This window comes from Erinaceus europaeus, chromosome 14 (genome assembly GCF_950295315.1).
Source record: "Erinaceus europaeus chromosome 14, mEriEur2.1, whole genome shotgun sequence".
Classification (NCBI taxonomy): domain Eukaryota; kingdom Metazoa; phylum Chordata; class Mammalia; order Eulipotyphla; family Erinaceidae; genus Erinaceus; species Erinaceus europaeus.
The window spans coordinates 61,377,269-61,449,357 of NC_080175.1; the positions used below are offsets into that span (position 1 = coordinate 61,377,269).

General features: G+C 36.4%; 1 pseudogene; it reads left to right on the plus strand.

Moving 5' to 3' along the window:
* The first annotated feature begins 17,096 nt into the window (after positions 1-17,096).
* On the plus strand, positions 17,097-38,007 carry LOC103111941 (gametocyte-specific factor 1-like; annotated as a pseudogene).
* The last annotated feature ends 34,082 nt before the right edge of the window (positions 38,008-72,089 follow it).

Consider the following 72,089-nt stretch of genomic DNA (forward strand, 5'->3'; position numbering starts at 1 on the left):
ATTCTCTATCCCTCTGGGAGCATGGACCCCGGGTCATTGTGGGTTGCAGAAGGTAGAAGGTCTGGCTTCTGTAATTGCTTCCCTGCTGAACATGGGCGTTGACTGGTCGGTCCATACTCCCAGTCTGCCTCTCTCTTTCCCTAGTAGGGTGTGTCTCTGGGGAAGCTGAGCTCCAGGACACATTGGTGGGGTTTTAGCAATTTTTTTAAAAATTTGTTTTATTATTATCTTTATTTATCTGATAGAGACAGCCAGAAATCAAGAGGAAGGGGGACAATAGAGACAGAGAGACATCTGTAACCCTACTTCACCACTCATAAAGCTTTCCCCTTCTAAGTGGGGACCAGGGCCTTGAACCTGGTTCCTTGCACATTGTAATACATACGCTCAACCAGGTGCGCCACCACCCGCCCCCCCTAGAAATATATTCTTAAGACTGTGTATCACTTAATGCATCCTTGTAAGCTCAGACTCCAAAGATAGACAAATTTGAAATTAGGGTTCTAACACAGACCTTTGTGGGTAGGAGACACAGTTCATTCCATAACAACTGTGTATAGAAAAGAATAAATTTATACAATGGGTCTTGGTAACATTATTCCTGGTTGTTTTCTTTGATATGGGAATGTTTCCCTAAGGAAATAACTATTATTACAGCTTCAGAAAGGTTAACCAGTACAGTACAGTAGAGTACACACACACACACACACACACACAATTTGAGTAATTTAAGCAAAGTAAAATAACAAAGAAAATCAAACTTAAAAAAATGTTTCTTTAAAAAACAGCATTCTAGAGGTCCAGCAGTGGTGACCTGGGTTAAGTGTGTACTTGACCATGCTAAAGGACTTGAGTGTATTTCTGCTGGAGCGAAGCTTCTGAAGTGGTGAAGCAGTGTCGCAGGTGTCTCCATTTATCCCTTTTTATCAACAAATTATCTCTTTCTTATTCCATCAAATAAAAAGAAATAAGGAAGGAAGGAAGGAGGGAGGGAGAGAGAGAGGGAAGGAAGGAAAGAAAGAAGGAGGGAGGGAGGGAAGGAAGGAAAGAAGGAAGGAAGAAAGGAGGGAGAGAGGGAAGGAAGGAAGGAAGGAAGGAAGGAGGGAGGGAAGGAAAGAAAGAAGGAAGGAGGGAGGGAGGGAAGGAAGGAAAGAAGGAAGGAGGAAAGGAGGGAGAGAGGGAAGGAAGGAGGGAGGGAGGGAGAGAGGGGAGGAAGGAAACAAAGAAGGAAGGAGGGAGGGAGGGAAGGAAGGAAGGAAAGAAGGAAGGAAGGAGGAAAGGAGGGAGAGAGGGAAGGAAGGAAGGAAAGAAGGAAGGAAGAAAGGAGGGAGAGAGGGAAGCAAGGAAGGAGGGAGGGAAAGAAAGAAAGAAGGAAGGAGGGAGGGAAGGAAGGAAAGAAGGAAAGAGGAAAGGAGGGAGAGAGGGAAGGAAGGAAGGAGGGAGGGAAGGAAAGAAAGAAGGAAGAAAGGAGGGAGAGAGGGAGGGAAGGAAGGGAGGAAGGAAGCAAGGAAGGAAGGAAGGAGGGAGGGAGGGAGGGAAGGAAGGAAGGAAGGAAAAAAAGAGAAAAAGGAAGGAATAAAGGAAAGAAAGAAAAAGAAAAAGAAAGGAAGGAAAGAAAGAAAAAGAAAAAAAAAAAGAAAAAACCAGGAGAGGTAGGTTCATCGTATAGGAACTGAACTCAATGACAACTGAGCTCTTGTTAAAGGTTCTCTTGATTATTTGCTAGATTTATGCTCAGTAACTAAAACTATTTCATAATTAATCTTTTCACCCCAGGTTAAGTGATGATTTTATCTACCATATTTCACAGTTTGAATGTCAATCACATTTTTAAAGAAAGTTTCTGATACATGGAAATTCATGAAACAAGAGAAAATGTTTCATTTTATATTTTTGTTTGTTTTTGTAGAGGCAATTTTTCTTTTAAATCTTTGCCTCAAGGGTTATTGCTGGGGCTCAGTGCCTATATCACAAATCCACTGCTCCTGGAAGCTATTTTTTGCCTTTTTGTTGCCCTGGTTGTTTCATTGTTGTTGTAATTATTACTGTTGTTGTTGTTGTTATTGATGTTATCATTGTTGGATAGGACAGAGAGAAATGGAGAGAGGAGGGGAAGGCAGAGAGGGGGACAGAAAGATAGACACCTGCAGACCTGCTTCACCACCTGTAAAATGACTCCCCTGCAGGTGGAGAGCAGGGGGCTCGAACCGGGATCCTTAACACTAGTCCTTGCATTTTGCACCATGTGCGCTTAATCTTCTACACTATCACCCAACCCCCTTTAAAAAAATTTTTTTATTCATAAGGGTAGTGGTTTGAGTACAGTTTTTGGTACATGGGTACAATTTTCCATATTGCCATGATAGGTGTCTGCACAATACTCTCACCCTCCAGCTTATGTCTTTTTTTTTTTCCAGCTTATGTCTTTCTCCATCATCATGTACCAGAACCTGAAAACTCCACGTCCCACCACACCTCTCTTCATCCTCCTTTCCCAGAGTCCTTTGCTAGTCCAAGTTTTACTTTTTGTTTCCCATTTCTGTTCTTGTTTTGAGATTAATACCCAAGAGTGGGATCATCCCATAGTGAGCTTTCTTTTTCTGCCTTATCTATTTTAACATGAATTCTACAAACTCCGTCCAAGATGAGGTGAAAAAGATTACTTGATCATTTTTAATAGCTGAATATATATATATATATTCATCTGCTGTTGAACACCTAGGTTATTTCCAAGTTTAGCCTTTATAAATTCTGCTGCTATGAACATAAGTATACACATCAAAGAAAAACAATCAAGAGAGCCAATAGATATGAAAAATGTTCCAAGTCATTATCAGAGAAATGCAAATAAAGACAACATATCCCTACCTTCTGCTCCTCCAAAAAACAGCCTTGATCTGTAACCCCCAACAGGGGAGAAGTAATCAGATGAAAATAGAAGGGCTCTGAATTCCAGCTCCATCAGCACCCAGAGAGAGAGAAAGAAAAGGAGAGGGAACTATGGAGGTAGTTATGATGCCGTGTGTTATGAGGGGAAGAGAGGATTGAGTCAGGAAAAAAAAAAAGGAGGAGACAACTATGTATAAATGTGGACAGATAGTTGTAGAGAAGATGATTGACCTATGTCTACAACTGTGGTGGATTGCAGTGGGGAGAATGAAGCTTCAGAATTCTGTTATGGGAATGGTGTGGATTCAAACCTCTGTGGACATGTAATTCTGTAATATAAAAATATGTAAGTGGGGAAAAAAAGACACCATAGATACTTTACTCCTTTGAGGAAGTCATATATACACCAACAAGGGCAATAACAACAAATGTTGGAGAGGTTGTGTAATACTACTCAGCTATTAAAAATGGTGAATTCACCTTCTTTGTCTTATCTTGGATAGAGCTTGAATGAATCATGTTAAGTAAGATCGGCCAGAGAAAGAAGGAAGAATATGGGATGATCTCATTCACAGACAGAAGTTGAAAAACAAGAGGAAGAATTCTCACAAGGCTAGAAGTGAACCTACCCTATTACTCAGCAATTCCTCTCCTGTTGAGATAGCCAAAGGATACAAACATATCTATGCAAAGAGATCTGTGTATACCAATGTCCAAGACAGCGCAATTTGTAATAGACAATTTACTTCTTAAAGTAAGTTGAGAAGATATATTTTACTAAGTATAAAAGCCAAAAGAAATCACTATTAAGTTTGCACTTTAGGATAACACTCTTCATCTCTATATCCTAAATCACTGAAATAAAGAAGACTAGTGGTTGGGATGTGGCCCAGAGGGTAAAACATTTGCTTTGTAAGCATGTAACCACAAATTCAATTTCTAGCACTGCATATGGCCAAGCAGTGGTGCACTGGTCCCTATCACTCATTCCCCTCTTACTTGAAATAAGTAAAATTTTAAAAAGAATCAATGAGTGACCACAAGGAATTCAATGTCTTGGGGGCCAAATTACTTGGGCTCACCCAGTTGCACATATTATCATATATAAGGACCCAGGCTTGAGATCCACTCCCCACCTGCAGAGTGGATGATTCATTAAGTGGTAAAACAGTTCTGCAGGTATTTATCTTTCTCCCTTTCTATCTCTCCCTCTGCTGGTGCTCACATGAGGTGGCTCCAACTAGCAGGATAAGCCTCCGACCCTTCCTCACCAGTTCTAGTGACTGTGTGAAATAGAAAGAGGCATCAGGAGATATTCTGTTTATTTGGAGATGGGCACAGGATTTTATATTAGGTTAAACTAAGAACCTTTTTCACATGTGTCAGAAATTACAGGTTTCTTAAAGGTCAGCTTGCCCCCATGGTAGGGGGATGGTATGACAAGAATAGATGAGATACATAAAAGTCAAGACAATTAGTTTCCATGATGCAGGCAAGTTAATTACTCAAAGGTATTTGAGAAAAGCATAGGGGTTAAACCAATAAGGTGAGATAGAGAAGGAGAAAAACAAAACTTGATGTAAATCACAGATATCAAAGAGCACAAGGAAATAGAATATGGGGTCTCACTACTTGGGTACTGGCAGGGGTGTATATAGAGTATGTTCTCCTATATGATCAAAAGGTGAAGATATAGTGAATTGTGCCAACTTTGAAGCAAGCAGCCACTTAGTCTGCTAGCAGGAGAATGAACTAAGTATGAGAGGCAGCAGGCATTCTGTGAGCTTGAGAGACTAACAAGGAGAAACTGAGTCTGGGAGACTTTTCCCTCTTGGCTCATCTCTATAAGGAGAGAGGCTAACAAATCGGGTGTCTTTCCAGACCTCCATCCAAGGATGGGAGAGCTCCCCTAAGCTCTACCAAGCTTTCACATAGTACTATATCCCTCCTCTCTCAATGACTCTTGGTCCTAGCCAATAAAATATATATATTATATATATATATTTATATATATATAAATATTATATATATATTCCCCATATTTGGAAGCTACTCTCTTCTCTAATACAGCTCTCTAGTTCTTCTTTCCAACTATGACATCATCTCCCCAGACAATACCTTGGATCCATTGGGTCCAGCTACATATTTAATGTCAAACTTAGGCAAAATCTAATGAAGTCATGGGTCCCTTGGAAAATACCTAAAGTGGTCCTACTAGCTTTTCCCAAAACATAAACCCCAAATTTTCACCTGCAATATTCTTGCCTTTAGATTTATGATTAGTCAACAATTTGTTCTACTTTATATCTTAATTTTTCCTCAGCCACCAGGTTCCAAATGATACTATGATGCCAACTTTATTTCCCTGGGCAGACAACCCCATCAATGTATCCTGAAGCCCTGCTTCCCTAGAGCTCTGCTCCACTAGGGAAAGAGAGAGACAGAATGGGAGTTTCAGTCAACCTACCAAAGCCCATGTTCAGTGGGGAAGCAATTATAGAAGCAAGATCTTACACCTTCTGCACCCCATAATGATTCTGGGTTCATACATCTGGAGGGATAAAAACAGAAAGCTTTCAAGGGAGGGGAGGGGATAGGGGGTTCTGGTGGTGTAAACTGTGTGGAATTCTACCCCTCTTATCCTATAGCCTTGTCAATATTTCCATTTTAAAAACACAATTTTTTAAAAAGCCACCAGGAGCAGTGGATTCATTGTACAGGCACTGAACACCAATGATAACCTCCTGGTGGCATTTAGAAAGAAAAAAGAAGAGAGAGAGAGAGAGAGGAGGAGGAGGGAGGGAAAGAGAGAAGGGAAAGGGAGGGAAGGAAGGGAAGGAAGGAAGGAAGGAAGGGAGGAAAAGAAGGAAGGAAGGAAGGAAGGAAGGAAGGAAGGAAGGAAGGAAGGAAGGAAGGAAGGAAAGAAGGAAGGAAGGAAGGAAGGAAGGAAGGAAGGAAGGAAGGAAGGAAGGTCAATGTCTTGGTTGTTTCCACCTTCAACCCTATCCCCCAAATGAACTTGACATTTTGTGGCTCTTTATGGTCCCACAATCAGTGGATTTTTGCCATCCATTCCTACAAATAAATTTAGAACAAGCCAAATTATGTCTTTGTATAGAAATATCCATTTGATAGTGTCACCTATCTGAAGGAGATTGTGATATTGAGAAAATGCTTTTCTTATCATTGAGAAGTCAGTCTATGGTGGATGCAGAACTTGGTATGATACAACTAGCCTGCCACATGATAGAAACATGATGACCATAAAAGACCATGGAAAAAAATAATTTGGAGGGTAATGAATCATTCTAATCTTTATATGAGAAGGAAAAAGACATATCTTTGTAACTCCTTTGAAAATTATGGCTACAGTTTAAAACACAACTGAACCTTCTTGACATAGAAATATTCTAAGTTATATTCCATTTTTATTTTTTATTATCTTTATATTGAACAAAAATAATCATAAATCAAGAGGCAAGGGGAGGAGGGAGAGAAAAAGAGAGAGAGAGAGAGAGAGAGAGAGCCCTGCTTTACCACTCAGAAATCTACCCCCTGCAGATGGGGACTGGGGGCTTGAACCTGGGTCTGTGTGCATTGTATCCTGCTCAACCAGGTGAGCCACTGCCCGGACATTTCTAAGTTCTTTTTTACTACTCAATGTATTGATAGTTATAATAGGATGAATAATCTATGAACTACATGTTTTACCTGATCTCATTATAGTTAATTGAGGAGCACATCAAAGCATAATACATCATAAGAAGAGCTACATAAACTTTGTATCTATGAAAGTTATCTGTGAAACTAAACCTGAAGATATACAGTAAGTTCTTTCACACTTTGTACCATTTTGGCACATACTTTATTTGAAGTTTCTTATTTTGCAGGCATTTACACCATCCACTGTCCTACAGAGACTATCTGTAACACTTGAGCGAGTTTACAAAGACTACATCTGTCTAGAAACCCACATTTTCACTTACATAATTGTTCTTTGATAACACTTGAATGTTTTTGTTACTTGATAATATGTAAAAAATAGAAAAGAAGTCAGTAGGGGGGGAAGCCATATGTTCCTTTAATTGAAGAAACATATTGTAAGAAGTAAAAATATATATATACATGTACATTTATTTTTAATTGATTTCTAATTATGATAGTCTTTGCAGATACTATTAAGTTTTTCAAAAAACAAATCTTGTATAAGTGTATATTTACCTGTTAATCTCACATTTGAAAATATATGGTAATTTTCTGGTGGCAGATAAGATTTCTAAATGGACTTTAACTTGATAGGGTAATAAAAAATACTACTGCTATGTTTGATGGAAACCATGAGATTATATTAATAAATCATAGATTTTTGCTATCAATGTAAACATACATATAAAAATTATTTAAACAGTGCATCATAATTTATAAAAATATATACCTTAAAACATCTAATGTCAGAGGAGGCAGATAAACTGATAGCATATACTTAGCCATTTATATTGTCCATATTTAAGCCTATGTGCCTCTTGAGATTGTCATGTGACCAGGGAATATAAATAAATAAATAAATTTTGAACAAACCAAATTATGTCTTTGTATAGAAATATCTATACCATGAGCACTTAACCAGGTGTACCACCACCTGGCCTCAGAGGAAGATTTTATTAAGGTAAGGAAAGGAGCAAGGAAAATTGTCAATGACTGTAGTGCACTTGCTTGTCTTTTTTTTTTTTTTTTATAAAAAGGAAACATTGACAAAAGTATAGGATAAGAGGGGTACAACTCCACACAATTCCCACCACCAGAAAGCCTTACTTCACCCTCTACCCCGATAGTTTTCCTATTCTTTATCTCTCTGGGAGTATGGACCAAAGGTCATTGTGGGATACGGAAGGTGGAAGGTCTGGCTTCCATAATTGCTTCCCTGCTGAACATGGGTGTTGACAGGTCAATCCATACTCCCAGCCTGCCTCTCTCATTCCCTAGTAGGGTGGGGCTCTGGGAAAGCAGAGCTCCAGGACACATTGGTGGGGTTGTCTATCCAGGGAAGTCTGGTTGGCATCATGCTAGCATCTGGAACCTGGTGGCTGAGAACAGAGTTAATATACAAAGCCAAACAAATTGTTGACCAATCATGGACCTAAAGGCTGGAATAGTACAGATGAAGAGTTGGGGGGGGGGGTCCTCCATTTTGTAGATAGCTAGTAGGCATATTTTAGTTATATTCCAAAGAGCCTGTAACTACTGTTTTTGTTTGTTTGTTTGTTTGTTTGGCTTTTGCCTGAGCCTGACATCTGATATGCAGGTGGATCCAAGTTATTGTCTGGGGAGATGATGTCATGGCTGAAAAAGGACCAGAAAGCTGGATTAGGGAAGAGAGTAGCTCCCTAATGACTATACTGTATTTGTTTGTCTTTTAGAAAGTCTAGTTGGCTAATTGTGGTAGGTTTGTTGTTGGTTTGTATTCTTTAACCATGTCACATTTCAAGATCAGGTTTTTCTTTGATCTTCCTTTGTTTAAATATATTCTTGTTTGGGTGGGGGTATAGCATAATGGTTATGCAAAGAGACTTTCATGCCTGAGGCTCTCAAGTACCAGGTTCAATTCCTCACACTGCCATAAACCAGAGCTGAGCAGTGCTTTGGTAAAATAAATAAATAAATAAATAAATAAAAATAAAATATCCTGTTTAATTAATTTTATGTTCTGAATCAGAGCAGCACTAATTTACTTATAGTTGAGTCATAATTTCATGGAGTCTTATTTATATGAACCTGTCAAGTTTATTTTATAGCCTTCTAACTGTTTTCCTATAAACTGTATTGCTATCTAACAGCATGGTCTTGGGTGCTATTAAACAGTTGTTTTGTTATTGTTTTCTTTCTGGCCAGTCATATGGAATTGCACCTGTTGTATGAAATGTAAAAAGTTAAACCTTACTTCTAACAGACATCTCAAATATACTACTAAAATTTTTCTTTCTTTTTCTTTTTCTTTCTCCTTTATTTCATTTGTTTTTAAAATTTTTATAGAAACAGAGGAGAGAGAGAAAAAGATTGAGAAAAAGATAGTTGTATCACTGCTTCCTTCTATATGGTAGGGGCTAGAATTTATGCTGTATCTTGCATATAGCAAGTACACTATTGAATTGAACTATGTGGTTGGCCCCACAACTGAAAACTCAAAGCACCAAAAATGAACTCAAATCAAGTGAATGCTTTAATCTCAAAATTTTCTATGTACCCCAAACATCTATAATGAAAACAATAATGGTGTATATGTCAAAATAATGCAAATACAAATAATCTAATATAAATAGCACAAAAATTATTTTAGTGTCCTTTATTTACCTTTGAAGTGGCTTAAGTTTAAGGATTTATCCAACGCTAACAAAGATACCTATCAGAAGAGGCCTATATACAAGTATGTTTAAAACAGTGTAGTTTGTGATAGCTCAAACTTGGAAGCAAGTCAGATGCCCAATGTCAAATGAGTGGCTAAGAATCTTGAAGGAAATTGTTGGAATTATAGTAAGTGAGATAAGCCAAAAAGAGGACAAATACTGGATAATTTTACTCAGAGGAGGAACTTATAAACAAAGACAGAGAGGCAGGACACAAAGTGGAACTTAGATTGGTGTGGTGTATTATTAAACCAGAGCAAAGTCCTCAGTAAGGGGAGAGAAAGGAAAAGGAAAAGAGGGAAGGTCAGGAGATGGGAAAGGCAAGGAGGGAAGCAGAGGGGGGGAACTAGAGGGAAGAGCTGAAGGGGCACTAGGGTCCTGCTACAAGATGGTGGATTAGTACCTAAACTGTGGGTTAGAATGTTCTGCAGACATCTGTCAAGGGAAGATGAGAAGTTTGTAGCTATGGGTCAGAACTGTACCCTAATAGAATCATTAAACTGTTCAATAAAATTAAAGAAACAGGAAACAGAGCTGTATAGCATCTAATTTTTTTCTTAGTTGTAACAGTATAATGTAATTCAGAATAGAAAGAAGAAGCTAATAAGTGATAAAGCAGACTAGACCTAGACGAGAAGTCATTATCACAGAGTCAACTTGAGAATCAGAAATATTTACTAAGCAACTTAGTGCCTGGCTCCTGCTACACTGAGAGACCTTTGGTTGCTGTGGTCTCTTTGACACAAACTTACTATTTTTTTGTTTGTGTGTTTGTTTGTTTTTGTGGTCAGTTTTTCTCTCTCTGATTCTTTGCCTTTTCTGTCTCTAAAAATAAATAAATAAATAAATAAATAAATGTTTAAACTTGAGGCCTTGGAAAATATCTCACCTGTACAGTGTACTGCTTTGTCATGTGTGCCATGGCAGTATATGTCTGGTTCCCAAACTACTGAAGGAAGCTGGTTTCTTTCTTGCTCTCTCTCTCTCTCTCTCTCTCTCTCTCTTTCTCTCCCTATAAAGAAGAAGAAAGAAGAAAGAGAGGAGAGGGTTTGGAGAAGAGGGTAAGAAAGAAAGATTTTGAATGAAAATAGAAAAAATAGGATGGTGAGATTGATAGAACATAGTTTCAGTTTCTACTGGTACTATAGACTAAGCTTCAAGTTATTTTATTAGAACCACCTTGATTATATTCATTAGAAATATCTCCTTCAATTTGTTCCAATTTCAAATTGTGTATGCTGATCAAAAAACTTTTGAACTATAAGTGCTGGTTGCTATCAAGAAAATCACATTCATTCAGTTTTATGAAATAGTAAAAAAAAAACTGGGGACAGCAAAATAATTTCATTAGCAGATTATTGCCTTTATTTCTTGATAACCCAAAATTAAATATGAATAATAATGTTGTAAAGAAATTTTATTAATTTATTCATTTCACAAATTACTATTTATCTTGTTTTAAATTTTAGCACATATAAGAAGTTTAAGCATAATAGAGTATGAAGTAGGCTATAAGTATAAGTCCAAATTAAATATTATTTACTAGTGTATTCAAATTTCAGATTTTAAATTAAACAATAAGAACAATATACATTGAATTGCAATTGGCAAAGTCAGAAAGTATATTAGTTATATTTACGTGTTAACTGTATTCTAATTATATATGAGAAAACTTTGTTTATTGAAGCTTAAAATTCAGTAATAATAAATTCATATAAAATATTTAACTTAATTTTAGAAAATATATGACTTTATATTTATCAGCATTAATAAAATAAATATAATAACAAGCTTTAACATGCTAAACTAAAAACATATATAACAAATTCCCCGATTTTAGTTGCATTAAATTCTGTATTAATTTTAAAAGCTATTGATGCAGATATCCTTATATCTGTGGCAAAGAATAAGTTCAATTATGCAACGAAGTTTGCATTGGTAGCACTTTGATTTTGTATTTGAAATACTGCTGATATCTTTCTTCATAATGTTCCCCCTTCTGGAAGCTGTGTAGCCATTCAGTGATTTATCCAGTAGTTGAAAAGAATATTATTTTATTCATTTTTATTTTATTTGTTATTAATAATATATTACACTATTGTAAGATTACAATGTATAATTCCATATCAAACCCATAACCAAGTCTCTGTATTCCCACCCTTACACCTCCCCAAAATAACCAATATAGTTCACAGAAGTCTTAGAAACTATTTTCTTGCATGTATATGTATTTGTTTGCAATATTTTAATTCCTTTGCTTTGACTCCTTTTAGCTTAAGCTCTCCCATGATGGTTATGAATGAGTTTAAATTGCTGTAGGTATGCTTGACTATACACATTTATAGCATATATAGCATATACTACATATAAATATATATGTGCACGCATATACAGATAAACACAAATTTTCTAGGACAGGAAAACAGACTGTGATGAGATAATCAAATAAAAAGGACAAACATAAAAGTCACTGTTCTTGGAGCTGGGCGATAGCTCAGCTGGTAGAGCATTTGCCTTGCTCTGTATGAAGAGCTGGCTTCAAACTTCAAGGCCAAATGATAACACCAGGAATAGCACCAGGGGAACTTCAGGCATGCCGGAACAGTCATACAATGTCTCCCTTGCATTTCTGTCCATCCCTTTCTCTCTTTTGTACTCCTTCTATTTTAAATACTCATTCTATTTCAAAAACAATAAAGAATTATATATAAAAAAGGGGGAGGGGTTGAATGATGTGCTCAGTTGTGTGGTGATTGTATAAGGCTTTGGGTTTATTCCTAGGAGCATCATTAAATAAGAATTACTGATCTTTCCAATGAAGCTATATGAGTTTTGCTTTTTTATAGAGGAACCGACCAAAGTTCTTGTTCTTATATAGGTTTAGCTGATTTTTGAATAATTCCCAATAGTACAATACTTATTGTTTTCCACACACTGTGCTACCACACAACTCAGTTACTTAACTCTTATTTTTTCTCTTATATTTCTTATCATTCAATGCCTTGTACAATTTTCTATCATCTTGTAGATCAGTCTAATAGAAGTTAGTCTCAAGAAAAAACAAACATCTAAAGCTAATGCTGAATCAGTTAGCCTTCATTATGTTTTCACAACTCTTTCTAACCCAGTATTACAGTGTTCTACATGTCATTGTAATGGCATGTTTATATTCCTACATAGAATGGAATTTAATAACCTTGAGTTTTGGTTTTTTTTAATGTTCTTTAATTGGATCATATCCATAGAACACATTAAAAATGCCTTCCGAAAATATCTTTTCTTTGAATGAGTGAAATCTTGAATAAGTGTCCTTAGTCATGATCTTACAAACCAGAGAAACTAATGAGAAAATATTCCATGTTATTTTTTTTGTTATCTTTATTGTATAGAGACAATCAGAAATCTAGAGGGGAAGAGGAGATAGAGAGAAAAAGAGATAGAAAGACCCCTGAAGCACTGCTTCACCATTCACAAAGCTTTTCACTTACAGATGTGGATGGGGCTGGAACATGGGTCCTTCTGCACTGTAACTTGTGCACTCAACCAGGTGCACCACTACCTGGCCCCTACTTCAAATTCTTATTGAAAGAAATAGACTATTATCAAGAATTCAATTCCAAAAGTATTTATTATTATTATTATTTTTTATTTGCCTCCAGGACTATCACTGGGTTCAGTGCCACCATTACAAATCCACTGCTCCTGGAGCCCATTTTATCCATTTATTATAGGATAGAATAGAAAGAAATTAAGAGGGGAAGTGAACATACAGAGGGAGAGAGAAAGTACACACCTGCTGACCTGCTTCACAGCTTGTGAAGAGATCCCCTGCAGGTAGTGAGATAGGCTCAAACCAGGATCTTTGCACAGGTCCTTGAGCTTAACCTGGTGAGCTACTGCCCAGCCCCCAAAAGTTTTCTTTTCTATGAATCCTTATCTTTGAAAGATCAATAATATATGGCCAAAAAGTGAATAATTTCTTGGGCTTGCTAGGCTGATTTTCTGAGCTCAGTCATCCGCATTACATATACCATCTTGATACTCTGGTGTTCTTACCCTTTCTCTTTATCTCTTGCTGATAATCAGATGAATAATAGAAAAATAAAATACAATATCATGGGGAAAGAAAACTAGGCTGCAAAAAGGCTTCCTCTGACCCTTGACGTAGTCTGAGAATCCAATGAGGACAGTGGTGGACAACCCACCCACTACTCTAATAACAACAGAAAACATGGAAAAAAAAAAGTGAATGAATGAAAAAAAAAAGTTAAAGAAAAAATAACAGAAGAAAAAGGCAGTCAGGATTATGTGTTTGCTATTAAATTATGTAAATTTACAGATAGTCAATGGGCACTTGAAAACTATTTAGTCTTTAATTATCAAAAAATTCAAATCAAGGGAGTTGGCGGTAGTGCAGTGGGTTAAGCGCAGGTGGTGCAAAGCAAGGACCTGCATCAGGATCCTTGTTCGAGCCCCCTGGCTCCCCACCTGCAGAGGAGACACTTCAGAAGCGGTGAAGCAGGTCTGCAGATGTCTGTCTTTCTCTCCCTGTTCTGTCTTCCCCGCCTCTCTCCATTTCTCTCTGTCCTATCCAACAATAAATACATCAATAATAACTACAACAATAAAACAATAAGGGCAACGAAAGGGAATAAATAAATATTTTTTAAGAAGAGAGAAATTCAAATCAAGACCAGCAAGAGATAACACCTCATACTTGTAACAGTGAGACTTAGGGAGTGGAAATGGCAGAGTGATTATGCAAAAAGACTACCATGCCTAGGCTCTCAGATCCCAGGTTCAATCCCCAGCACCAATAAAAGCCAGAACTGAGCAGTGCTCTGGTAAAATTTTAATAATAGTAATAAGTTTAAAATAAATGATAAAAAGAACAGAAACAAGTGATTGAGAGGACTTAGTGAAAAGGAAGATTTCTAAACTGCTAGTGGGAATATAAATTATTTCTGCTTCTGTGCAAAACCATCTGGAAATTCCTCAAAATAATTAAAAATGAACATAACATACAAACTGGCAAGTCTTCCCCTAGGGATATACCCAGAGAAGCAAACAATAAAATCATTTTTGAAGAGTTCTATGCTCACCTATATTCACTGCAATACTATTTAAAAGACAATAGATGGATGAGTGTCTAGGAAACATGTGGTATATACAAATATATACCTCAAATATATACTGAGTTGTAAGAAATGATACAAAAGAAAATTATTTTGTTGTCATATGCATAGAACTAGAAGAAACCATACAAAGGTGAAATAAGTGAGAAGGGACCCATGTAAGGATCCTGGTTCAAGCCCACAGCTCCCCACCTGTGGGGCAATCGCTTCACAGGCAGTGAAGCACGTCTGCAGGTGTCTCTCTTTCTCTCATCCTCTGTCTTCCCTTCCTTTCTCCATTTCTCTCTCTCCTATCCAACAACAATGACAACAATAAAACAACAAGGGCAACAAAAGGGAATAAATAAATGAATATAAAAAAATCTTTAAAAAAAAGGAGGAGGAAAAACAATGTATAACTCAACTCATTACTTGAATGGCAGCTTCAGATTTTAATTTGCCATCAAGAAATACTATCACACTTGAATTCACCTATTTCCTCCCCAATTGTATCTGGTCACTCAGCAATCCTGACAAAGGTTACTTCTCAAAAATTTTTCTTCTTGCCATTCCGATTGCAACTAATTTACTATTATCTTCGCCCATAGTCTAGCCTAAGGTTTTATTTAGTCCCCACATTGGAATCAAAGTAATATTGCCTGATATGCTCTCTATCTTATCTGTTAATGATGGATGGCATTTCACCTTTATACCTATGGGACTCATCAACATCTGATTTTTCTGTTTCTCTATTATCTTTCTATATCTAACATCATTAATTCTGGATTATATTTCTTTCTCCAAAATTCCATGTTCCCATTTACCTCTGAGTCTTTGTATATTCATTTCCTTTTATTTAAGTACACCTTACTACTTCTAGCTTATCCAGTGACTCTATATAACCTATTTTAAATGCCTTAATTTTTCCAAATTCCCATGTGCATACTTATCTCCTTAAAATTAAATCTATTTTAGGTTGATTTATTTATGCTTAATAGAGAATAAAGGAGACATAGAACTAAGCACAAGGACCAGCAAAGGATCCCTATCTGGGTGGGGGGGGTTACTTCATAAATGGTAAAGCAGGTCTGCAGATGTCTTTTTCTCTCCCCTCCTTTCAATTCTTTTCTGTCTTATCAAAAAAAAAAGTCGACCAGGAGCAGTGGATTAATAATGCAGGCACAGAGCTTCAGAAATGACTATGAAGGCAAGAGGGGGAATATAAAGGAGGCAGATCAGAGAACTGCTCAAGTTTGGTTTAAAGGGTTGCTGGAGATTGAACTTGCAGCATCTGAGCTTTCAGTCATAAGGGTCCACTGTTCTAATATTGAACTGTTTCCTGACCCTTAAATATGTTTTCTGGTCATTTCTTATAACCAATGATAATATGTGTATAGGTATCTACTTGTCTACATTTCAAGTTGAGTGTGAAATAATATGCATTTGTTTACACTACACACACACATATCACATACTGGTGTAAGATTAATCATGCCCTTTATAATTTATATTTTAAGAGAAAACATTATACTTTTAACCAATGCAGTCAATTAATTGAATTGATGTTGAGTATCTCTTAAAATTATTGTTAAGTAACATAAGAAATGGAGCAGAGGAGATATTTGTCTGTCATGTCATACTATTCTTGAGAAGTGGGAACAAGTATCAAATAAAATTATATATAATAGAAACATTATAATTAACCACTGCAATTACATTCAGCATAACCTTTGTGCACTCAGCATAACCTTTGTGCATGAGAAAATAACAGATTGCAAGATTTAGTCAATTAGTGTTGGTTTGAACAACTTCATTGCAAAGCTATGGTCTTTCTGATTTTGTACAATAGACGGCACTAGGTTAGTGGAATTAAAGAGGAAAGCACTATCACTGGGGTGAATATCTGCTATGAGAGAAGTAAGTAAAATATTCTAGTTTTAATTTACATATAATCATATTTTCTAACTTTTAAAAAATAATGTTCCTATATTGTACTTTCCATTTGATGTTTAATTATTTTGTCAGAAAATTTACTCTTCAGACATTTATGTAATTACCACAATGAAAGACAAGCAATATACAATTTTCTAGTTCTTTTTACTAATTTTCTAGTTCTCTGATTTTAATTTGAAATAGCTATACAAGTAAATAATGGCATATGAATCTGGTGTGGTATATGAATAATAAGCTATACTTACAAAAACAGGAGGCATCAAATTCAGAATATAAAGGCAAACTTTGTGAACAGTGGCTATTTCCTGTTACACAAACACAACAATTTACAATCCTGCAATAACTACAATATGTGTATATGTATACACGCATATAGATACATGATTAGATAGATGATAGATACATATCACATAAATGATTTCACAGATATAGTTAAAATACGAATAGGAAAAGAACCATTAGATTTCCTTGTTGAGAGGCATATTTTCATTTAGATATCAATATTTCCAGTTAAAGGAGACATTTGAGTATACTTTTTCTCCACAAATATCTGTATAAATATAGTTTCACATTTAAATACTTTCTAATTTTCTTTGTGATTTATCATTGATCCATGGGATGTTTAGTACTCTGTGACTACCAATGATTTTAGATAGTCTTTCATAGATTATTTTACTTTCTAAAATGAATTTCCATGTAATCATACATCATCACTGGGTTTCCCCTAGTACTGTCCAGAATGCTCGTATGGAACACTGGAAATCAAAACCAGGGTAAGAATGGAAATTATAGTAAGAATGCATTTTACTTGTTCAACAGTGTCCTAACCTCTTCCTGCCTTTAATACCGATGTATAGTAAATTATCCCTTAAAGTGTGAACTTTTGGGTGTCGGGCAGTAGCACAATGGGTTAAGCACACATGGCTCAAAGCATAAGGACCAGCGTAAGGATCCCAGTTCGAGCCCGACTCCCGACCTGCAGGAGGTGGGGTGGGGGTCCCTTCACAGGTGGTTAAGCAAGTATACAGGTGTCTATCTTCCTCTCCCTCCTCTATTTCTCTCTCTATCCTATCCAGCAACAACAATAGCAATGACAATAATAATAATAATGACAACAAGCACAACAAATTGGGAAAAATGGCCTCCAGGAGCAGTGGATTCATAGTGCAGGCACCAAGTCTCAGCGATAACCCTGGAGGCAAAAACAAAAACAAAAAACCAAAAAACACTGTGAACTATTATTGTCCCCCATTATATTCAGCAGTTTCATTCTTTTGATTCTCTCTGCTTCTAGTTTATTTAGAATACGCCTCACATTCATCTGAATCATTAAATATTTACTTAGCTATTTATATCTCTAGACTTCTTCTACTTGCTTTGTGTTAGTTGTTTCGTAAGAAAATGTAACACGTAACTTTTCACTGTCTAAGAATTTATATTACGCGACTACATATAAGATACAGAAAATGCACCATTTACAACTTCTGGCATTCTTAATGCCATTATCTGCATAAGCATTAAATTTCTGTTTATCTTAAATTCATAAAACAGTGTTGTAATTTTCAATTAAACAAACTAAATTACCTCAAATGTTTAGGAAAAAGATATCTTTTTAAAAACTTACTTAGATATTGTATAGTCCCTGTGTTCTTTTTTTCCCTAAAAAAATCTCTTTGCATGTGCATGTTTATTTTTTATTGCCACCAGGGTTATTGCTTGAGAAATATCCTTTTAAAAATCTTAATAATCTTTCCTGAAACCAATCTAGAGTTATACACACACATTTATATTTAATAGTTTATAAACTATACACCATACAATATAAAGTGGGTAAGATATGTCCATTTTATTTAATTTCCTCTTTGCTTGAGGTATACTTTCATAAACAGAACTTGAGAAAGAAGAAAAAAAAAGGGAAACTCAAAGCAGGATCTGACTGAATTTGGAGTAGGGCACCAAAGTAAAAAAATCTCTGGGTTGAAGGTGAGAGTGGATGCTCAGTGTCACTGGGTAGGGGTGGGGTGGGGATGGGTGGGATGGGACACAGTCTTTTGGTGGTGGGAATGGTGTTTATATACACTCCTACTAATTTGTAGTCATATAAATCACTAATTAATATGAGAGGGGAAAAATTGATTGAATGTCTCAAACTTTTTAAATCACCGACTGAGTCTTTTTAATACATAGGCTGGGTCTTTAATATGTTGACTCTCATAAAAGCTTAGACCAGGAAGAACAGAAGCAACCGGTGGCACAACTATATACAGATAATGTCAAAGGACATCAGTTATGGTGATGTTGGGTATGATACAGCAAATCCTAACAAAGGGATATTTCAGAATTAACACAATTGCCAAATAATGTGATTATAGCAATAACTATAACTATAAGACAGCAGGAACTTCCTACTTCCTCTATAGAGCCTTTATTTCCCCCAGTCCTGGAACCTCAAGAGTGGGTCTCACTTTCCTGCATGCTTCTCTCAGTTCATACCAAATGAGACTGCATCCGCCAACCCCAACTTAATCAACGCAACGAGTACCACCTCAGCATGCTTCACTTCAGACTGTGTCCAGAGACATCAGGCATGGAATGTCAACCCTTCACCCTCATTATTTGGGTGAGACCTTTCCTTTCACAGGATTCTCTAATTCCATTCCAGGTAGTTGACTTCCTAATAAAGTCCCAAAACCTATTTTTTCTTCCAGAGTATTTTTCAGCTCTGGCTTATGGCAGTGCTGGTGAATGAACCTGAGAGTTCAAAGTCTCAAGGCATGAAAGTAATTTACATAAACATCATCCTGTCTTCTTACCCCCATCCTCCTATTTTCTGTCCTAACTCACCTGGGAGTGACCTACTTGGAAAAGCTGACCTGGAATGTTCAAGCTGTGGTGAAAACAACCAAGAGACACTGTCTGGTCTATCAGTTCCAGCATTTAATCACCTCTGGATTGGTCTCCATTAATTGACTTTTGTTTTGCTTTCTTTCTTTCTTTTTCTTTTTTTGCCTCCAGGATTATCGCTGGAGCTCAGTGCCTACACTACAAATCAACAGCTCCTGTGGCCCCCTCGTCAATTTTTTTGAGAGAAATTGAGAGGGGATAGGAGATAGGAAATCGAGATAGGCAGAGAGAAAGATAAACACCTCCAGACTTCCTTCAGTCCTTGTTAGGTGATGCCCCTGCAGGTGACGACGGGGTGGGCAGGGGGAAACCTCAAGCAGATTTTTCTGCTTGGTACTGTGTGCTTAACCAGGTATGCCACAGCCCAGCCCCCCATTCTAGTTGTTTTCTTTACATAACAAGTAACTTGCATTTCTTTGTCCTACCCATTATGAATTACACTGCTTGTAGTATTTGGAAACTTAAATGTTTGCAAAAGATAATAGACTGAACTAAGCCTCTAAAATCTAAGCTGTAGCTTATTTATATTAGTATGACATGGCTGCTTAGACTTTCTCTGTGAATACTTGCTTCTGAGATCAGCCATATATTCAGGTAGAGCCAATGCAAAAACAAGGTCCTATTTCTAGTTTTCTCCTTTCAAAGGTTGACATCTGCAGATTCCAATTTATGCAAAGGCTTAGTTCTTCAAAGTTGGTTACAAAGTATATTTTGGAATAGTGCACAGAGCACAGTTGAAGTTGGACCTCAGGCAAAAACCTCATACTAATCAGTCAACTCACTGGTAGTTTTCATTTTGAAAAAGAGACTCCTGTAGGATCTGCTTGTTTTTGCTCGCTGCCAATGCTGTCAGTTTTTGTGTGTGCTGCCATGACTTGTAATTATGTGCAAGATGGACTGGTTGATCTAATAACAACTGGCCAACTGTTAGCCTGAAATGGCATTATTAGTTCCATGGCAAAAGTGATTCCCCCCCCCCCAAATTTTCTTAATGTAGTGGATGTCATATTTTAAATGTATTAGTCTAGACTCTCATTTGGAAAGCTATCTTATTGCCCCCAATTTCCTATTTGGGGACTTGACAGTATTTGTTGAGTACCTTAGTAATAATTGCCCAAAATATCTTGAACTGGCAGTGTTTTTAATCTCATTTTATTTGAACCCTGTGGGCATAACACAATACAGATATGATTGCACTTTTTTTTTCATTTCTCCATTAACTTATGGTGTAAAATTCAACTGCTTCAAGGTGAAGCTGTTGCTATAATATTTATGAAAGTCATATTATTGCAGAGTCCATTACAAGCGAGGATGCAGTTAGATCACAGTTTTTGAAATACAACTTTTACTGCCTGAGGCTGTTATTTAAACTCTTGGACTTACTTAGGAGATGTGATGTCCAGTTTTGAAACATAAATACAATTTATATTAATATTTTCTATGAAGCCAAACCAATACATGTGAAGACATCAGCATTCACATATGAACCCATGTGAAATCCTAGCATTTTTTGGTATTATTTTATTTCATAAAGTAGCTGAGGAAGCTTTAAAAAAAGTGTTCATTTTGTGATTTGGTAAGAAACCCTCAAAATTCTGGTATGCAAGTGTTTTCCTAGCTAGAAATAGAAAGCAACTAAAAATCTCCTCTCAGAGAATATTATCAAAATATTTTAGTCCTCAGGTGTAGCATCAGATGCGATGGGTTACTGACTAGAAAAGAAAATGTCTTAAAGAAAAAGTAAGAGTTGAAGATTTTTTGTTAGTTTAATTTTGGAATAGAATGTGTATGTAGATACTAAAGAAATGTCTGTAATTTCAAAATATTTACTAAATATGAGGAGATTGCAAAAGTAAATAAAAAAGTAAATAAAGGCAAACAATTTTAACCTGAGTGTGGATGAGAGTGACATTGAAGTGTTTCCAGACAGGATTCCTGAGGAACTGATTAATGGCATATGATAGGGACCAGGACAGGACTCATACAACAGATAAGATAAGGGGATACTACAGAAGATTTAAAAAGACAAAGGAACCTCATTCTCTAAAGGATTTAGTGAATCTTTTTGTTTTTTTCAGACTTCAACAAACTCCTTAAAATAATCAGAAAATACAAACCCCAATACTGAAAATTCTTTGAAAAGTCTTTATTATAAAAAAGGATGTCCATGGAACATTGTTGACACGCAATCATTTTTTTTTTTGTCAAACAAAAGGATAAATAGATGATTGACAGATAGACAGACTACATAAATATCATGGACATATTTTTTTATGTCTCATTGAGAGTGATATATTTTCAAAATGCACTTCAAGCAGGCCTTCTTGGGTGTATTCCAGAAGAATTAATTCTTATCATAGAAGATGATAGCTCAAGATATTGGTCTTGAAGACCTCCCAATGAGACAATAAATACAAAGGAAATAAGTTATATTGATAACTGCAAACTTGCATGAACTTTTATTAGTAGGTGTGTTGTACCTTAGCTTTTAACAGTAGCAACAATAAGAAATATTTGAGTAAAAATCCATAGGAAAAAGTTTATGGTATAAATATTGAAAGAAAGACAACATGTTTCACAGTGTAATTGAGATAAAATGTTAAGTTTCACTTTTTATTTTTCATTTCTTTCCTTGTTTGATATATTGTGCCAAAGTTAAGGATTCTAGGGCACAAAGGGGTAGTAGTAGAAAGAATATTGGGGACTTGGTACACAGTGAAAGAGAAGGGCCTAAGTTGGGGGTGGGAATGGTTGTAGACATCCATTATGGGGGATACAATCCAGTTTGGATTTACAGTCCAGTTGTTGATATTTAGAGACAACTATTGATTGATCTCCCACAATGATTTGAAAGAAAAAATAATAATAATACAATTTTACCTAAAACAATCTTTTTTTTTTTTTTAATTCCCAATACTGGGAATTGAAACTGGGATGGATCTCATGATTTCAGGTCCAACTCTCTATCCATTATGCAACCTCCTGGGTCACTGCTCTGTACTTTTCTATGTTTAAGTATGGTTAGATATACACCCACCATCATGTTAACTGCATGAAGTACTACATACTATGGTTTTACCTCCTTCAATGTTCAGCAATACAAAACTATTGCCCAAGAGAAACAGGCTAGTCTGTGTCTGCATTTTGTTAGGGAATCTAGGTTAGTATAAACACACAACAACAAAATGAACTTATAATTCATTTCTCAGAACACACCTTCATCATTATATCATACAACTTGATTCCCTGAAAGAATAAATATTGAAAAGCATTTAATGAGACTGACAAACAAGAACATCAGAATACGTAAGTTCCTAATATTAAGAATGAAAGAGAAAACATTGCTAGTGTCCTCAAATAAACAAAAACATCCTAAGTGAATATGATGAATATAACTAGTCTACAATAATGCAAATGAAATGTAAAAACTCTTATAAAGGTAAAAATCACCTAAACTGAGGGCCTGGCGGGAGTGCACCGGGTTGAGCTTACATAGTGTGAAGCTCAAGAACCCAAGACTCAAGGATCCCGGTTCCAGACCCGGGCTCCCCACCTGCTGGGGCATGGGTGTTTGCAAGCAGTGAAATAGGTCTGCAGGTGTCTTTCTCTCCCCTTGTCTTCTCCTCCTCTCTTAATTTCTCTGGTCTCCAGGAGCGGTGGATTTGTAGTCAGGCACCAAGTCCCAGCAGTAACCCTGGAGGAATCACCTAAACCGATTCAAGAACAAACAAAATAAATGAATTAATAATAAAATACTACTAATAATACAATTAATAATAAAATGCTAGGAGTCAGACAATGGCACACCCAGTAGACTGTGCACATTACAATGCAGAGGACCTGGGTTTAAGCTCCAACTCCCCTTCTTCAGGGAGGAAGCTTAATGACTGATAGTTTTATAGGTGTCTCTCTCTCTCTCTCTCTTTTACTTATTTACTTATTTTTTCTTTTGTTGCCCTTGTTTTTTATTGTTGTTGTAGTTATTATTGTTGTTATTGATGTCATTCTTAGATAGGATAGAGAGAAATGGAGAGAGGATGGGGAGACAGAGAGAGGGAGAGAAAGATAGATACCTGAGACCTGCTTCACCTCCTGTGAAGCGACACCCCTCAGGTGGGGAGCCAGGGGCTCGAACCTGGATCCTTATGCGGGCTCTTGCGCTTCAGGCCACATGCCCTTAACCCGCTGCGCTACCACCCTACTCCCCTCTCTCCTTTATTATTTATCCCTCCCCTCCCAGTTTCTTTCTGTTTCTTTTTTTTTTAATTTTTTTTAAAAATTATTTATTTATTTTATTTATTCCCTTTTGTTGCCCATGTTGTCTTTTTATTGTTGTAGTTATTATTGTTGTTGTCATTGTTGGATAGGACAGAGAGAAATGGAGAGAGGAGGGGAAGACAGAGAGGAGGAGAGAAAGATAGACACCTACAGACCTGCTTCACCGCCTGTGAAGCGACTCCCCTGCAGGTGGGGAGCCAGGGTTCGAACCAGGATCCTTATGCCGGTCCTTGTGCTTTGCGCCACCTGCGCTTAACCCGCTGCACTACAGCCCGACTCCCTCTTTCTGTTTCTATCCTAAAAATATTAATATTAATTTGGGAGTCGGGGTGGCACAGCAGGTTAAGCACAAGTGGCAAAGTGCAAAGATCCATGTAAAGATCCAGGTTCGAGCTCCCGGCTCCCCACCTACAGGGGAGTCGCTTTACAAGCGGTGAAACAGGTCTGCAGGTGCCTTTCTCTCCCCCTCTCTGTCTTCCCCTCCTCTCTCCATTTCTCTCTGTCCTATCCAACAATGACGATGTCAATAACCACAACAATGTTAAACAACAAGGGCAACAAAAGGGAAAATAAATAAATATTTTTTAAAAATTTAAATAAATAATAATAATTTAAAACAATAAAATTTTCCACAAAGAAAAACCAGGCACAGATGGCTTTGTTGATACAGTCTAGCAAGCTTTAATGAAGAATTAATAGGAACTTATCACAAACACTTCCAAAAATTAAAGGCAAAGGAAAATTTTGAAACCCCTCAAAAAAAATAATAAAGCAAAAAATGCATTTTAAAAATAGAAGCAATTTATTTCTACAACTGCCTGTCTATATTTATGTATATTTGCCCATTTTTTTCCTATGATCCCATCTTCTCTCTTTGCAAATCATACATACACCTATTACTACATCCAAAAGTCCCTCCCTTTTTCCTCTTCTCTCTCCAAGTCCAGATAGAGTAGGATTTCAGCGTTCCCTACTCATCTTCCTTCTATTATTTCTCCTCCACTGGGAGTATGGGTCAAATTTCTTTTTGAAGTGCAGAAGGCAGAAGTTCTGGCGTCTCTAATTGCTTCTCTACTGAACATGGATCTTGGCAAGTAGATCAGCCTGTTTTTATCTTTCTTTAGTGGGATATGGCTCTGGAGAAGTGAGGTGGTCTGTTCAAGGAAGTCAGGATAGACTAATAATAACATCTACACCTTGGTGGTTGAGGCTGTAGTGCTTAAGCAGATGTCTCAGCAGTAGCTGGTGAGTTTAATTCAGTTTGATATTTGTAGATATTTGTTGTTTGGGGGAGTAAATGAACACTAACAACAAGTCCACAAGCTTCTTTATACATATACACAGAAAAAAGTAAATATAACTACCATATCTGGATTAAAAATTCCAATCAAAACAAACAAAATAATTACACCCAGAGCTGGGTAGTTGTGCACCAGGTTGAGCACATGCATTACCATGTGCAAAGACCAAGATTCAAGCCCCCAATCCCTACTTGTAAGGGAAATGCTTCAGGAGTGGTGAAACAGTGCTATAGATGTCTATCTCCCTATCTCCCTCCCTCACTATATACCCTTTTCAGCTCAGTTTCTCTATATCCCTATTCAATAAATTAATAAATGTTTTTATCTTAAAAATAACACAGAAAAAAATTGGTGAAGAATGAAACTTGTTAATGCAATGAAAATACCATTATAAAAATTACAGTTGCAGAATGTAAAGGTGAAATGGTGAAATTTTTCCTTGTAAAATCATAAGCAATATAGGAATGTTCTCTCTCACCACAACTAACATTATTCATGGAGGTCCACTCAGGGTAATGGAATAAGAAAAGAAAAGAAAACTCTCCAAGTTGAAATAGAGATATCATGGTTGAAATTTAGAGAAAATTGTAAGGGACACCAAATGAATATGCAAGACTTCTGTTTGTTTGTTCATTTGCTTTAAGTAGAGTCAGAAAGGTAGAGGGAAGGAGAGAGTATGTGTATAAAAGAAATCACAGGCATCAAAACTTTTTCAGTTACATTGGGACAGGCTCAAATAAGAGTCCCACATATAGAAAAGTAGAACATTATCCAACTTAAATATTTCACTGACTCTCTGAGATTTTGAAAACACACACACACACACACAACTTCTGTTACATTCTTTTCATCAAACCTAGTCACACAGTCCCAGATGCATGGGGAAGGAAAACAAATTCCTTATTTTGAAAACAGAAGCTGAAAGTAATTTGTGGCACTTTTTAATTAACCATAATAAATATTATTTTAAATCCTTTCTTTAGTACCATTTAAGGCTTACCCACAAAACATACAATTGGTATTAAGATAACATAGCCCACATTCAAGAAAGGATATTTTAATTCAGTGACACTTTTAACTAATATATTTTAATTTTTCATATGGGAGATCATATTTAAATTGATATTTTCACTGCCTTATATTGTCAAATACTTAAATTATCTGCCTATTTGTATAGAAAACTCAATTTGCAATGCAAAATAGTACAACTAAAATATTTTAACATAGTAAGCAAACTTCCTTTTTATATTTATTTATTTATTTATTCCCTTCTGTTGCCCTTGTTGTTTTATTGTTGTAGTTATTATTGTTGTTGTTATTGATGTCATAGTTGGATAGGACAGAGAGAAATGGAGAGAAGAGGGGAAGACAGAGAGGGAAAGAGAAAGAGACACCTGCAGGCCTGCTTCACTGCTTGTGAATTAATTCCCCGGCAGGTGGGGAGCCTGAGGCTTGAAATGGGGTTACTAAAACCGCTTTTTTTTTTAAGTGACTTAATAATGACTGACAAGATTGTGGAATAAGAGGAGTACAATTCCATACAACTCCCACCACCAGACTTCCATATCCCATCCCCTACACTATAAGATTCCCTATTCTTTATCCCCCTGGGAGTATGGACCAAAGATCTTTAAGGGGTGCAGATGGTAGGAGGTCTGGCTTCTATAATTGCTTCTTCACTAGACATAGGTATTGGCAGGTGGATCCATACCCCCAGCCTTTTTCTGTCTTTCCCTAGTCAGATAGGTCTCTGGGGAAATGGGGTTCCAGGACACATTTTTGAGGTCGTCTGCTCAGGAAAATCAGATTGTCTCTGTAACTTGCTGGTTGGAAAGGATTCATATATAAAGCAGAACAAATTTGTAATAATCAGGAATAAAAGGTAAGAATATAATAGATGAGATTTTGGGTCTTCATACTGGAAGAAGTTAGGAAGTCTGATTTTAGATTTATTTCAAGCGGGGCCATGACTTTACCAATTTTTGCCTGAGTTCGATAGCTAACATGCAGGTAGGCTAAAAGAATTATCTGAGGAGATGCTATAGAGTTTGGAATAGAAATAGAAAGCTAGATCAGGGCAGAGAGTAGCTCCCAAATACGGGAAAAATATATAAATACCATTAACTGTAAACCTCATCTATCTGACCTAGGGCCCATGTTTATTCATATTCAGATCAGGTTCCTGTGTAACTTCTGCTGAACTCACATTATATGGTCATAGCTAGCAACATTCTAGACTGCACTCATTTCAGGACCAGATTTCCTCCAGTGGTAGAGTATGTTGACCCAGGATCCTTTCATAGATTGAGGAAGTTTCTACCATTGTTCTGCACTGAAGGCAAGGTCCTGTAAAGGCCCATTTTGTAATCTGCTAATTGCTTAACTCTTCAATATTACCATTCCCTCTCAGATATTCTTTTATGTTTTATGTTCAGAAACTGTGATTACTTATGATATTAATTCTATATGATGACAATGCAGAATTCTCAGGAGTAAGGAAGACAAACATCCATTTATGAGAAAACAAAAATAAGGCAGAAACAAAGATCTTGATAACAAACAAACAAACAAAATTCGTGCATGAGGTCTTCAGAAGTTATCCATGAAACACCCAAATATTTATTTACTTTTATTTATAAAGACTTATTTTTAATTTTACATTTCTGGGAATAATCTAGTGGAATAAGTGTGAGATGAAAAATTATCTCTAAAATGCAAACCTGAGGTATAGTTCCCATGGGTGATCCTTCCCTCTTGTACTTACTATATTTTCACTGGCAGAATGTGCTAATTCACCAAACTTAGCAATAGAAAAAATAAACCACATCATTGAAGAATAGTCAACGACTGCCACCTCTCCAGATTCAAAGGAGGTCTCGAAACTTTACATCAGGCTCAACCTGACGCTGTTGACTGGCTACGGAAGAAGGGCAAACGCTAGAAGAAGAAGAAGAAGAAGAAGAAGAAGAAGAAGAAGAAGAAGGAGGAGGAGGAGGAGGAGGAGGAGGAGGAGGAGGAGGAGGAGGAGGGTTGAAGAATAGGGAGAGGACATGGATAACTCTTCACCAAAGAAGACATCCAAAGGGTCAATGGGTTTATGAGAAAAAATGCTCAAAGTTACCTATTATTAGGGAAATGCAAACAAAAATGATGAGATACTACTTTACATAATTCCATGCATTAGAAAGACAGAAATGGGGGTTAGCATAATGGTTATCCACAAAGACTTTCATACCTGAGGCTCCAAATTCCATTGTTCAATCCCCCATATCACCATAAACAGAGATAGAAATACTTTGCTAAAAGGCAAAAGATTTGTACGATCTGAAGAGAAACCCACCTGTAAAAAATGATGACTTCACCCTTTTCAGCCGATCTTGGAAGGATCTTGAAAAATCATGTTGAGTGAAATAAGTCAGAAACAGAAGGATGAATATGGGATGATCTCACTCTCAGGCAGCAGTTGAAAACCAAGATCAGAAAAGAAAACACAAGTAGAACCTGAAATGGAATTGGTGCATTGTATCGCACCAAAGTAAAAGACTCTGGGGTGGGTGGGTGGAGAGAAAATAGGTCCAAGAAGGATTCAGAGGACCTAGTGGGGCTTGTATTGTTATATGGGAAACTGGGGAATGTTATGCATGTACAAACTATTGTACTTACTGTTGAATGTAAAACATTAATTCCCCAATAAAAAATAAATAAATACTTTGCTGAAAAAGAAATGAAGAAGCAATTACAGAAGCCAGACCTCCCACCTTCTGCACCCATAAAGATCTTTGTTCCATACTCCCAGAGGTATAAAGAATAAGGAACCTTCCAAATGGAGGGGATGGGATACAGAACACTAGCGATGGGAATTTTGTGAAATTGTACCTCTCTTAAATCACAATCTTTTCAATCATTACTAAATCACTAATTAACAAAAAAAGGAAAACAGATAAAGCTATTCAATGTAATCAAGGTAATATAGATATATGTAAGAGGACCTAGTGGGGGTTGGAATCAAGGTAATACAGAGATATGTAAGAGGACCTAGTGGGGGTTGTATCGTTATATGGAAAACTGGGAAATGTTATGCATGTACAAACTGTTGTATTTACTGTCGAATATAAAACATTAATTCCCCAATAAAGTAAATAAAAATAAAAAGATACATGTAATATATTTTCTGTAAAAATAAGTTAATAGGAATGTTTTACTATTTTTAGTATGAAAATGGTGTAATTGTTGGAGAAATAGTTAAGATTTTAGGTGCACAGGAATTCTTATTGATTAAATAATATTTAAAGCATTAAAAAATAAGAGATAAAACTAAATAAAGTAGTTACTCAGGGTCAGGCAGTAGCGCAACGGGTTAAGCGCACGTGGCACAAAGCGCAAAGAGCAGCGTAAGGATTCCAGTTCAAGACTCCAGCTCCCCACCTGCAGGGGAGTCCTTTCACAGGAGGTGAAGCAGGTCTACAGGTGTCTGTCTTTCTCTCCCCCTTTGTCTTCCCCTTCTCTCTCCATTTCTCTCTGTCCTATCCAACAACGAACGACATCAACAAGAACAATAATAACCATAACAAGGCTACAACAAGGCAATAAAAGGAGGAAAAAAATGGCCTCTAGGAGCAGTGAACTCATGGTGCAGACACTGAGCCCCAGCAATAAAAAAAAAAAAGAGTATATATACTGGAGGCAAAAAAAAAGTGTATATATATATATATATATATAATATTCTTTTTTATATATAGCAGTTATTCAAAAATATGCTAAAATTAAACTACTGAATCAAATTTGAAAATCTCATAGAGGAATAAACAAATCCTTTAGACTTATTTTTCTTTTACTGCCATGTTACAGCAAAATTTTCACAAGACAACTAGTTTAATGAATGAAACAATAGTTTTCAGTAAGCAATGGATAGTTCTACTAGATAAAACTGAAGAAACATATTTTATGTAAGTAAAATAATGCTTAAACAATTACTTCTCTATTAAACTAATTGTTTAAAAAATGCACTTTCATTGTATTACTAAGTTAAAATAACAATTAGGAAATAAAGCATATATAAATTTAATTTCATTGATTTTCTTCAAGAACATAGACATAAATTTTTTCATACATTTTTCAGTTTGACAGTTTACTTATTTTACCCCACACAAGTCACCAGTCAGTTAAAATTAAGCAGCATGCAATTATTCTGTTACTTAAAGATTTTAGTTATTAATTTTATGTTCATTTGATTTTAAATTAAGGATGAAACATATATATATAGATAGAGAGATAGATAGATAGATAGATGTTTATAGTAATTAAAATAAAAACTTCTGGCTGTTTTGCTGAGAGTTTAACAAGTGCGGTTTTATTACAATGTGGGTTTATTTATGTACAAGGAAAACTGTGGCAGCAAAATAAGCAAGAGTAAAAGATTATCATGGGCCACACTCCTTAAGCCTGTTTATCAGTCTTCAGCTATAGGTCCCAGCAACTCCAGTAGGGGGAGAAGGCAGAGGCAACCAGATACAACACAAGCAGGAAAAGAAGTGACATTCACCATGTCTTCCTTTAAGTATATTTCTTTTTTTTTTTAATTTTTTTTTTATTTAAGAAAGGAGACATTAACAAAACCATAGAATAAGAGTGGTACAATTCCACACAATTCCAATATCCCGATCTCCACATCCCACCCCCTCCCCTGATAGCCTTCCCATTCTCTATCTCTCTGGAAGTATGGACCCAGGGTCTTTGTGGGTTGCAGAGGGTGGAAGGTGTGGCTTCTGTAATTGCTTCCCAGCTGAACATGGGCGCTGACTGGTCAATCCATACTCCCAGTCTGTCTCTCTCTTTCCCTAGTAGGGTGGGGCTCTGAGGAAGTGGAGCTCCAGTACACACTCATGGGGTCATCTGTCCAGGGAAGTCTGGTCAGCATCTCGCTGGCATCTGGAACCTGGTGGCTGAAAAGAGAGTTAACATACAAAGCCAAACAAATTGTTGAACAATCATGGACCTAAAGACTGGAATAGTGCAGATGAAGTGTTGGGGGTATTCCCTACATGCTCTTGTGTACTTCTGCTTTCAGGTATATATTTTCCCCCTAGCTTATGTATATTTCTACACACACAGTCACCTGTGAGTTTGCGTAGGTCTGTCTATCACATGTTGTTGACATCAACGTGTCACAGCTATATGCTAATTATGATCATGTTTCATATTTCATTTTGCTCATCATAAATAAGACAGGATTCCCAACACATATTTTTATTGAAATTATAAGGAAAATGTGCATTAGGATGCCATAAAAAAAACAGAAGTTTTATGTGAAATAAATGTTCACATTCTATGCTGTTGCATAAGAAAACAAAAGAAGATGAATGGCAATACTCCATCAGAACTTCACAAAAGAAAGGAAGCAATTTAAAATGAACAAAATAAGCTGTGCAGTAAAGGCAGTAAATTGTTCAGAAAAATCCCACACTCATGTGTTACATAAGTTATTAATAGAAAAAATACAAAACTCGTTAGATAATTTAGCCAAGAGCTATGAAAGATGCAGGGAAAAACCAAGACATAAAGAAGACAAAATGATCTTTTAAAAGGTGCTTTCAAATATTGTCTTCTGTAGTATTTTAGTAGTTTCACCTATGCAATTTTTCAAACCTACTTGAATAACCAGGTGCTCCTTTCAACCTAATTGTCATGAATGTTCAGTAATTACCCTTGATGTCTTTGTCTTCTGAAAAGTTAACTGAAGGAAGAAAAAAAAAGTTATAGGTCACAATAAGGACTAGAAACAGACAGGAGAAGATTTATTATAAAAGGACAGTGCCTTTGCTTAATGCGTACACTTCCCACTATCAAGAAAGGGACATTGTATGTCTCATATACTGTCAAAAAAATAAAATTGTCCTGGAGATTAACTTATAGTTCTGATAGTATTATCCTTTTCACATGAAAACAAATGAGAAGTAAATTAAAACCATAGAATGTAAATAGAAGATGGCAAGATGATGGGAGATTAAAAATTGTACACATGTGACAACAACATCCTATAAATCATGTTTTACTTAGCAAAGTATGTATATGCAATAAACAGCATCAATGGAAGCAGTTTAAAGTAAAAGAGAAGAATTTAAGGGGCTTACATTAATTTGGGACAAGTTTCTTAGGACCACAAGTTATAGTTATTCTCCTGCTGCTTTGTTTATCTTATTTAAATATCAACCCTTAATGCTCTAAAATTTTCAACACTCTTGGATAGTAAGAATCAAAATTAAGAAAAAGAAAATTGGAAAATTAGGAAAAAGAAAAATTCAAACTATATAATTATTACTTTACAACTTCTGTTTCCACAGTCCTAAAGCGTTGTATTCATTTCAAACAGAAAAGAACTTGAAAGACTGGATACGTTTTACAAAAGAGTAGTTGAGAGACACTGAGAAACAGCTAAGTTAGTATGTAATACATGAAAATCTCATAGACAAGGAACACATAAAAAATCGAGCTTCAAATATTCCTCTGCTGTGAACATTGGTGTATTTACAATTTTATGGTCCAGGGAATAATGACAAAGATGAACCTTAGACCATAGAATTTCAAAAGTAGGGAGTCGGGTGATAGTGCAGTGGGTTAAGCTCAGGTGGCACAAAGCACAGGGATCCGCGTAAGGATCCTGGTTAGAGACCCGGGCTCCCCACCTGCAGAGGAGTTGCTTTACAGGCAGTGAAGCAAGTCTGCAGGTATCTGTCTTTCTTTCCCCCCCTGTCTTCCCCTCCCCTCTCCATTTCTCTCTGCCCTATCTAATGATGACAACATCAATAACAATAATAACTACAACAATAAAAAAACAAGGGCAACAAAAATAAATAAATAAATATTAAAAATTTTTTTTAAAGAATTTCAGAAGTGTTGCTGAGATAGGAAAAGATTTGGAATCTGCATTGTCCAGAAGATTAAGGCTTGAAGTTTAAATCAAGTGAGACTAAAATTCTGTCTACCACGATTCTTCAAATCCTTTTCAAATTTTAAAATTTCAAAACTCTTAATATTCAAACTGAGATATACCTGTGCCCAGGGACACAGACCTTTGGTGACAGGATTGGTGAAATAAAAAAAAAAAAAAAGGTAAATTGATGCCAGAAAAGGTTAGATACTTATGTAGCATGTTTAAAAATAATCCCACTAAAATATCTCCTTAGGGGGGCAGGTGGTGGTACAGATAACTAAGTGCATACGTTACAGTGTGCAAGGACTCTGGCTTGAACCCCTGGTCCCCACATGTAGGGGGAAAGCTTTGCCAGTGGTGAAGGAGTGCTGCAGGTGTCTCTATGTATCTCCCCCACTGTCTCCCCCTTCCTCTTGATTTCTGGCTGTCTCTATCCAGTAAATAAGTAAAGATAACTTTAAAATAAAATTAAAAGTATTTTCTTGCCCTCCCTCCTTCAAAAAAAAAGAGAGAGAGAGAAAGATGTCCAGGACCAAAGCACAAAAGGTGAATAAAAGAAAGACAAAAGTCTGGGTGGCTAAAAAAATTTAAAAAAACAAAACAGAGATATCCTATTTTAAATCATAGACTCTAGTTAAGATGACTGACCTGTAAGCACCCATGTGCTGCAGAGAAGCAATTACAGAAGCCAGACCTCTCACCTTCTGCACCCCATAATGATCCTGGGTCCATACTTCCAGAGGGAGAAAGAATAGGGAAGCTTCCCATGGAGGGGATAGGATATGGAACTCCGGGGGTTGGAACTGTATCGCTCTTATCCCATAATCTTGTCGATCATTATTAAATCACTAATTTTAAAAAAGTAGGGAAAAAAAAGACTCTAAGTAGGTAATCTTAGGGAGTTAGGAAATTTAAATGGACATAGAACACTTGCAGAAAATTACTCTTACTATGTCCAGGAGTCGCAGTAGCTTAGTGGATTAAGCACACGTGGCGCAATGGGCAAGGACCAGCATAAGTATCCTGGCCCCCAGCTCCTCACTTGCAGGGGAGTCGCTTCACAGGCAGTGAAGCAGGTCTGCAGGTGTCTTTCTCTGTCCTATCCAACAATGATGTCATCAACAACAATAATAACTACAACAACAATAAAAACAATAAGGGCAACAAAAAAGAAAATAAAACTTTTAAAACATCTTACTATGTACAAAAATAATTACAAAATTAATGCAAAATATTAATAGAATTACAGAAAAAATTAAAAAATAGGTTTATTATACTTTATAAATTATGCCATATCTACAATTTATATTACTAATAAAAAATTCCATAAAATTTTCACTTTTCAGAGAAAAGTTTTTGGGTTTAAAATTAAATCTGGGTCCGGGTGTTGGCACACCTGGTTGAATGCACATGTTACAATTTTCAAAGACCTGGGTTCAATCCACCTGTCTTCACCTGAAGGGGGAAAGCTTCACAAGTGGAGAAATAGGACTACAGGTGTCTCTCTCTATCTCTATATTTCTCTATCTTCACTTTCCTCTCAAATTTTGGCTTTCTCTACCCAATAAATAAATAAGATAATTAAAAAAAAGAAAAAAATAAATCTATGAAATTTAAAATACAATTAAAAATTGTCTTGGTATTATAGTCTATTTTGTTCTTTTATATAATTTTTATTAGTGATTTAATAATGACTGAAAAGACTGTGGTTTAAAAGGGATACAAGTTCACACAATTCCCACCACTAGAGTTCATATTTTATCCCCTCCATTAGAAGGTTCCCTATTCTCTATCCCTCTGGGAGTATGGACCAAAGATCTTTATGGGGTGCAGAAGGTAGGAGGTCTGACTTCTGTAATGACTTCTCTGCTATACAGGAGCATTGGCAGGTCAGATCCATACCCCCAGCCTGTTTCTATCTTTCCTTAGTGGGGCAGGGCTCTGGAGAGGTGGGGTTCTGCTGGAGCTTACATGGGTTGGCTCTCAGCCAGGAAGGTAAATGACCGGTTCTCCCTCGCTTTGTTCAAGAGATGCAACGATATAGGGAAGAGACACCAGGGAAAATTGGAACACTCTCATTTATTGAAAGGTGGGCTTGGGTTTAAATAGGGATTTAAATAACAAAGAACTTTTTTCAAATAAGTCAGAAATTACAAGTTTCTTAAAGGTCAGCTTGCTCCTATGGTAGGGGGCTGTATGACAAGGATTGATGGGATACATAAAGGTCAAGACAATTATTCTCCATGATGCAAGCAACTTAATTATCCAAAGGTATTTGAGAGAAACATAGGGGTTAAACCAGTAGGGTGAGACATAGAGAAGATAAACAAAGCTTGATAGATATCAAAGGCCATAAGGAAATAGTGTTTGGAGTTTCTCTTGTCTGGGGTTTGAGGTGTATGATGAAGTGTGTTCTAAAAATGAGGTGATTGTGTGAACTTTGGGTGACTATGTGAACTTTGAATGAACCTTAAAGCAGGTAGTCATGTGGCCTGCAGTTAGTGGGGAGAAGCAGTGAGATCTCTGTGGGCTTGAGAGTCTGATAAGGGAAAACTGAGTCTGAGAGACTGTTTTTCCCCTTTGCTCATCTCTGTGAGAGAGACTAACAAGGGGTTGTCTTTCCCAGACCTCCATACAGGGATAGAGGGAGTTTTCCCTAAGCTCTACCAAGTTTACACATAGCCCCACAGGGTTCCAGGACATATTTTTGAGGTAGTTTGCTCAGGGAAGTCAGGTTGCCATCATAGTAACATCTGCAACTTGGTGACTGAATAGCATTGATATATATCAGAACAATTTGTTTACTAATCTAGGAACCTAAAGTTAAAAGTATAGCAGAAGAGATTTGGGATCTTCATATTGGAAGGATCTAGTAGGTCTGTTTTAGGTATATTCCAAGGGGCCCATGATTTTACTAGTTTTTGACTGAGTCCAACAGCTAACATGTTAGGACTAGAAGTATTATCTGAGAAGATGGTGTCAGAGTTGAGGATAGGGTCTGAGGTCAGATCAATGGAGTTTATAGGTAGTGGTATTTATATATTTTTCCCATATTTGAGGAGATTCTCTCTGCCCTTATCCAGCTTTCTAGTCCTATAGTATGGTTCTACAACAAACTGAAAATTTTATATTCAAATCACAGTGAAATGTAGTTCTAGATAAAATTTAGTTGGCATAAAACAATATAGAAACCATACCAATGGGACCTGGTGGTGCATCTGGTTAACACATACATTACAATGTTCAAGGAGCTGGGTTCAAGCCCCAGGTCCCCACCTGCAGGGGGAAAGCTACATAAGTTTTGAAGCAGGGCTGCAGGTCTCTCTCTGTCTCTCCCCCTCTTATCTCCCCCTTCCTTTTAATTTCTGGATGTCTCTATCCAATAAATAAATAAAGATAATAGAAATATTTTAAAATAAACCATACCAATATCTAATGCCATAATAATATCCACAAATGGTTATTCAAGTGAATTAAGAATTATTATTCAAAATAATAAATGATATGGAAAATCTAAGAGAGCTAGATGAGAACATAAAATAACATTTATTGCTTAAATTTATTTTTAAGAAGTTACTATTCCTAGGAATTTGGAATGGGAAATTAATGCAAAATATATTTCACCAACAATGCTAACAGTTATTAAACTAATGCCTAAATATTTTCCCTACCAAAAAGTGTATGTAGACTCCTTAAACGCAGAGAATTAGAATTTTGTATTTGCCAGTTCTTGCTATATAATCTAAAGTTGCCTGTTAAAATTATACAAAAGTGCATATTTAATAAGTCAGAAGTCTATGGGCTGAGAAGAAAACATAATGATTTTGTAAAAGACTTTCATGCCTAAGACTCTGAGGTCCAAGACTCTCATGCCTAAGACTCTGAAGTCCAAGACTCTATCACAAGCATCGGCATAAGCTAGCACCAAAATGTGCTCTGGTCTCTTTCTCTCTTTGTGTATCTCCCATTAAAGTTATTAAATAAAATATTTTTAAAGAATAACAAAATATGCCGTAAGTCTGAAAGTGATAATTCATGTCATTATAATCAAGTCACATATATTATATGGGCATGAAAACAATGTGTGTGTATGTGTGTGCGTGTGTGTGTGTGTGTGTGTGTGAATAGGAAAGAATCAAAAAATAGATCATGGACTCACATTCTTTTTTTATGTTTTTTTATTGCTTGAATTATGATCAACAAGTCCCCTGGAAAAGAGGGGCACAATTCCACACAATCCCACCACCAGAGTTCTACATCCCATCCGCTCTATTGGAAGTTTCACTGTTCTTTATCCCTTTGGTATTATGGACCCAGGATCATTATGAAGTGCAGAAGGTGGAAGGTCTGGCTTCCATAATTGCTTTTCCCCTGAACATGGGCATTGGCAGGTCTATCCATACTACCAGGTGGGCTTGTATTCTAAAGCAAATTAAAATGAAATCAAATAGGAACCTGAGCGATGGCACAGTCAATATCCTTACAGACTGTCTTCCTCTTCACATGACAATTCCCTTTGGACTCTTGAGAGATATTATTCAAGTATAAGGCATCATAGATCCAGAAGTTTTAGAATTATGTCATTATGACCCAAACCACAGGATGCCATCCAGCAGATTACAGTACCACATGGCATCATGTAAAAAGAAAAATTCAAAGATAGCTAAAATGATGGCTAACTGCAAATACACTTGTCATGTGGTTCCAATCAAAAGACTCAAGGAACATGAGGCTAATTGTGTCAACAGAATTGCTGTAGATGATGAGCCATTTAATCTCCCAAAGGTTACTCCTCCAAGCTCAGAAGCAAACAATCAATCTACTAGTATTACCAATCAGGTTCCTGACCCTGATGCCTGGAACATAGATAACTTACATCATTGTCCTTCATTTGTTCTTAAGATATTTGCTCCAAAAATGCTGTTTGTGAAAGTGACTTGAGGGATATAAAAAAAGACACTATGGATGGCAAACTTCCTAGCAATGATAGATACTGGAGAAAAGGTCAGAAAAACTGATAAAGTTGTGAAGTAAAGAGCCAGCAGATACATTATAAATTATTAAACCTTAAAAAATAAAAAAGAAAGAAAAACTTGGGGGAACTCTGTCACTTTCTAGAGTACAACTCATCACGGTTAATATCTAAACATGTTTTTATTTATTTAAATAAAAAGAATATTGAAAAAATGAAATCAGTATTTACAACAGGAACAAAATGAGGATGACAATTTGTGTTTATTTTTAAATTTATTTGAAAATATAAAGCTAATATCTGTAGGACATTCACAATGGATTAAGCAATGCAAGCAACTTGAAGTATGGTCTCTAGAGCATTGTGTATCTGCAAACTAGTTGGAAAAAGTAAGCTTTAAAATATATAAACATTGAAAGTTAGTGTTTAAAACCATGCATAGTACATTACAGTTATAATTTCTTGGTATATTAGAAATTTCCAGAAATATTTTTTAGATGTCCACAGAAATAGAGAAACTCTTATTCTGATAAGTGCTATAGCAAAAAGAAATAAAAATAAATGACAAAAATAAGGAGTGGTTGAAGTTGTCTTACTACTAAAGTGTATTTATTAATGCTTTTATAATATGCTAATAAATTTTATAATATGCTAATTTTACACAAATTTGTACATTTTTTTTCTCAAAGCAGTGAACTATAGAGTATAACTGCTATTATGACCATTATTATATATGCAGAAGAAAATTGTATAATGGACACTCAAGCATAATATTAAAACTCATCTGATGGTGCCTGGCAGTAAGCGCACAGAGCAGGAAGCACAAGGACCTATGCATGGATCGTGGTTGAGCACTTGACTCCCCACCCACTGGGAGGGTTGCTTCATAAGCAGTGAAGCAGGTGTACAGATGTCTTTATCCCTCCTTATATTCCTCCCTCCCCCTCCATTTCAATTTCTCCCTAAAAAAAAATGAAAAATGGCCTCCAGGACCGGTGGATTCGAAGTGCTGGCATGGAGCCCCAGTGATAACACTGAAGGCAAAAACAAAACAAAACAAAAAAAAAATCTCATTTGAGTTTTCATGCTTATATAGACCAAGAAACTGAATACAAATGTAAACCAAAAATTTTGATCATTCAGCATTTTTAGAATGTGTTTTGCTTCCTGAGACAAACACAAGTATGATTATAACACTCAAATGGTATTTCTCAGTGTAGCTTTAGCATCTATAAAGTTTTTTTTAATGTCAATTACATCTTTAATTTATAACAAGTAAAAATTTTAGTTTCCACAAAGAAAATCTTAAGACTGGAAAAAAATATGTTGAATGGGAGACCGAGTGGTGGTGCACATGTTACAATGTGCAAGGACTCAGGTTCGAACCCTGGTCCCCACCAGCAGGGAAGAGCTTTGCAAGTGGTACAGCAGTGCTGCAGGTGTCTCTTTGTCTCTCTCCCTCTCTACCACGCCCTTCCCTCTCAATTTCTGTATGTCTTTATACAATAAATAAATATAAAAAAGATTTTTAAAAATGTTGAATGGAATAAGAATGGTCTCAACTTGTAAAATAGATAAATAAGAATCAAAGCATATTTGATTTTAATTTTCACTATGTGTCACATAAGGAGCCTAATGTTATCCACATTTACTTAACCAGCATTAATTTAATAGTGCAAATCACATATCCCTACAAGTCATCAGATGTCCAACAATCAGGGAATAATTTGCCTCTCCAAATTTGACATGGATTTTCTTTTATAGAATCAGTTAAAATCTAATAGCATTAGAATATCTTTAGTAAAAGTATAATGAAAATTCATATCTTTAACAGGTACCATGATCATGGACTTACCAGTTTACTGAATTATAAAAATTAAGTTTTCTGTTGCATTTGTATAGTAGGTCAAACTTAAGGTGCTATTTTTCATTATTCAAAATGTGTCAAATACCTTATAAAAATGGATGGCATTTACTTTTTTTAGATCTTAAAATCATATCCCTAGACATATGAAAAAATATTTTAAATCAAAGTACTTAGTTTTCATGTTAACAGTATATCTTCCTTTCTCCCTTCATTTCTTTCTTTCATTCATGTTTTTCATTCATAGTTATTACTCTCTAATTTTGGTTAGAGACATAAAAAAAAATGAGAAAGGAGGAAGCAATAGAGAAGAAGAAAAGAAGAAAGATAGCTGTGGCATCTGTTCACTGCTCAGGAAGCTTTTTCCCTTTGGGTGTGGACCTGTTTTCTTGCACACTGTGAAGTGTGAATACAGCAAGGTATGCCAACACCTGGCTTCTGGCATGTGTTTCTAAAGAATCCTTAGATTTAAGTACTATGCTTCCCCCCCATAACATTGATATTACTAAGGAATATACTTTTAAATTAGCATAAACAGTACTAAATATTATAATTATAAAACTCTAACTATTAACAATTATGGGAAATATAAAAATACTAAAAATGGTGGATATCTCATAGTACTTAATTTTTACTGAGAGAAGAGAGCAACAACAGTTATATCAAATATATCATGAATATATTCTAGACAATTTAACTTTGCCTATTTCTTATTTAAATATTAAAATTAGCATTTCTGAGGTGTAGTCTTTTAAAGGATTTTTATATCTTAAACAACATATTTGATAAAGTAGGAATTTGTCTCAATAGCATTTATTTTGTCTTACAGGTTTCACAACATGAAAATGTATCCATACACTTTTAAGACCTAGGAATTTTGTTAAAATAAAATTCTGTGTTTAGTTTTATTGTATATACCATATATAAAAATAGCCTAATATATGTCACAAATAAAAAGCACCAGCTTCCAGATGCTACCATGATGCCAAACAGACTTCCCTGGACAGACAACCTCACCAATGTGTCCTGGAGCTCTGATTCCCCAGAAACCACCCCACTAGGGAAAGAGAGAGGCAGGCTGGGATTATGGATTAATCTGTCAATGCCCATGTTCAGCAGGGAAGCAATTACAGAAGCCAGACCTTCCACCTTCTGCATCTCACAGTGACCTTGAGTCCACACTCCCAGAGGGTTAAAGAATAAGAAAGCGCTAGTCAAGGAGGTGGTACAGTGGATAAATCATTGGACTCTCAAAGAATGAGGTCCTGAGTTTGGCCCCAGGCAGCACATGTATCAGAGTGATGTCTGGTTCTTTCTATCTCTCTCCTATGTTTCTCACCAATAACTACAGTCTTAAAAGGAAAGCTATCAAGGGAGGGGATGGGATACAGAGTTCTGGTGGTAGGAATTGTACCCCTCTTATCCTATGGTTTTGACAGTGTTTCCTTCGTATAAATAAAATAAAAAAATATAAAAAAGTTACAAAAGCAAACATTATTGTAAAGCTATTTAACTAATAAATTGATAATGCATATAAAATGTTCATTATCACTAAGTATACCTTATAATGAATTAAAAATATGTAGTTTTATAGCTCTGTTAGTTTTAGAATTTTCTTCAAGCTGTCATCTCAGTCCATCAGTTCAGATAAGTTTCTCTTCTATCTTCCCATTATATCTGATGTGTCATGAGTACCAAAGACGGAATTCTGTGCTTTGTCTTTTTATTGACACTCCTTAGTTTTTGAATTAGATGTACTAAGGATTTTGACTGAAAAGGAAAGTTCAGTAAAAATAAGCTTTAATGCAGCCAGAGAATGTATAAAAGAAATCATAATAGAAGTCAGAGACATAAGCAATAAGGTAACTGAACTAAAAAGTACAATAGACGATTAGAAAATAGCTCACCTGGAATGATATCACTCATTGCCAGGAGTGGGTCCCAGATTTGAGTCTGACTTCCACTGTACTTGGAAATCTGTTCTGCTGTCTTTGATCTCTTCCTCTGTCTCTGTCTCTGCTTCTGCCTTGCTATATAGGAAGATAACATAAGCCTGAATAGTGAAACCTCAGCAATGACAAATGAAAGAAAAAAAAATAGTGCAGTGTGATGAACACTTGCAGAATGAAAGAAACTAAATATTAAAGTGATGAGCTAGAGGTGATATAGAGTAAGTCATCAATCCAAATAAATAAGACCTTAAATCAATGAAGGTAATATAAAAGCATTACAGTATGATATCAAAAAGAAAAAAAAAATCCACATCAGAAAGGTTTAAAATTCACATATGAAGAAAATTAGTTATATTTTTTAAGTTGTTGCAGGAGATATCTCCACATGTACAAGGATGTCTAAGAGGTCCAAACAAAATAAATCCAAAACCTATTCTCTGTGAGGGTCATAAAAAGTAAAATGGCAAATACCAAAAATGCACAAAAAATATTAAGAATGGCCAAAATAAAATAAAAATCACTAATAAGGGAAAACTCAAATATATTCTACCTATTTCTCAACAGAAGCTACAACATCTAGAAATACAGGCAGGGCATATTCACTATTATGAATTATAATTTTTAAAACAAAAACTTCTACCCCAAAATACTCTACCTAGGTAAGTTAGTAGAGGTGTAAAGAAGACATAAAGACACTTTTTGTTTGATTTTTATTTATTAACAGTTAGAGGAATTCACTGACATTAAGTCATTTCTTTAAGAAATACTAAAGGAACTCATATAAAGGGAAAATGCTAAATGTTCTCTTTCATATGAAGTAAGAAAAAAGCAATAAGTAAACCAAAGAAAGACAAACATTTGGCTTTGGTATGTAGAACTGAGGTTATCAAGTGAGACTAGGTGTGATGACTAAGTCTTTTTCAAGAGTGGAGAGAGTTCTGTGCACTTTGGTGGAAGGCTATTGGTATTCTGTCGGGGATGACATGAGGCAACACATTTAAAGAAGTGAGAAATTACAATTCTCAAGCATTTATAGTCTGGTAAATGAAAGTTACCTAAAAACAATTATTGTTATAAAGGGAAATATGTGATTTCAAGTGCTGCATTTTATTATTTATTACTTTAATAATAAAATGCATATATGTATTTCTTGCATTATACATTATTAACACATATATCCTGTGTACATGAACAGAAATGCAAACATAAATGCGAACAATTATATTTTTTTTCTTATTTTGACATTTGCCTAAATAGGGAGATTAAAGAGAGAAATAAAATGTTTGTGTGTGTGTGTATGTGTGTCTTTTAAATCAAGTGTGGGAATAACTTACACCGATCTGAATTAATTACAACCCCTGAGGTAATATCAAGCTAGGTAACAATAGCAAACCAATTCAGGTGACTCCTAGTCTTTGACAACTGTAATAAAGCATACCAAAAATAAGCTCTATTGAGAATTAGTTATGCCTAGGAAAATAGTTTCCCTTGTATCTTCAATAAAAGAATTGTACCACAGAGACTTTACTCATTGTGATTAAAATGTAATGTATTATGTTAAGTATGTATATAGACATTTTAAAAGAAGGTTTAATTGAATGCTTGGAATTTGAGAGAAAGTTTCTATGCTTGTAAAGCAAAATGAAAACTACAGGGAGATAGGTCTTTTGGTAGTGGATGAGGACTGTTGAAAGATATTTTATGTTGGTGTGAAATTATAACCCTGAGACAACAGCCGTGTAAAACAACATGTCAATAAAGAAAAGATTTTCAAAGGCAAACTATACGAAAAAAAAGATAACATGTTTTGTATAATAACAATTCCTTTTTTAAAATTTCTTTATTGAAGGATTAATGGTTTACAGTCAACAATAAAATACATAGCGTGTACATGCATAATATTTCCCAGTTTTCCACATAACACTACAACCCCCACTAAGTCTTCCTTTGCCATCATGTTCCAGGACTTGAACCCTCCTCCCTGACCTTAGTCTTTTACTTTGGTGCTATGAATGAGATAACAATTCTTTTTAACTAATTGAATATAAAAAATATTTTGGGGCAGACAGGTGGTAGCACAAAGCACAAGGACCAGCATAAGGATCTCGGTTTGAGCCTCTGGCTCCCCACCTGCAGGGGAGTCACTTCACAGGCAGTGAAGCAGGTCTACAGGTGTCTATCTTTCTCTCCTCCTCTCTGTCTTCCCCTCCTCTCTCCATTTCTCTCTGTCCTATCCATCAACAACAACAGAAATAATTACTACAACAATAAAACAAAACAATAAGGGCAACAAAAAGGAAAATAAATAAATATAAAAAAATAATTAAAAAAAATTTTGGACATCTAACTACTTGTTATACACACAAGTAGGTCACATTCAGACTAATCTTTTGTGGTTTACAGACTCATTTTCAAAGGCATAGTATCATCTCCTTCTAAAGGTAATTATGTGTTGTTATCACCAGAACTTCACTGCTCAAGACTTTTTTTTTTCAGATAGAGAGAGGAAGAGAAAGAGGGGCCAGGCAGTGGCACACCTGATTAAGTCACACATTATGGTACACAAGGAACAAGGTTCAAGTCCCTGGCCCTATCTATAGAGGGAAAGCTTCACGAGTGGCGTAGCAGGGCTGCAGGTGTCTCTCTGTCTCTCTCCCTCTCTCTCTCCCCTAATGGTCTCAATTTCTCTCTGTCTCTATCCAATAATTAATTTTTTTTAAAAAAAGCTATTAAAAAGAAGAAGAAGGAGAAGGAGAAGGAGAAGGAGGAGAAAGAGGGAAAGATCATATCATCGACACCAGAGAGTCCCCTCATATGGTGAAGTTCAGGTTTCAAACCTGTGTTATATGCATGGCAAAGCCGCTCATATTACCTATCTTATCAGTTCAAGATTCATTCATTCTTATGAGAGAGAGAGAGAGAGAGAGAGAAACTGAGAGAGAGAGAAACTGAGAGAGAGAAAAACTGAGAGAGAGAGAAACTGAGAGAGACCAGAGCAATGCTCAGCTCTAGTTTACATTGGAGCAAGAAATTGAACTTGGATGTTCCTAGGACTCAGGTCTATAAATCTTGGAAGCTAGTTTGTCCTGGCTTTAAAGGCATAATATTCTCAAAGTTCTTAATAAACAAAAGTAATATAAAAGCCAGCAAGAACAACTGAGAGTCCATGTAGTGTCGAAAACTCAATGACATTTTTGAGATAATATAATTACAGTTCTATGAATTGAATGGCAATATTAGAAAGGAGATAATGAAAGCTTAAATGCATATCTTTTAAGAAGGATCATAGAGATGCAATTACCTCATAAAAAAAAGAGAAGTCCTGCAATTAAATTTTGTTTCCACTAAAGTTACCTTAGACTCACTGCATTTGCAAAAATGAGTCTGACTGTGATCAGAAAAATTATGATTAATTCTAATTTCTCAAGAATTTTGTGTACATAAAGACAGAGTTGTCTAACCTGCAGGTGTACATATCAAATTTCACATATTTAACTATTAATTTAATTATTAAAAATAGTGAAAGCTTTGTTTTTGGAGTAAAATTTGGTAATAAAATCCTCTCAATGTTGAGGCTTTTATTATATTTCAGAAGTAAAGGTATTGTTTTTTTTTTCTAACATGAACAGTTTGCATTTGAAAAATACAAGGTAAAATTTTTCAGTGAAAAGCTTTTTTCTGGAACCAGACACTCCCACATGTGTGATTTCATGGTTCTTTTATTTTTTCCTTCCCTTCATTCAATTAGAGAGACAGAGAAAGGAAAGGAAAAAAAAGGGGGGAACCATTATAGTAGCAAAGCTTCCTTCACTGCTATAATATTTTCCAAAGGGTCTCAGGGACCAAGTCTAATTCACAAGTACAATGATATAGATACACTACTCAATGAGCTATCTCTATGGTACAAAAAAGAAAAAAAAATGTAGTGAAATATCAAACCAGACGTCAATAGAGAACCATTCATGTGCCATTCACTGCAGTACAATTGAATAAAATGTAGGCAGGAGAAAACATGAGAGTCCTTGGTCTCATGGAAAAGACACACATCCAAGGGTCAGGGTATATATAGCAGACCTCTGATTCAGGAATCGAAATATGAGAGTAGAAGGTGAAGAAGGGAAGGTATGAGCCTGATAAGACTCTTATATTTCAAGTTATAACTTCTTGTCATCCCTGGAATCCTGAGTGCTAATAAGGACAACAGATAAAAAGGTGCATTAATGACCTACTAAGAAGGGAACATGTGAGGAGTTTCAGTGTTTACCACTTAGGGCCTCAAATAGATTGGAAACTGACACAGCCTGAGTTTGACAGATAACACGCCTGCACACCCTGATGGGGAGTGATGAAATCAATGCTGGAAGCATGACACTAGGCACTGAGAACAGATAAGATGTTGTGGAACACAAAAATCATCCTCTGAAAATCATTCTTCAGCCATCATTATTCAGCTAGGAACCTTAAGACACTCACACAATGCGTGATAATGGCCTTCAGTCTTTGAAAAGCATGTAAAATTTGTAGCAGGGTTTTTTAAAATAGTATGTTCATGCTGATTTAGTTTGACCAATTGTGTTTCTGCAGTCAAAACGAATATTCAAACAAACAAACAAAATTGCATTGGTTTCCGAATGCAAACTGGAACCCTGCTCATGGTATTTTTAATAATAGATTGTGCTTGTTTCGAGATATAAATTTATGGACATAGTTTGAACATGTATATTGTTTACTTTGAATTTATATTACTGCAGCTTTACAAGTCTTGAAACAAATTACTTCTGGAAAATACAGGAAACGACATTTTGTGTTTATGTCACTGATAGGCATGTTACTGAATAAAAATGATAGTAATGCATAAGGGAGGTTGCTATCAGCATATCAAATCATCCTTTTATCAGCTGTCCAAGAACAGTTATTTTATGGTTTGTCTGAGGTTTCAGTTGGCCCATAAAGCATATACATTGGATTTCAAAATAATTAAAGATACTCTGCAAAAGTTTATTTTTCTACTATCAGGTATCACATTCTAGATTGTGAAAAATCAAATACTATAACCAAGAACACAAATTCCCCCTGTAAGCATCATATAAAAACATAATAAATAATCAGTGTTATCTTAGAGTATCTACAGTTAATGCCAAGTTTAGTTTTTTCAGTGAAATTCGTATTTTATGTTTCAGTAACAGTCACCCTTTCCTAGGTATTTTATAAAACTCGATCTGTCAAATCCTGTGTGTGTTAGAGCTCAGCCAGGCTCCATAAAATGAAAACAAAGTTAAACAACTTCACAAGAGACAGAAATGGCCTTTTAAGATTCACAGGAGTGTGCCTCCCTGTCTAATCTGAGCAGCCATCATGGAGAGATTGATGTGCACTGGCTGAGAAGTGTTTCATGAGGCGGCTGTCTGCTCACTGGTACCAGAATGGAGCTATCTGTCTTCATTGTACTCCATTAACATGCCCCTCAGATCTATCAGACAAATGTCTACATACCTACTTTATAAATTATTACCAGTGACAGTTAAATATTTCAGAACTTGTTTGGAAATATCATTCACCTTATAGCCCTTAATTTACACATACTCATGATTTTAAGCATTTGAGATTCCAAGATTATTTAGAACTATTTTATATTCCTGCTTTAGATAAGTTTCTCCTGTTGAGAGTGATTCATTAGGCTTGTAGTCTATGATGTAAATAAAAAAAGAGAGAGAGAGAATACAAATTATTCACTAACAAAGGCATATTTCCTTTGAGAAGTAGGGTTTCCTATCAATATGACCAGAAGAATAAAATTGCTTTTGTGTTCTCTCAATGCAAAATAATTCTGAAATGAAAAGAATGCTTTTGGACTGTTTACTTAAATTATTTCCCTTGTAATTACTTTTGTTTAGCTCATTTACATTTTCTTTACACAGTGACACACAGTATTTGTATTTGCATTAATAATGAGTAAGAATCCAGACTTTAATAATTTTAGGGTAATAGTCATGAAATATTACTCATAAAACAGTGATTTCAATATTCCTTGAACTATAAAGTGGTCTATACATTAGATTATTTGAGTTTGGAGATGTAGGGGAAAAATTTATCCACAGAATTAAGATAAATTTGATCTGCACAAAATTAAATGAGCTTCAGATAGATTTACTAATTGGAAACTTCCATTTTTGAGCTAACATTTCCTTGCAAAACAGAGATGGATTTTCATTAATCTCCTTTACTTATTTGAATGATGATATGGAACTGAAATAGGTATATTCAAATTACACAGAGCAGTATTTGAAAGAGTGCAAGATGATGAAAATATCATCAACAAAATGTTAGATTTGCTCATCACATTGAAAGACAAAACAGGATTTAATTATGCTTGAGCAGCAGGCTATATTTAAATAAGTTTGCAATTTTTAACAACTTTCTGAGAGTATTTTTTCAAAATTTTCTAGCTATTTTTCATATATTAGAAGTGAAAAGTACAGGCAGGCTGAGTAGTCACACATCTACATGACTGCCCACATTAACATGCACAAAGACTCAGATTCAGGCTGGTCCCTACCTCCACGAGGAAAGCTTCAAAAGTGGTGAAGTAGTGACACAGGTGGTCTCTATTTCCCTCTCCACTATCTCTTCATTCCCTCTGTCTCTATCCAATAGAATAAAAACAGAAATATGAAAATAATGGGAAGAAATAAAAGCAGAGAGGTAAAGCCAGCTTCAGAAATACTAAACAAGTGAAAGAAATAAATGAGAACCCCATTCAGTTCTCCCTATCTCTGCTGACATTGATCACTATGTTCCATATGTTTTGAGAATCAGAACAGAAGTGAAGGATGCTAAGAGATGGACACAGTTCAGATGTCCCTTTCCTTTTATTTTGCTTGCTCCCATCCTTTCACTTTAAATCTTTGTCAAAATATATTTGAATAGTCAGTAGGCAGAACACAGGACTTGCAAACTTGAGTACCTGTATTCACTTCCCTGAATTATATGTGCTTGAGTTCTTTTATGCTTATTTTCTCTCTCAGCAAGGAATGGACTAGCATTAAAATATACTTTTTATGGGAGTCAGGTGTAGCGCAGCGGGTTAAGCGCAGGTGGCACGAAGCACAAGGACCTGCATAAGGATCCCGGTTCGAGCCCCTGACTCCCCACCTCTAGAGGCATCACTTCACAGGCAGTGAAGCAGGTCTGCAGGTGTCCATCTTTCTCTCCCCCTCTCTGTCTTCCCCTTTTCTCTCCATTTCTCTCTTCCCTATCCAACAACAATAATAACCACAACAATTAAACAACAAGGGCAACAAAAGGGAAAATACATAAATAAATAAATATAAAAAATTAAATATATATACTTTTTAATTTTTCCCCATCTCCAGCCCTTCACTCCTCCATCCTAACTTCTTCAGATAAGAGATAAAGAGAGAGGCAAAATCACAACACTGAAGCTTTCTTCTTACATTGGGGACTGGGCTCAAACCTGGGTCATGGGGCCAGCTGGTTGTGCACCAAGTTGAGTGCACATTCTACAGTGCACAAGGAAGCAGGTTCGAGGCCCCAGTCCCCACCTACAGGGGGAAAGCTTTGCCAGTGGTAAAGTAGTGCTGCAGGTGTCTCTCTGTCTCTCTTCCCCCATCTCTCCCTTCCCTCTTGATTTCCGACTGCCTCTATTCAATAAAGATTATAAAAATTAATAATTAATAATAATAATAGTAATAGTAATAGTAATAAACGTGGGCAATTACACACCAAAGAAGCAACCTTTCCAAGTGAGTAATTTTGCTGGTTCATCATGCATTACTTTCTTACTGTAAAAAAAGAGAGAGAGAGAGAGAGAGAGAATAATAGAGTATGTTTTACATTTTTTAAACTTTTATTATCTTTATTTATTTATTGGATGGAGCATAGAGACAGCCAGAAATCCAGAAGGAAGGTGGTGATAGAGGAGACAATTTTTAAAAAACCTATACCCCTTAAGTCTTATAATTTTTTATAAGCAATTATCAAATGATGAGTGAAAAGAATATAAATAAGTAAACATTTGCACGGGGAATAAACTCTTCCCAGCCAAAAAAAGGAACACCTGTAAAAAGAAACGCCTCTAACACAACTTCACCACTTATAAAGCAGGTGGGGCTTGAACCAAATCATTGTTCTTGCAGATTGTAACATGTGAGCTAAACCAGGTGTACCAGCACCTGACCATTAATACTATATTTTTAACTTGATTTTGTACATGTTAGAAATTTAATTTCCCCACCCCCACCCCCACTACCCACTTTTTTTTTTTCCAGATCACTGCTGACTTTTAGTTCCTGGTTGTGTTGAGAGTTAAACCTGAGACATTTGTAACCTCAGGCAAGAAAGGTTTTTTTGCATAATCACCATGCTACCCCACCCCCACCCCCCCACCCCCTGCAGCCCTTAGCAGCCCTTAATCTTCCTTTTTAACTTGTGTTAACAGATTAACTAACATCATAGAAAAACCTCTTTTCTTAGTATCAGCTGTTGACTTTTCTTCTTTCCTGCTCAGGTGGGAAAAACCTTTCTTGTTCTTATCCTTTCAACACAACTCTGAAGATTTTGGTGAAGTCCAGCTAGAGGAAATGACAAAAAGAATTGAAAAAAAAAATTAGTACAGATTCTGGTCCTTGATATTCAATTATGTATTTCATTTCTAAATATATTTGCAACTTTAGTGTGTATATTTAAATATATTGAGTATTTTATCTTTTTATCACACATGTACTCTACTTCTGAGACAACTTCCCAACTCAGATTTTATCTTGAATTTTTATGAGACAGGTAGAGGTTAAATAATTGCTAAAAGCTTATCTAGCACATTGCTTTGCTATATGTGTGACCCACATTGGAGCCCAGTCCCAGCCACACTGAAGGAAACTTTAGTGCCTTGGACACCAATGTGTCCTGGTGCTCCACTTCCCCAGAGCCCCACCCAACTAGGGAAAGAGAGAGACAGGCTGGGAGTATGGATCTACCTGTCAATTCCCATGTTCAGTAGGGAAGCAATTACAGAAGCCAGACCTTCAACCTTCTGCATCCCACAATAACCTTGGGTCCATACTTCCAGAGAGATAAAGAATAGGAAAACTATAAGGGGAGGGGATGGGATACAGAGTTCTGGTGGTGGGAATTATGTGGAGTTGTATCCCTCTTATCCTGTGCTTTTGTTAATATTTCCTTTTTTTCTAATATATTTTATTTATTTATTTTATTGTTGTTGTTATTGATGCCGTTGTTGTTGTTATTGATGCCGTTGTTGTTGGATAGGACAGAGAGAAATGGAGAAAGGAGGGGAAGACAGACAGGGGAAGAGAAAGATAGACACCTACAGACCTGCTTCACCACTTGTGAAGCCACTCCCCTGCAGGTGGGAAGCCAGGGGCTCTAACTGGCATCCATATGCAGGTCCTTGTGCTTTGCACCATGTGTGATTAACCTGCTGTGCTACCACCCAACTCCCTAATGTTTCCTTTTTTATAAATAAAAATAATGATAATAATAAAGCAAAGTGAACAACTTTAGCATTCTATATCATCTAGTAGATTTTTGTCTTCATATGAGAGAGGAAGTGAGATACTAGAACTCTGCTCAGAATATACTGCGACTGAACCTAGGAATCTATGCATGCAAATCTTGTATCCTTCCACTGAGTTCTCCTCCATTCCAAAACCTTCTTAATTTAGAAAGCAGAACATAGAATCAATATCAAGAGATATTATACTCTTGGTTTTTAGTTCATGTATCTAATATTCACTCTTCTTTAAGCTTAAAAAAGAAAAAGCAATTTGACAGAGTCGCAGAAAAATGAATCAGCAACATACAGCAAACGATATATGTCTTCACTCAATTTAAAAAGAGTTTTGATGTCAATCTGATAAGTATCTGTATTAAAGTCACATAGCAAGCAAGTGATAGGGATGAGACTCTAAAACAAACAAAAAGTCCTAGTACTTATCTATAGCATTTATTGGTCTTCTTCATTATCATCTGTTTCATTATTACGATCATTTCATCATCGATTGCATTTCTTATCTATAGTCCTTTCTTTTCTTTTCAATTGTATTTCATCTTTTTATTCATAAGGAGGAGAGGCAAGCGGAAAAGTTTTTTCATGGAAGCAGTCTGCCTGTTCTTATGCTGATGGTATACTTTCAACACTCCTTAGGCCTGAATGTTTGCAACAGACAATTAAGCAGGTGATAGATGAACTCTTGATATTCCTGGGATGTAAAATAAACTATAGAGAGTCTCAAAATATCAACATGCAATATGAATGATGCATCCTTGCAGACTAGTTTGCATTTCTATCAGCCTCAATCTGGTTCTCATTGTTGAGCCATAAACATGTCATAATATTATTTAACAGTCAGCAAAGTGCATGATTTTGCCAACTGAGCTAAATAGAAGAATTCAATATTACTGTAGAACCAAATCTTGTTCATAATATTGTAAAAGGTAGTAATTACTATACTTTAGTGAAAATTGCATTTATAAAAGTATGGTGAATATACACATATGCCACTATGCATATAATTATAATCATACACTTATAATTATAATTCCAGCACTATCTCTTGTTTGTCTAATTTTTGTTAAATAAATTATTACATATCAAATGTTTATACTTGTTTAAAGAACCAGACTATTTGGGAGACAAGACTGACCTAAAAGAAAAGGAAAGTTAGATTTTTTTTCTTTCTTTTTTTTTTTTAGTAGAAACATGGATACATGAATATGTTCATAGTTAAGTTATCTTGGGAAGTGTAATACAAAGTAGCTGACCAGGTACAAGTGAGGAGTATCATCCTAATTTATTCTTTACTGGTAATTTTCTTCACCTTTATCGACCTCAAAATATAAAGAATATCAGCAAAAAAGAAGATGCACTTCTACTAATATCTATTAATATCTGCCTACTGCCGGAAGTACAAAATATTCTTAGAGAAATGACACATACATGTTCAGATTGAAAGGAATGTTATATTCAGTTTTAGCTATGAATGTGACTTGTTTCAAAGAAAGAGACATAAAACAATTGCCCAAAGGAATACATGGCAAAATATAGATTAGTGGATACATGGGTCTCTCATTAGTTTAGACACTTAAATTTTCTATAATTTTAAATATATCTTATCATTTTAAAATTTCAACATTTAGAAATAAAGCAAAACCTGAAGATAAGTGAAAAATCAGGGGTTTATAATATACATATTTAAAGCAGGTAAAATGTACTTATTATAAGAGTAATTTGTAAATAGACAACGAAAGAAATCTCAAAGACAAGAACTACTTTATTTGAAGTGTGATGCCAAGTATTAAGTAAGACATTTTAAATTCTTAAATAAGCATTGTATTTTTTAAAATTATTTATTTATGCCCTTTCATTGCCCTTGTTGTTTTATTGTTGTAGTTATTGTTATTGTTCTTGATGTTGTCATTGTTGGATAGGATAGAGAGAAACAAAAAGAGGAGGGGAAGACTGAAAGGGGGAGAGAAAGACAGACACCTGCAGACCTGCTTCACTGCTTGTGAAGCGATTCCCCTGCAGGTGGGGAGCCGGGGGCTCAAACCAGCATCTTTATGCTGGTTCTTGCACTTTGCACCACCTGCGCTTAACCTGCTGTGCTACCACCCGACTCCCAAGCATTGTATTTTTATAAAACTATGTCAAAGTATTTTTTAAAAAGTCACTGGGGTATGAATATTTATACTTGGAAATAAAAACACTAAAATTAGACATGACTTTAAAATGGAAAATGTTATAAATTATTTAATCAACATATCTAAGATAACAGAACTTGAATAAAAATTTACTTGTGAAAAAACTATGACTGTATCAGTGAGTTAAAGATGAATAGAGTTCACACATTAAAATTTCTTAGACCCACCCATGTCACATTCCTTATATTAATAAAAAATAAAATATGTCCCATTTATCTATCTTTCACATAAAGAATCATTGTATATACTAAAACTGATTACTGGCTGAGATACCAGACTGGTGCTGTTAAGCGTACCAGATATGGATCCAAGAGTGTAAATTCAGAAATGAAAATATAACATAAATTGGTGGGCAGTACTACCTTGCAAAGCAGAACAGGAGCAACAAAGAGCTTAAGAGAGAAACTATTTAGTATAGAAACAGTAAGAATGCTGGTACACCTGAATCATAATGAAAAACTGTGGGAGAGTCATGAGAGAAACCAAATTATTCAGGCTGTGACATTTAGGGTTATGAATAATTTTCAACTTTGAATAGAAGCATTATCAAAAGACTACAATAAAGTTGTTGTGATCAAACTTGAGGCATGAGTTCAAAAATTTATTTCAGCTGTGGAAGTAAAAGCACAGACACCAAAAGAAGTTTCTTGCAAATAATCCAAATGAAAAAGTATGCACTTTGAACCAATTTTCAGCTAAATGATAAAAAAAATGTAGGCAGTTTGAAGATGTATTTAAAAGTTGTAATCTGTCAAAGGCAAGGGTGTTCATGATGTTATGCAGAGACATTCTCTTTATTCATCAATCTCACACCTTTTGAATAAAACATTTATACATTTGATCATGATCATACACCTGGTGTTTTTTCTTTTTCTACCTTAGTGTTAAACCTTATAAGAATCTATTTCTGGGAGTCGGGCTGTAGCGCAGCGGGTTAAGCGCAGGTGGCGTAAAACACAAGGACCGGCATAAGGACCTACAGGGGAGTCACTTCACAGGCGGTGAAGCAGGTCTGCAGGTGTCTATCTTTCTCTCCTCCTCTCTGTCATCCCCTCCTGTCTCCATTTCTCTCTGTCCTATCCAACAATGACAACAACAACAATAATAACTACAACAATAAAAAAAAAAAAAGAATCTATTTCTGGGACCAGGTGGAGGTGCACTTGGTTTAGCACACACATTAAGGTGCAAAATGACCTGGGTTCAAGGCCCTGATCTCCACCAGCAAGCGAGAAATTCCATGAGCAGCAAAACAATGCTGCGTCTCCCTCTCTCTCTTTCTCTCTCTCTCTCTCTCTCTTGCTGGTTCACTCTGGGTCCCTCCCTGGCCATCTATGGTGAGGGTCAGAGCAAATCCCTGGGAGTTCTGCAGTGGCTCCACATGTCGAGGGCATAGTGACAGAAAGATAGGGGAAATTTGTTTATTGAAAGAGACAGCAAGTACAAATACCCATTTCCAAGGTAGAAGGTCAAGGTAATCATTAACCCAAGCACAGAGCAACACAACGCATAGCTGCATTTTGACCTACAAACTATTTGATCACAAGTGAAGAATTACCATACAAGGTTTGATCACAAGCTTCATAATGCATATTTCCCCGGGGGTCAATTACAGGCACTTCAGAGGAAGGGGGAAGAGAAGGGGGCAGTTGAGCAAGAACATATGTGGTGGCTTTCCAGTTAGGCCAAACACAATGTACATTAATTCATGGTCTTTGTTTTAAGGGGAGAGGAAGAGCATGTTCAGAAAGGTACCCCCCATTCTGGAGAAGCCATCCATCATTAGTTCAGGAGGTCAGGGGAACCTGCCTTTGTCTAGACTCAAAGGGAGACCTAGGGGTCAACCCACTTGGGCCTCATGTAAACAATGGCCTGGACTTTCTGGGACAGTAGACCCCATTCCCCAACACTCTCTCACTTATTTTTCATTATCTTTATTTATTTACTGGATAGTGATGGCCAGAAACTGAGAAGGAAGGGGGTGATAGAGAAGGAGAGAGACAGAAATACCTGCAAGACTGTTTCACCATCCTTAAGCTTTCCCCCTGCAGGTGGGGACGGGGCCTGGAACCTGGTGCTTGTGCATTGTAACATGTGCACTCAACCGGGTGCATCACTAGGCCCCAGTAGTTGTCTCTCTTTCTCTCTTCCTTCCTATATCCCCACTCTTAAATTTTCTCTGCCCTAACAAATAGAAATAATAAATAAATATTAAAAAAGAAAAATTTATTTAAAAAACTCATTCTAGGAAAAAAAAGGTCAGAATTAATAAGTCAACACACACAAGAAAACATACTTATTAATAAAATACATAGTAACTAAGAACTAGCATATTTCTTGAATAGGTAAGGGGGAACAAAAGTAACCCTAAGTCGGTGGGTATGGGTTTCTCCTAGTAGGACAAAGGAATGGACAATCTATATACTCTTAATAAAAAGGAGATTCTTAGGTAGATGATAATTGATAAAAGGGTTATATGAAATGAAGTGAACCAAGTAGCCATTATGAGTACCTCAAATGACTAAAGCTTTACTTTTTTTTCCATGATTATTGTTGGTTCTTAGTGGCTTCATGATCCTGGTAGGTACTTCATTTTCTTCATTCCTTTTAGGAAGAGGGGAAGGGAGAAGAAGGGGGAGAACAAGAGGGGAAGGGAAGCTGCCAGAGGAGAGGGTGAAGGTAGAAAAGGAGAGAGAAGAGGAAATGAAAGAAGAGAGAGAGAGAAGGAATCTGTTGTAATTCTTTGCTGCCTGTAGTTTTTTCCCTGGTGGTTTGTGTCTCAAACCCTGCTCTTCAGACATAATGTGTGCATTCTGCTAGGTGAACAACCTGGTCAGACTAAAATTTTCACAACATTTGATCAGTTTGGAAGGCAGTCTATTCAAAAGTAAAATAATAATAATAATAATAATAATAATAATAATAATAATAATAATGTGGAGAATAATAGGAAGTAATGTTAGACTACCCAGGAAGAGGGCTTTAAATCTTACTTAGTTATTTGTAGGCAGTTATGGGGGTTCTAAGCAGATGAGAAGTCATTTGAACATTTTGAGGAGATAGGAAAAGAGTCAAACAAGATTGTTTCTGGTTGAAATGTAAAGACTATAAAGAATGGGAAAGCTATCAGGGGAAGGAATGGGATACGAAGATCTGGTGGTGGGAATTGTGTGGAGTTGTACCCCTCTTATCCTATGGTTTTGTTAATGTTTCCTTTTTTAAATAAGGAAAAAAAAATTAAAAAGAGTAAAAAAACAGTAACTTGGTCCGGCTAGCATCAGTAACTTGGTCCGGCTAGCGTTGCAAGAGAGAGAGATGACCCAGGAACTAAGCTCATGGTGGCAAAGCAATACAAATCTTTATTCATCTGAGCACCCCTAAGTCGGGAGGTAGCACACATGGTTAAGCCACGTTGTCAGCCTCCTGGTCTGCACATCCACTTTTCTCCAGCTTGGGACACAGAAGGGACAAGACAGAAACAGAAGTGGCTTAACAATACTATACATGGTTAGGAAAGGGGCGGAGAAAAATGGAAGGGGCTGGAAAGGTTGGAACTTCCTAAGCAATTGTTGCAAGGGTTTTAACAGGTAGGATTAATAATACCCTGGAGGCATGGAGGGCCTTGAGGGTAGAAAGAAGATAGATCAAAAGAATGGAATGGGTGGAGATCTTTCAGGCAAAACAATGATTATGTAGACATCCCCTCTCAAGCCCTGCCTAGCTCAACCACATCCTCACATTTCCCAACATAACTTGGTACTTAAATAATCAAGGAGGATCTGTGGAAATAGTTTAATAATGGCACATAGGACTTACATTCATGATATCCCTACTACCACAAATAGCCAGAGCTGAGTGGTATTCTGGTAAAAATAAATAAATAAATAATAACAATGATAATGAATTTTTAAAGTAGATAATCAAGGAGAGGAAAATTGGTGGTTTTCTTCAAGGTTGCAAGCATGGATATGATGATAAGTGCTCAGATTAAGCAACTATTTTGAAGATAGAGGTACAAAAAGATAAGATAAATTTAGATAATGTTACACATTATTGCTACTTATTACCATTATTTTTGATACCATTATTTTAGGCTAGGAACTTTAACAGGGCTTAAAGTTTTCTTCTGGAGATAAGAAAGAACCATTCTATTTTAAATATGGTACAATAAAGATATTTAAGTATGGGGAGCCGGGTGATAGTGCAGCAGGTTAAGCACAGGCGGTGCAAAGTGTAAGGACTGGTGTAATGATCCCCGGCTCCCCACCTGCAGGAGAGTCGCTTCACAGGTAGTGAAGCAGGTCTGCAGATGTCTATCTTTCTCTCCCCCTGTCTGTCTCCCCCTCTTCTCTCCATTTCTCTCTGTCCTATCCAACAATGACGACATCAATAACAACAACAATAAGAACTACAACAATAAAAAAAGTATTTCAATATGGAAAAAAAACATTTAAAATATTTAAGTTTGAAGTTTAGAGAGGTTTGGATGGAAGAGGTGATTTACAATGTTATTTTAAATTAGTAAGAGTTAAAGTCTTGGGGCTTGATGGAAAAATCAAGGAACTGTATAAATAGTATCCATATGAGATACATGATAGCAGATTGAGAGTGAAACCACTTAATATAAATAATGATGGCTCAGGGGTGTTTTCAATTTTTGTTTTTTTAAGAAAGGATAAATTAACAAAACCGTAGGGTAGGAGAGGTACAACTCCACACAATTCCCACCACCCAATCTCCATATTCCACCCCCTCCCCTGATAGCTTTCCCACTCTCTATCCCTCTGGGAGCATGGACCCAAGGTCATTGTGGGTTGTAGAAGGTGGAAGGTCTGGCTTCTGTAATTGCTTCCCTGCTGAACATGGTCGTTGACTGGTCGGTCCATACTCCCAGTCTGCCTCTCTCTTTCCCTAGTAGGGTGGGTCTCTGAGACTTCACATGTGGAATGATAACCCTTCAGCTTCATTACTCTGGTGAGACCTTTCCTTTCATAGTATACTCTAATTCCATCTCAGGTGGTTCACTTTCTAACAAAGTCCCAAAACCTAGATATTCACCAGTTTCTGTGAGAGAGCATATGTTCACACGTATCCATAAACAACTGCAAAATATATACCTGAAAGTAGAAGTACACTAGAGTTTGCAGTGAGTATCCCCCTAACACTTCCTCTCCACTATTTAAAATTTTTAAAAAATATTTATTTATTCCCTTTTGTTGTCCTTGTTGTTTTATTGTTGTAATTATTGTTGATGTCATTGTTGTTGGACAGGACAGAGAGAAATGGAGCAAGGAGGGGAAGACAGAGAGGGGGAGAGAAAGATAGACACCTGCAGACCTGCTTCACCACCTGTGAAGTGACTCCCCTTAAGGTGGGGAGCCGGAGGCTCCAACCAGGATCCTTATGCAGGTCCTTGTGCTTTGTATCATATGTGCTTAACCCGCTGCTATACCGCCCAACTCCCTGCTCAAGGGTGTTTTAGATTTTGTCTTTTGCATTAATAATTGTTTAAAAGTTTGGGAACAAAATTAAATTAATATGGAAGCATAAACTAAAGGAAGATAATAAAAACTAATCATGCTGGTTTTGCAATATATAAACTAGAAGGAAGACAAAAAAAATCTGTACTGCATAGGTTCTTCTGTACTTAGTTTTTATCTCAAGCTCTTCCTGTGGCTTTCAGAGAAACACCCAATCTCTCTGAGCTTTATTTTACATTTATAAGATAAAAATAATGAAACTCCATACCTGACATGACAGTTGAAAAATTTAATAGATGACATATTAGCATATACTGTTGTAGGTGGAGTTTAGATAGAGTACAGTGAAGTCATTGCTATCTTTGTGATAAGATATATGGAAAATCATTCCACATGCCTGAAAAACATCATTCCTGGAAACATCTAAAATAAGTAAAAGATAAATAACATTGACTTAGAAAATCTAACTAGTAAACTTTCATTAAAAACAACAAAGGATAATATATTGTCATGGGACTGTAATCACAATATAATTAACATAAGTTAAAATAATACCCAAAAGCATTAATCTTCTTGAAGTCAATTTCATAATAGTGAAAAGCTGCCAAGACCCATATTTTGTTTCAACCTTATCAAATTTTCAATCTTTTCAATGTTTTTCATGTCACTCAAAATGATGAGTTTGAGTTCTGCTTTGTCAAGATGGAGCACAGGGCATAGTTTCTGTCACCAAGGGAATCTAAAAAGTAAAAAGAATCAATGTACCCTTAATGCTTCATTATGCTTCATAGCAAACTATATTCCTCATGGAATTGAGGTTGTCCAATATACAAAATGATACTTGGTAATAAAATAAAAAATGTATTAAATTCTTTCACATTAAAGATACAAAGTAAGATAGAGAAACATGGTATTTGAATCTTGAAAACATCACTATTTTTATTTAATGTTGATCTCCAGACAAAGTTACTGGAATCTTGCAAAATAAATAACTTGAAGGAGTCTTAGATAATTGTTTGAGGAAAAAGTTCACAGCCATGATATGCAGCAATTTATTTCTCTTCTTAAAAGGATTTGATCTATAATGGAGAGGAAATTAACTGGCTTATTTCTAAGAATTTGAGTGTCTGATGATTATCTCTGCTATTTTGCTTATTACAAAATTGATACTTCCCAGAACTCCCCAAATTATGATTATATAAAATATTTATTATTATTATTATTTACAAAGTAATATATGAAACAAATCTTACCACATTTATAGGTAAACATATAAAATATGAAAAGTAGGCTGAATTTTTTTAAAGTTTGACTGCTATAAAAATATCCTTAATATTTTTTATCATGTCATTAAAGTTATATCCATATTTATATCAATTACAAATAGGTATATATCTGTTCCAGGCCACCTAAATTCCAGGATACAACTGACAAGGCAATTTCATTGGATATCTTAGAAAAAGGAGACAAGAGACTAGAAGTCATATACTACAGCTACTGCTAATGCAGGTCCTATGCTAACCCCAAATATATAATGAGCACATGCAAATCTTCCACAGATTAGGCCCCTAGAGAAGAAAAAAGTCAGAGTCTTCAAAGATAGTGCATCACAGTGGTGTTTCAATAATTCTTTTACTTAGCTTACAAATAATGAACTTAATTACAAACACAAGGAACTTGTCCAATAACACAACTCTTCAGTGGTATTCTTAAGATATAAACCAGAACAAATTGTTGATTAATCATGTACCTAAAGGCAAGAACATTGCAGATGCAGATTTAGGGTCTCTATTTTGGAAAAAGCTAGTAGGTCTGTTTTAGGTATATTCCAAGGGGCCCATGACTTAACTAGTTTTTATCTGCACCTGACATCTAAATACAGGTGAACCCAGGTTGTTGTCTGGAGAGATGGTATCATAGTTGGAAAAAGGACTAGAAAGCTGGATCAGGGAAGAGAGTAGCTCCCAAATATGGGAAAGTATATAAATCCTGAAATTAGTGCAGCCTGAAATGTTCCTAGCCGTGACCACAGAATGTGAGCTCAGACCTACATGGATGCAGGGGTTACACAGGCTCCCGTGCTGAATATGAGCCCCAGATCAAATTGATGGGGTTTACAGTTAACAATATTTATATACTTTCCCCATATTTGGGAGCTACTCTCTTCCATAAGAATGTCATTTTTAACGTTAACAACAAAAGCTGGAAAGGATATGGAGTAAAAGCAACACTTTTGCACAGCTTTTAGATGTGTAAATTGGTCCAACCCTAGTGATCAGGTTTTTATTTCCTACTAGACCTCAGTGTCACCCTAGATGCTCTCTCAGAAAGATTAATTACAGGTATCTATAATAGAGAGAATTATTTTATTCATAAGCCTTTGAGATGTCTACTCTGATTTGCTATTGACTCTCTAGAATCTTGGAGTATTCCTGTCTGCCACAAATTATTTCAATGTTTCTAGTCCCATATTTTATAAATCATAAAGAATGCAGTGTATGTTTGCAGCTTATGGATCTATTGAAGCTCTTCTTTTGCTCTAGGCTATACTCAAAGATGGTGTCTTTCCCAGATGCCCTGTAAATGTGTCAAAGAAACTCATGTAGAATATTGATTCAAAATTCCAAGAGATTCACAGAGCTCTTTACCATATTAATAATGACTAGCAACAAGATACCCTGAACTCAAGGACCCTAAATTGTGGGTCCTTGTATTTTTTTTTCATGTCTTGTCTTTGAGAGAATTTGCAAACTTAAGATGTTCATTGTGTATCCCTTTTTCATCAATAAAATGGTTGTAAGTCACAGGTTGCAGTAACTACCAAATAAACTGTTATGTTGGCAATATAAATTAGGATGGCTAATAAGTGTCACATTGACAGCATGTCTCTATTTATTTCAACAGCAGAACCATTTTATTAAGGCAATGATTACTTAGAACACAGTTGTCATGAGAGTACATTTTCACATTTCCTCAGGACAGGTAGATCTCAGTATATCTAACCCTCTACCTTAATCCACCTAATGGATTTAGATATCCAATCTCCACTTAGTGATTTTTCTTTCTGAGTTCCTGGACCTGGTACATTGGACTATGATCCATTGACTCCTTTGCTTTAATTTCTTAGGACCCACTCACAAGTGAGATCACCAGTATTTGTCCTTTCCTTTCAGAGTTAACAATCTCAACATGATTCCTTTAAGTTCCACCCATGAGGTTCTTCTCATGGAGATATTCTGAGATCTACCTGTCCTGAGGAAATGTACTCTCATGACAACTGTGTTCTAAGTAATCATTGCCTTAATAAAATGGTTCTGCTGTTGAAATAAATAGAGACATGCTGTCAATGTGACACTTATTGGCTAATTTATATTGCCAACATAACAGTTTGGTAGTTACTGCAAGATTTTATCATTTCTTACAGATTCATAATATTTCATTGTGTCTTTTTAATACAGATTTCTTAATGTTTTATCAGCTGTTAGATACTTGCGTTGTTTCTCAATTGTGTTTTTTACAAATAGTGTTTCTACGTACACAAACATGTATAGATTTCTTTGGATAAATATTTGTGTAATATTTGGATGGCTATCTCCAAGAGAAACCAGAATCACATGAAAAGTCAATTTTCTTATCTTTGAGGTTCTCTAAGCCAGATGATGGTGCACCTGGTTGGGTGCACATGTTAAGGACCCAGGTTCAAACAAACCCCTCATCCCCACTTGCAAGACAGAAACTTCACAAGTTGTGAAGCAATGCTGCAGGTCTCTGTCCCTGTTTATCTTACTGTTCCCTCTTGATTTCTGTCTGTCTCTATCCAAGAACATAATAGATGAATAAAATACATAATAAAATAATTATTTAAATAAAATGAGAGTCTTCAAACCATTCTTTACAGGTGTTAGACCAATTTGCTTCACTATCAATAGTGTACAAGATTTCCTTTATCTTCACATCCCTACTAGGACTTAACTGTTTCCTTTTTGATACAGGCAATTCTCATTGCGGGGGGTATGTAGTAATAACTCATGGTGGGCTTTCCCTTTCTCTAGTAGTCAGTGATCTGAGCATTAAAAAAAAAAATTTCATTGGCCCCACACAGCATTCTCAATAATCTTTTAGCCTAGCAGTAATAACATTAGACATAACTTTTTGGTTTCCTAACCACCACATAAAGACAAACAGGGTCTCAAGGATAAAATAAGTGGTATGCACCAATTCAATGTAAATCAGTATTCAGACAGGAATCCCTTTAATTTTTATAATGTCCTGGTTATATTGCATTCTCATGAGTATGTAACTTATACTTTACAATGTATGTCATCAATTATAGGCTAAGCATCTTTCTAGGCATGAATCATTAGTGATATAATCTCATTGAGTCATGTCAATTTTCATCCTCTTAAACATCATTCTGATTACACAAAATTCTATTTATATAGTATTCTATCAACTTTCAGATATGATGTAATCATAACAAAGTAGAATCTGACATTCAAATGTGCCTACTTTCATCCCAGGGGTTCATCTTGGTACAAAGTGTCAGAATGATTCAGCTGTTCATTACTAACTGCCAATCACATATTAAAGTCTGAGCCAAAGATAGAATTTCTCTCAAGATTCAAAACAATATATATATATATATACATATATATGCATTATAAATACAACATATTATAAAAACATCATGTCTATACATTGTTATATGTAATACAAAAATTATCCAAGTGAAAAAATATGTTATTAACTAGATACATTATATATTTCCTAATAGAGTCTTTGTATAAATCTTAGCTTCATTATTCTAGTCTAAAAAAATCACTCAAAACCATAATAATGGCAAACAACTAAGGACTGAATATTTCACTCAGAGATAATTCGACAATAATTTTGTCCTTGACATCTCTAAATCATTATCTTATTCTCTACATTAACAAAGAGACACATGGATCATTTGATTGGAATTTGATGTAATAAGCAGTTTAACTTGAATAAATAAAGAAATTTCAATTGCTCAGCTTTATAGTTAGTAAAGAACATTTTCCTATCATTTTATTGAAGCGATAATAATTTACGGTATAGTTATTGACACATGAGTATAATTTCTCATTTTCTTATGATGGGTATCTATAAAATATGTTTTTATATAAAGTCCTCAAAAGGTTTGAGATGTGTGTATTTATCATATACATGCATGCACATATTGAGATTAATTTCATTTAATTTATTTATCTGTTTATTTAGACTTAAAATGTATTAATTTATTTTAATGAGACAGACCAGAACTGATGGTAGTGCTAGAACTGAATCTGGGACCTCAGAGCCTCACTATGGAAAGCCATTTGCAGAACCATAATGCTATTTTCCCTGCCCTATTTATTTTCTTTTAATTTAATTTTGATTTTTAAAAATTTATGTTTATTTATTGAATAGAGACATCCTGAAATTTAGAGGAAGAGAGAGGCAGAGATGGAGAAAGACAGAGAGACACCTGCAGCACTGCTTCACCACTTGTGGAGATTTCCCCCTGCAGGTGGGGACCAGGGCCTTGAACCTATATCTTTGCACATTTTAACATGTGAGCTCAACCAGGTGTCCCAACACCTAGCTCCTGAGAGTAATTTAAATAGCAAATAATCTGTTTCTTGGAATCAGGATCTCTATAGATACTTTGTATTCTTTAAATTATAATAGATGAAAATTGCACTTCAGTCATCACTCGACTGCATAATGTGTGGTAGTGGGGGACTGCGTTCACGCTCTCCCCGTTAAAAAAATTAAATTAAATAAATGAATATGTTTAATATAGATGTATATCTTGCCAGAATGCCTCCATCTACACATTTCCACATGCCCCCCCCCCTTTTTCTTTGAAAGAGCCAGAAACTGGTGTGGTTATGGAGGCTTAAGCCTGGATCCTTGTAAATTGCAAAGTATGTACTCTTGTGGGTGAGTTATCTTCAAGCCTGCTAGACATACATTTTATATATTTATTTCTTTGTTAGCTTTATTCCAAAATATGATTTTTTTTCTGCTAGAGTAAAGGGGATTGAATTATGTATCTTTTTTTTTCTTCTTCTGATTTGGTGTTTGCATAGAGGCACGCCACTGATTTCTGTATATTGATTTTATAGCGTGCCACGTTACTGTATTTTTCAATAATATCCAGGAGTTTTCTACTGGATATTTTAGGGATATATATATATATATTCCATGAATAGGGACAGTTTGACTTCTTCTCTACCAATCTGTATCCCTTTGATTACTTTATCTTGCCTAATTGCTATGGCTAAGACTTCCAAAACAATGCTGAATAGTGATAATGGTCAATGATGCCTTTTACCTGACTGGAGAGGAAATTATTTAAATTGTTGACCATTGAGTATGATGTTGGATGTTGGTTTACTGTATATAGATTCAATTGATTCAAGGAATTTTCCATCTATCCCCATTTTTTAAATGTTTTAATCATAAAGAACGGTGGACCTCACCGAAGGCTTTCTCTGTGTATTTAGATGATCATGTGATTTTTGGTTTTACACTTGTTGATGTGGTGGATCACATTTATTGATTTATGTATATTAAACTAGTCTTGTACCCCAGGCTTAAAACCTACTTTATCATGGTACATGATCTTCTTGATGTATTGCCATATGTGGTTGGCTAGAATTTTGCTGAATACTAATTGTACCATCTATGTTCTTCAGGGATATTGGGTTGTAGTTTCCTTTTTTTGTTAGTTTTCTGTCTGATTTATATATAAGTTTTATGTTGGATTCATAGAAGGCATAAGGTAGAAAATGTGTGTCTTATACATTTTGAAGAACTTGAGGAATATTGGTAGTAGTTCTTTTTTAAAGGTTCTGTAGAATTCATTTGTACACCCATCTGGGCCTGGACTCTTATTGCCATAACAACTTTCATGTAGCATTACAGTGTTCATGCCTGGGCCAAGGAAAACACCATACTTGGTTATAAAATGAAAATAAAATTATTTTCAAATATAATGTGAATATTATGTTGTTTTCATATTCTTTACTAATAACTATGCATACTATATAATACTTTTGAATATTTGGTTATTAAGATCTAGCTCTAAATGTATGCATTTTCAATAGTCAATAAGACACTAATGCAAATTAAATTTTTTTTATTATCTTTATTGGATAGAGACCACCAGAAACTGAGAGGGAAGGGGGAGATAGAGAGGGAATGAGACAAAGAGACACCTGCAGCCCTGCCTCACCACATGCAAAGATTTCTCGATGCAGATGTGGACCAGGTGCTCGAACCCAGACTCATTGCGTACTGTAACCAGTGTGTTCAACCAGGTGCACCACCACTAGGCTCCTGCAAAATCATTTTTAACTACACTGGAAAGTTACATCTGAAAATAAATTCTAAGAGTCATCTGGTTTATTTTAGTATTTAACGGAGACAAAACACAATATATATATTTTTTCTTCACCATTATCTTGGTTTGATCAAGTTCAAGACAATAATTAGGGGGCCAGAGTCAAGATGGTGACAACTTGGAAGCAGCTGATGACATGAGATCCTACAGCAACTGCTGGAAAGGGCAGGTATATGTGGCTTTCAGCAGGATGGTGAATAAGGGGTCCTAAGGGTGACACCAAGGAGGTGACTATAGCACAATTTGGGTTAGAAAACAGAGAAAAAAAGAAAGAAAATTTTCTGATTATTTCTGAAGTGCACCCCTCGCCTCTGCCCCTATAAGCAGACCCCAGGGCCTGGAGAGCTGCCTCTAGCAGGCTCCCCGCTGAGCTTTTTTCTTTACCAAGATTCCTAGCTCACCAGGGGTGTCATTCTAATCTTTTTCCTTTCTGAGAGCCAATCAGGAACCCTCCAAGCTAAAGGCTGACTGTTAGGCTTTTTTTTTTTTACTCTGTTCTATTTTATTATTACTATTATATATATATGTGTCCCTCACCCCCCTTCAGGTTGACTAAAATTAACCCAGTGTATTTTCCATTGCTAGGTTACTGGGTGTCCTATCCATTGGGAGAGGAACTTGTTTCACTCTACATAGTTCCTCTATCCATGATCCCTCTTCCTCCTCCTGCTAATTAAAAAAAAAACAAAACTCTTTCCTTTTACTGCTCTTTTTTCATTTCATTTTTCTTTCTTTCTTTTTTTTTCTCTCTCATTCTTGTCTTCCTTTCTTCCATCCTCCATCTATGGCTTTCTAAATTCACTGATACTCATTTGTGAATTATTTTGGGGAAGAAATCTGACTCAGAGTGGACCCTATTTGTGTGTGTCTCTTCTCTACTTCCCTTTCTCCTCTTGCTACCCTTAGAATTTACAGTGGACAGTAGATTTGCATAATTGTTTATTCTTGCTATCCCTTTTTTTCCTTTATCTTTCTTTTTCATTTGGATTTGGTTGCTATTTTTTCTTGGACTGGAGGCATTGTTTGGCTAATTGGTATTAGTTAAACTGCTTCAATCCTTACTTCAGTTACTATTGTAATTTCTGAGGTTGGGGATTGCATTTGGTATAAAGGTATTTAGTACTCAAAACATAATACCTGAAGAACAACAGAACATAAAAATAAAAAAAAACATCAATAAAAAATGGTTAAACCAAGAGCAAATAAAACTGCCACTACAATGAATGAAGAGCCTAGAAGAAACTACAAATCAGTAAGAGGTAACTGCTGGGAAATTGTGCCGATGCAGTCACGTGTGCCATGTTGTCCCCTCAGGCAACTGCTAGTTCCCGTGAGAGTTGAGACATTCTCGGAGTGCCTGTTCAGCCATGTTGTGCCCTCAGGGCATTGTCTATATCTTCTGGATATTTGGAGTGCTTTGGTTACTCCTACCCCCTCCCATTCTCAAGAGAGTTATTATCCTATCCTGGAGTGCTTTGGTTACTTCTCCCCCTTCCCATTCTCACGAAAGCTGCTCCTATAAAAGCCTTTCTTCTTCCGCATCTCATTCTCTTGCCAGCGCTTCACTCTGGTGTTCAGATGCAGTAAAGGTTACTGCGTGAGGCAGCCATTTTCGCTACCTCCACATGGCCCAACCTGCTTCTCTAGCACCCAACTCTGAGGTGCCAGCGCAAATAAAGATTTTTGTTTCCTCTTCGCTACGGACTACTCCTCTCTCTCTTCTCCATGGCCCGTGCACAACAACATCTGGCGCCCATTGTGTTCCGCACCCACGCCCCGCTGTGTGGCCTGGCCTGAGGTCCCTGAAAGTCACCCAGACACAGGTAAGTGGCATCCGCCCACCTCTGTGGCCCCGCATTTCCCTCCACCATGGGAATTTTTTCGTTTTATGAGGAGGTGTCCCAGTTATTATCTCCTTCTGCCCTGGGACAGATTCGCGCTCTCACAGACAGTTTAATTTTCGCTACCCCTTGGATTTTTATAACTGTGGTCGCCACTTACAAGATATGTACAACGTGGTCTGCCATGAGGATAAGTGACCTTGAGGCTGAGATACAAGAGTTAAAGCACATGTGCTTAAGACTCAGACACCCTCAACGATCAGCAGATAGACCCTGAACTTCCGTTCCCACAGACATGTACACATATTCAGAAGCTCCTCCTCCGACCCCGCCCCCTGCCACCCAGGGTTCAGCTTCTCCTGAGATACAAGAGTTAAGAGATATGTGCTTACAACCTAAACGCCCTAAGTGATTTACAGTCAGCACCCAAACTTCTGTCCCTGCAGCCACATGCTCAGTTCCTTCTGCGGCTTCCATGACCCCTTCACCCGCAATCCCTGCAGACACGTGTTCGGCTCCTTCTGCAGACACATGTTCGGTTACTTCTGTGACAGACTAGTGTTCAGTTCCTTCTGCTTCTCTGGCCCCGCCACCTGCTTCCCTTGAGGCTTCCAGTTCTCTAGCCCCTCCTCCTACTTCCCCAGTTTTGGCTTCCCCTGAGGCTTCTGCTTCTCTTACCCCACCCCCTGCCGATAAGTCATCATTAAGAGACGTAGTGGCTGAGGTACGGGAGTCAAAGGATATTTTTTCAGCATTTAAGGACTTTAAACCATGTACAGTCCACCATGAGAGCTCCGTCCCCGTAGATATGTGTGCAGTTTCCCCTGCAGCCACTACAGCAGTTTCCACAGCACCTTCCAGTTCTGTAGCTCCCTCTCCCGTGCCATTGGACCAAATCCACACCTTCCCAGTAAACATGGCCCATTCTAAACAAAACCCTCAGCCATGGCAGCCATATTCCTCTTCAGAGATTAGAGCATTCAGGGAGGTGAAAGAGATTAGGGAGGACGGAATGCATGCTCCGTGGACCAAGTCCGTTTTAAGGAGTTTTTACCACCATCTTAACACACCGCAGGATTGGAAGGACCTGGCTCTTGCTGCACTCCCAGACCCCCTCTACCTACAGTGGAAGGCATGCATCCGCGTTGAGTGCTCTAGACAGTCGCAGGAAAATAGTAACAAACAGGTCGAATGGGATTCTGATGCTTTGTTTGGAGAAGGAGCTTATGAATCTGGAGCTCATCAGGCAGAAGCCAGGTTTCCAACCGGTTATTTTGAACAGGTACGCATCTGCGCAACACAAGCATGGGAAAAGATGACCCCACCCAATGTAGATTTGTCAGTTTCCATTAACTCTCTTCGCCAAGGCACTGATGAATCATTAGCGAGCTTCATCTCAAGGGTGAAGACAAGCTTAGAGAGAAAGGTTTATAATCCTGACGTCTGCTCACTACTCCTGCACTCTATTGTCTGGGAAGGCATGATACCACAACTCCATCAAGCATGCCTTAATCTTAAACACCTACACCCAGATAATTGGATTTTACCGACACAGGAACTTACATCAGGTAATTATTGGCACCCACTACGACACAGGTTTATGCAGTTACCCCACGAAATCACAACGGGGCCTGCTTTCAGTGTGGTTGCCAAGGACATTGGCGTAACCAATGTCCTGATAAGCTGTGACCATGCCTCCAGTAAGGGAAACCCCGCTTTCAGTCAGGGAGCCAGAGGCCACGTACTGTTTGTCCAAGATGTCGTAAGGGGTTTCATTGGAAGAGAGATTGTTGGTCCCAATTTCATAAAGATGGTTCGCCCCTGAATGGTACAAATTCGGAGCCTGAGATTTTGTGGACCACTCCTGTTTTAGAACGGGGTCACCCTTCTATGACAGTAAAGATTGGCAATATTCCTTTTAAATTTTTTATTGACACGGGGGCAGCAAAGATGATTTTAAGGCAAGAAGAGGTTCCCCAAATTTTAATTACCACTGTGGTTCATATGAGTCAGAAAGATAAGAAATAAATGTATATAGATAATTCATAAAATAGCTCTTATACTTTCGAATTATTTTAGATCATAAATGTTCTAAAGAAACTTTGTTAAATGAAAATGTACTCCATGTGCATTGAAGGATATGGAAGTCGATGCTAGCAAAGTTCCATTACTAATGCTTATCATATCAACATATATTTCCTGAAACATATTTGAATTACAAGATATGTTATTTAATGTGAAGAAAAAAATTAGAAGTTGTGGGAGTGTCCAATATTTGGAAAGGGCCTGACCATCTATTGACCATGGGAAGAGGTTTTGCATGCATTTTCCCTCATAATTACTCTAAACCTGTCTGGATTCATGCCCACCATGTCCAACAATACCCTCATGATGGCACTGTTATCCCTGAAGAACTAGAAATAATACAAGAGGACTAGATGCAGGATACATCCCAGGATCCATAATATGACATGGCAGAACCAACAAAAGTTGGCTCACAGAGCACTCTCCTACACCTTCTCTGAATGTCTTATGTTATGACTAGCCAGTTGTGTTTTGTGAGTGAGTGTGTTGAATGACCAAAAATTTTTGTATGACCCATCTGCTCAGAGTTCTCTAAATGTTAAAACCATTGTCTAGTGTTAACATGCGTTAACTCTCTAAGTAACCTGAGTCTGTTTATAGTCCAAAATCAATTATAGTAAATCTCTAACTTATTACAATTTTTTTTTTCACAAGTAAGTGATTACAGCTATCAAGCCTTCATATGAGGAATCATTTGTTCATATGGTAAGGTATTAAACTGTAAGAAGTTCCTCCATATACAACCTATGTGAATCAACAACATTCACATATTCTTGTACACTTAACTGGTGTATCTTGTCTTGCCACCATAGGCCTGCCTTTGTCAGCCAACAATTTAAAGATGTTTCCCTTTATAACATCACCCATGCCATGGACATCCTTTACTACACCCAAAGACAAATGGCTGTCCCCCTGGACATCACATTCACTGACTGCTTCCCTTAGACTTAAGATATGATCCCACCTCTTCATACCAATGGATACATTCCCCCTTCCTTACCTGTCTACCCTTAGTTGTGGGACCTTAGCTTGTTTTACTTCTTCTGCTCAGAATAGGTCCTATAATTCTTTTTTTTCAACATTTTAATTTATTTATTAATGAGAAAGAGAGGAGGAAAGAGAAAGAATCAGATATCTTTCTGATACATATGCTGCCAGGGATCGAACTTGGGACCTCACGCTTGAGAGTCTAACGCCTTATCCACTGTGACACCTCCCAGACCATGGTCCTATAATTCTTAACAAGCTCATGGCCTTTTTGCGGCAACAGATTGATGCCATAAAGATGCAACCTATACAAAATTACTATCATAGGCTGGACATGGAAGAATATTGAGTTGCTGTGGAGGATTTTCCCCCCTCCATCAGAATGTCCACCATGTAGAGGGCTGGCTAGCCAATGATGGGTAAGAGGAAACTAGCGCTATCCAGTCAACCTAAGACAGGGCACCTGGTACTACTGGGCAAAAATGACCAGGTGTTCCAATTACAGGTAAGACGGAAGGCTGATCCCCAACCTACGACAGGCACAGTCCACCCTGCCACAAAACAAAGTCCGCCAAACATCAAAACATGATATAAGACAGGGGGACATGTGGGGAGCCACATGTGCCCTCAAGGTTGCTATTGGCATGGCCATAGAGTTTATGTTAAAAAATAGTTCCTGGGAATCGGGTGGTGGCGCAGTGGGTTTAACGCAGGTGGTGCTAAATGCAAGAACTGGCTTGAGGATCCCAGTTTGAGCCCCTGGCTCCTCACCTGCAGGGGAATCACTTCAAGGGCGGTGAAGCAGGTCTACAGGTGTCTTTCTCTCCCCCTGTCTTCCCCTCCTCTTTCCATTTCTCTCTGTTCTATCCAATGACCACAATATCAGTAATAACAACAATATAATTACAACAATAAAACAACTAGGGCAACAAAAGGCAAGATCCAAAAAAGGTTAAGATAGTTCCCGCTTCCCTACATCTTAGAA